The 53,352-nt window shown below is 32.6% G+C and overlaps 4 protein-coding genes and 1 long non-coding RNA gene across 5 annotated transcripts; all 5 read right to left on the bottom strand.

The window, feature by feature from the left end:
* Positions 1-1,097: 1,097 nt before the first annotated feature.
* On the bottom strand, positions 1,098-25,946 carry LOC134235747 (scavenger receptor class F member 2-like; the record flags this gene model as incomplete). Its single annotated transcript, XM_062717893.1, has 4 exons — positions 25,924-25,946; positions 25,726-25,874; positions 5,648-5,782; positions 1,098-1,232 (listed from the first exon to the last, which is right to left on the bottom strand). Coding segments are annotated over exons 1-4 (442 nt in total), but the record flags the coding sequence as incomplete, so codon positions are not given.
* Positions 25,947-35,077: 9,131 nt separating this feature from the next.
* Positions 35,078-36,835, bottom strand: LOC134235746 (uncharacterized). Its single transcript, XM_062717892.1, has one exon. The coding sequence runs from the start codon at positions 36,833-36,835 to the stop codon at positions 35,078-35,080; it is 1,758 nt and encodes a 585-aa protein (XP_062573876.1).
* Positions 36,836-38,373: 1,538 nt separating this feature from the next.
* Positions 38,374-39,688, bottom strand: LOC134235745 (uncharacterized). The gene is made up of 2 exons (XM_062717891.1): positions 39,371-39,688; positions 38,374-39,255 (listed from the first exon to the last, which is right to left on the bottom strand). The coding sequence occupies exons 1-2, from the start codon at positions 39,686-39,688 to the stop codon at positions 38,374-38,376; spliced, it is 1,200 nt and encodes a 399-aa protein (XP_062573875.1).
* A 990-nt stretch (positions 39,689-40,678) lies between these two features.
* LOC134235744 (integrin beta-like protein B) lies at positions 40,679-46,810 on the bottom strand. Its single transcript, XM_062717890.1, has 5 exons — positions 46,678-46,810; positions 46,342-46,476; positions 42,524-42,658; positions 41,810-41,944; positions 40,679-41,094 (listed from the first exon to the last, which is right to left on the bottom strand). Exons 1-5 carry the CDS (start codon positions 46,808-46,810, stop codon positions 40,679-40,681), a joined length of 954 nt encoding a protein of 317 aa, XP_062573874.1.
* Positions 46,811-51,080: 4,270 nt separating this feature from the next.
* On the bottom strand, positions 51,081-53,222 carry LOC134235748 (uncharacterized). The gene is made up of 3 exons (XR_009985475.1): positions 53,132-53,222; positions 51,547-51,681; positions 51,081-51,176 (listed from the first exon to the last, which is right to left on the bottom strand). It is a non-coding gene; the product is annotated as an uncharacterized LOC134235748 (long non-coding RNA).
* Positions 53,223-53,352: the final 130 nt, after the last annotated feature.

Below are 53,352 nucleotides of genomic sequence, written 5' to 3'. Positions count from 1 at the left end.
ATATGATTTCCATTTAAGGTGAAAACGTTATTTCATAGGAATAAGAGGGGCTAGAGGCTGGCTGTTGATGGTGGTGTAGGGAAGGTATGGATTTCATAATAACAAAACATTGCATCAAATAAATATATCACAAAAATCTAAATGAATCAGTTTTAATTGATAATAAATCTCTTTGATCACGTTGTTGAATTTTTTGGTTTTCGTTTTAAGGTTATTGTTACGATTTTCTTTTAATTATTTATTTGTCACAGATCTGTGTTTCAATCATTCTTTATTATACTCCCACTTGAGGGTTGGACTGTAAATGGTTATTGAGATTCAGTCTGTCTGTACGTTCGTGTGTCTGTCTGTTACGCTTTTGGGTATCAATCTTTTATACGCAACTCCTCGTAAACCACCACATAAAATATTACATTTTCGCTGAATTATTGTTGCATTTAGCCATTTTCTACTTTTGATTAGCTTTTGATTTGACACATACTCTGCGTTTCCTGTGACAAAATATGGACACAACTATCATTTCTATTATATTTAAGAGAACCCATCTCTTATCTGCAACTCCGTCTACACAACTGAATAAAATTCAATGATACTTTCATAGATTCTTAATTGAATATTGCCACTGTACACCTCTTTAACTTTAAACATGATTTTTTTATAAAGTTTTTTTAATAGTGATTAATTTTGCCACAGTATAAATTTATTTATCATCAAAGTATTGATTATTGTTTCTTTGCTTTATTTTTATATTTTTCTTATTGTTTAATGGCCCTCTAGAGCCTTCAATAATACACCACATCTAAACGGCAAGGTGCTATGAGTTTTGGACCTACACTGGGTGCTCAAAGACACTGAGCAGTAAAGATTTTTTTTCGGCACCATCTGCAAATCTGGATAGGAAAACAATTTTATTTGGAGAACCAGTCTCAATTTCCTGCAGAGAACCGGCGAGGTAAAGATCAACTCTAAAAACACCGCCCGCTATGGCTGTGTTTATAAGACTTGAGCAGCCATAGCGGGCGGCGTTTTAGATGGTCATTTGAAATGATTTTAAAACAAAAGTGTACGTATCAATCAAACTAATAAAACAATAGTACCATCACACATAGAGCCATCCCAATGATTCTCACATCCATCCGGGCAAACCCCGTTGGTTGCATTACAGTATGTCCCATTTCTACAGTTTCCACATGTGATTTCACATTCCTGCCCGTAAAATCCGAATTCACATTCTAAAATATAGAAATTCATATTATTGACAAAAACATATCACGAGAAACCTTATTTATGAATCATGGCTGATTTTTTTTTTTTGTTTTTTGTTTTTTGTTTTTTTTTTTTTTTTTTTTGTTTTGTTTTTTAAATAGAAATGTGTAAGCTGCGAACTTGTACAAGTATTTTCCAAGAAAAAAACAAAGGTATTTTACTCATCATTGTTTAAAAACAATATCATTCTGCTCATATGGAAAAGGCTATAGAAGCGATATCACAACGCAATTATATGCTTACATTGGATACAAATTTATACCTTGTTAAAGAATACAATATATACCTTTACTAATTACCCCCAATGAATATACGCCTTTGATACAGGTACATATATATCGTAAGAAAGAAGGAAAATTGAAATACAAGATACTGAATGTGCTTAAGTGAAAACCCCTATGTAGCAAAGTGAAAAAAAATATAAGAGCAATATCAGAGTTGCATTTTAGAAAATGCGTTGTTTCATAATTACGTTGCTGAACATAATGAACCGTGATCGATCTTTAAAACTAATTACAATTTAATGTAGAAGTAAGCAAAAATATGGATATTTGAAAAATGCAAAGGGGCATCATGTGCCGAGAATGAGTAAGCATCCCCTGTCTCCCGGTCAAACTCGCCATGAACTCTATTTGTTGAATAAATAGACGTATTAATCTCTTTTTTCGAATTAATTTTCAAAGCAAACACTTACGAAGAAGATTGAATATTAACATAAGTCGGTCAAAATACAAACGAATGGTAGATTAATCAAAATTACTAAAAATATTATTATAATGCCTTTAGTACTCCAAATATGATATTGGGAGAGGTTTTTTTTAAGTTGCAAGAACTTATAACCAATCCCATTGTATAAATTATACAATAAAATATGTTCAAAACAAGTACTCCGAAATTGTTGGTTTCAAACGTGGTTGTTTACATGCGAGTAACATTTAATTATTTGTATTGTTAGATTACTGACTCTGTTTAGATAATTGTAGAACTTAAAACATGCTACTGAGAACCCTACAGACTGGAAACATAGCTGACTATGAAAGACGTAGAGTTCCATGCAAATAGCCAAAATCAATTCACAACATTTTTATACTTTCAATGCTGCTTTTTTTAAATAAATTCATTTAACCGAGAAAAAAACTTAATGTATCAAGTTGATGATATTTTTTAGGAGTACTTGAGAGAAAAAAAAACCTTTGTTCTGGAATGCCAAGTTTCATTTTCATCATTAGAAATAATTCTGAAAGTACATACGTTTTTACAACTGAATCATTGCTTAAAAAATAATTAGATCACTTGTTTCAATTTCTGAAATTGAAATGCAAAATGCAAAAAAAAAAAAAAAACTATATTAATGTTGTCAAAATGCAGAGGATCTTCACACAGATCCTACGTCATATGACATCATATCCAGTAAATGTGTTTAGCCTCTTCTAGATCCATTATGACGTCAAAATTAATATAATGTTACTTTTCCTGTACTGAAAATATTCACTAAAATTGTAGAAAATAAAATATTTTGAAATTCATGGGATGCAATTTAAAACAATGCCAAAATATTTTTGATATGAACGTATATTCAATTTACAAATTTTTGTATCTAAACTAAATGACTTAATACAATTCTTAAATTGTAGAAACTTGAAGGCGCCTTTCATGGTATTATATGTTGTATGTCATTTTTGTCATTTTGTAAACTGATGGGCTGTATTGCCCAAAGTTATATCCTGAATAAACTCATAACATTTACTAGACCTTGATTTTAAGTGAATAAATAAAAAAAAATGTTTTCAAATTACATAACTGTGATAATGTGAATAGCATGCAACTATTTTGAGAAAATCCAAAAATCCTACGAAATCTTCAGTTGAAAACAAAATAGAAAAAAAAATCTTTTGATGAAATGTATTTGAGTCAAAATGATTCGAAGATGGTCTGTGAATGTTGTGACGTCTATCATGAAATGATTTGCATTCTTTTTTATAATAATTATTATATGTGAAATATTCTAAGACTTGTACATTTTATATGATTGGTGTTTGTTTCGCAGTTAAGATTACAAAAAGGAGGCGGAGCCTAATTTGTACAGGAAAACTTGACTATGACATCATACACAATATATGTCATACAACATTTCTTTAAAATACCATAAAATGAGTTTATCTGCTAATTTAACCAGTAAGAAATCATCAAACTACATAAAAACTTTCTACAGCGTGATGTTTTGTCGTTAGTTAAATTCCACATAACAGTTTATAAACTATTCACTGATCGCAGTACACTTGCCAATATGACGTCATTTCTTACAACGTGACGTAGTTTGTATGCAGTGAGAGACAGATCAAGAATATTTTCTCAACAAAATATATGTTCTCTAATTAAATAAAATATTATTTAAAGATATTCTATGGGCCAATAACTTGAATTTAATGTCTTCTTCACTATTTTATTAATATATTTTCTGTACATTACGTATTTAATTGACACTGCCGTATATTTGTATGCAAGTACATCGGAGGGTAATGTGGAGGGTCTTAATAAATCGATCTGGTGCAAGGACTGGCACTCTATGGATCAAAGTAAGCTTTTAGATTTCAACTATAGAACTAATATGTTCTACGGTGCGACTGTTGGGGCGAGCGCAGTTATTTACTATCAAAAACCTTTACACAGGTTTTACTTGCACTGCCTATCCACAGTTCATTAAAAAAAAGAAAAAAAGAATAAAAAGAAATCACTTCCCAGGCATCGGGATCGAGATTCCGAATTTTTCGGAAGTTTCCGACAAAATCGGAAATACCCGAGCCGTTTAAGTGACGAAATTTTGACGTCAAATAAAAAGTCCTGTTGACTTAGGACGCAAACGATAGTTTTGTGGCATGGAGATTGCATTAAATCGTTGTTTGTAATTTTTTTCAAGTAAGTTGTTGGTATGTTTTAGCCACAATGTTGCTATGTACCGCAAAGGATTATTGGGAGTTTGGAATTTTTTCACGCGGTGAGATAAAAATTTCTTGGAACAATGTGCAGATTTCAACCCGAATTTCCTCCGTTCGTACACGTTAGTCTATTGAGCTCGCTACGCGAGCGGAGCTTCGCGCCGCCTCGCTGCGCTCGCTATTAAGGTATCTGAAAAGTGCTGCGATCCTGATGAAATCTTAAAAAGAATTTAATTATATCAATTTTTCATGCCGCTGACCTGCAAAAAATATAGCATTCGGTCATACAAGTATAATTTTAACAATGAAATTGCAGAATTTAGACAGGATCGCAGCACTTTTTAGAAACTACAATGCGTGTTGAAAATATTTATATACTAAACTTGGAAATTTAATTTGGTTATGCCCTTGCAGTAGTGATATTTATATGTAACATCAATCCTTCAAGTCAATGTGCAAAAATCGCATCACGTGACTAGTCTAAATATAAAATATTATCGCCCTCGATATGTAGTTATTAATCATAAATACAATTATCAGATATAAATAATGTACTAAAACTAATCGCTATCCCGATTACGAATACATTTTGAAATACAAAATTTAGTCGATATTTCCATTGAGCACCTTAACTGTACTGCGTTACAATTTTTCTATCAAATTTGATCTTTTTAGATAGAAAAATACAATTTTTTGATAATTATTTGCATCGTAAATCTGAAAGTTACCCTAAACAGTTATTTAATAATTAAATCCTATGTACATGCAAAAAGGTCAAGAAAAGTAGAATTGTTAAATTACCCATCTCTCTTTAGTTTGTTCTGAAAGGTTAATATTTTGATCTCTTTTTATAATCATTTGGACATGTTCTTCATCATATTAAAGATTGAAAACTTTTTGACAAAGACTTCTGAAAAAAAATATTTACAAATTTAGGATTGAAAATTAATTAATAAAGATAGACTTCATTTGCCTACATTTTATTCAACGTGGACTTATAGCTTGTGTCAATTAAATAAAAAAAAATCTATTCTTGAGAGATATTGCTTACATATATGTAATACTGCTCAGCCAATAAAGTCTATAAACGACGATGTTTGAAGAAGTATTTTTTGGATCTTTCATATTTTCTTCATGACAAAGACCCCTAAAAATGACTGACAATATGAAGTCGCAATATGTAATAACCATTCGAAGTTTCACAGGCTGCACTACATTTAATAACATGGAAACATGCCATGTGCTTTTAACTGATTGATTACCAAGTGCTAATTTATTATTTTGAAAAGTCTTAAATCTTGTTACAAAGACTTTTCCGACATACGAGCTACCTTAAATATAGATAAACAACACAAATCTTCTCTTTTGGACAGGAATACTAAAATTGAGATAACATTAAAAATACTTTGAGGAGAATAATTTTAATATGTGTAAATCCTCTATACCTTGACATAAAGAACCATTCCAATGATCTTGGCACCCCTTTGGACATTCCCCTGTTATATTATTACAGAAGGTTCCTTTGCTACATCTACCACAATTGAATTCACAGGCTGTACCGTAAAATCCGTTTTTGCACGCTGAAATAGATTATTGAATACAGCATTGATTATGAATATGTAAATTTGAACATCAAAATTTTGATTACAGACTATAAAATACTGACCCAATACTGGTATATATATTTTGAGATTATTTGCATGTCTTTTATTAACATTTTGTCATTAACTCCGTCGCATAAGAGATTGATGACATCTTGTTGTTCGCTTTATTATATGTTTAATTGTAGACTTTCTTCTAATTGTACTTGTAAGGAAAAGGAATAAACCGTCTTGCCTCTTAGCTTCTTAATATTTAGAAATCATATATACGACCGTCTGTTACATACATGTATCGTTATTAATATTGTGTTATGCATTTTCAAGTATGTGAATGTATGAACTTTGTTTACCTAGACACTTTGAGTTACTCCAATTATCCTGACATCCCTCTGGACAGATTCCACTTGTCTTGTTACAGAAAGTACCAGTTTTACAAAATCCACACTTCTGTGTACAGTCTGTTCCATAATACCCATTTTTGCATTCTGCAAAATATATAACTTATTTATAAAAAAAAAATGTTATCAGGGAATGCCTTTGTTTTTTTTTTTTTGTTTTTTTTTTCAATATACAAACTTGTTGTGCGCGATATGAAATAACTCTAGTCAAAGTATTGTTTACTATACTTAAATATAGTTTACTTTAGTTCTCTATAGTTTACTATAGTTACATGCAACTATAGGCTAATTATATATAGTAAATCTAAATTCAAAGTATTCTTGCATTGGATTTCAGAGAGATATATATCTAATTTCTTTTGGTTTCCTACAAATATTTTCCGCTATTAAAAATCTATACGTATTTCTTGTATATTTACATATCTTTGCTCAAAAATATATCATTTGATCATCCGTAAATGAAAAATATTAAGGCTTTAAATCTACAGGTACAAAAAATGATTTAAGTTTAATTGTACGTGGTAATAAATGGCAAAGCATTTACATTAGTAAAATAAAGTAAACTACCGTTAACTATAGTAGTGTAGAGCATGTATATAAACACACATTGAAGTGTTAAATTATTAAAATTAAAAAGAAAAAAAAAGTTCAGATTTAGTATCAATAAACCTTAAAAACCTTCAGCTACTTATGAATTTTCCAGAAAAGAGACAATTATGAAGTATTTGAAATATTAACAGATATCGCCAAACGTCAATGTAAGAATAACGCAGTTATGATTAGGCTGTCCGAAGGCTTAAAATGCCTAAAAAATATACACTTTATTGGGAGCTAGAATTTGATTTTGATATGTAATCCTTGTTTGAAATTGCAGTCAACTTGAGATAATAGTTTAATCAGGTTTCATTTTAAAGTATTTTTGTGATGTCACATGACTGTGTTGATCATTTTACATTTATGATATCCCAATTGTTGCACAAAAATCGCTTCGGCACAAATGCAAAGCAAAAATATTGTGCAAAGTTTATAACAGATCAATTCATCGTGATCTCGGGGACAAAGAAAGTGCTGAAGGCAGGTTTAATTTTTACTCGTTAAGAAGATATTTTAAGAGAAATTCAACTTACCAACATAAGAAGGGGTATTTTTCACACTTTATCGCAATTTATACAGAAATTAATAAACTACACACAATCCCCCAGCAAAATTCAGTCAGAGGACATACTTCTTTTGTAGTTTCACACAGAAAATCTTCAATTTGTCCTTGTTTATCACTTGTGCCAATCCAATATAAACACGATTCATAAAATCTAACTCTGTCTACTGACGTATAAGGGGAGTGTTTCACACATAATTTTTCGCTATTGTTTAAATTTGTGCATATCGGACAAGCAAAAGGAACAGTGATATTTAAATTTCAAATGTTCAACATCATAACAGCACATTCGATCTTAAAAACATTCCTAACACTTGAATTAAACAAGCCCCCAAAATAAATCTACATGCTCTTTAAAAAATACTTTCCCCGTCATGTCAGCTCAAGTATGCAGTGACTTGACGTCATATTCTATTATGACGTCATATCTAGGTAGTTCAGAGAAGTTACTACAATTTGAACAGTTTGATATTTTACGGGCAGCCTTATCCTAGCTGCGAAACAAAAAAAAAAAGATTCCTTAATACTCGTACACCGTTCGTTTCAATTTCTGAAAATACACGGAACCTAGAAGAAAAAAAAATCATTTTTGTATGTTTCGATGGTATTAAGAATATCATGTTTATTACTTGGAGAAAGAAATAAAGTTATGAGAAAATTAAAAGAAAAAATAATCTTAATACTTTTTTGTTGTGCCTCTCCTGTTTGTTGTATTTCATTTATTGCTTAAGTAATTGATGAAAACCTTAGATCCATCATACCTGAGCAATTATTCGATTGAATGACATTGTCACTGCAGCCAGCAATACACGACCCATCAAAAGCATCACATCGACCACCACGACATTTTGGATTACAGAGTGTGCACTTTTCCCCATACCGATTAGAGTGGCAACCTGAAAACCATCAGTGCCAGTTATAATACATATAGATATATTCTAAATATTCAGATACCCATTAATGATAAAATGATATTTGTTTTCGAGTTGCTGAATTACTGATGCATATTGTTTTTTTCTCCACCAAGTTAGAGCATTCACATCCAAATCTCTGAATTTTCAATAGATTGTTTATCATAAGTACAACATACCCATCACCTTTACTTCACAGATCTCAATTGTTGCAAAAGTAGGTTCATAACCTACACATGTTGTGTTTACAGGTATACTTTTGGAATTATATAGAGCTATTCCTTTAGTCTCTTTGTTGATAGTTATATTCATAACTCTATCAATACAAGTCTTTGTGTCATGTTTGAAAACTTGATGTCCATGCGAATTTGATGGAGGAATATAAGAGAAATTGTTAAACACAAACACAGAAAATCCCACGTGTCGATTTGGAGCTGCAATATAAAACAATGAATTCAATTGTGCACAATCAAATGTGTGTTCATGTTCAAAAGTTATCTAAAATGATGCTTAGTCATCAATTTACTCCTTTTAAAACAGGAACATATATCATTATGAAAATAAAAACAAAAATAAACAAGTAAAAACACAAGCAAATTCAGAGAATTTTCCTTTGCCCAGCTTAAGAATTTTTTTCAGAGAATATATGACCCCCTACCTTAAGAAATGTTTAAGGGAAAAAAAGAAGAGCATGCATGAATCTAGAGGAAGGAGATGGACAGTAGGAATTCATTTTAAAAAATTTAATGGCAAAAGTTCAAAAGCATCTACAGATATCGCCCGGAAATTAACATAGATACATTCCAATGCAAAAGCTCAACGCATGGCTTCTCGGGATATTGAGTGGAAACAAAAGTGTTAAAACAGATAATATTAATTGATGACCTTGACCTTTGACCTTTTGACCCTAAAATCATTGGAGTTTCTTTTTAAGCCATAGGCAGTTGTTATGTAAAATATCATTGCAAAAGCTTAGAGGCTTTTCAAGATATACTGGTACTGCGGGAACGAAAGTTTAAGACTGAATTTCATTGTAACCGGAGGACAAAATAAGGCCTCTCTTAAAAAATACAAAACAAAGAATATAATCAGATATTAAATATCTGTTTTATACTTTTAAGTTTTACTTTTAAGTTTTTCTTTGTTTTGTTTTTGTTTTATACTTTTAAGTTTAAATATATTAATTGTTAAATATTTAATATCTGATTATATTCTATGACAAAGAAATAATGAGTTTTTTTCCGCAACCCAATAGTTTCTAAACAAAATTTGCTCTTTAGTTTGCATAGGAATCTTGGGGAAAGTTCTACAACTACTGTCAATACATTTTTGATGCGTTCATAGGTAACTTTGAAAGATGACAAGTCAATATTTTGTTCACATATTTTAAAATTATATGCCTTTTTTTAGTGAAAGCATTTTGAAAGCAAGAATGTTAAATCACTATTCCTGATAGGTCTATAGGGTTGTAATATAATATTGGGCCTTAACCAATAACCAATATCGGCTTGGACCTAATATAATTATCTATTTTGGATTTTTTCGGAAGATTAATTCTACTTGTAGAACAGACCCAGAATACGCGGGTTTTTTTCTTTGCTTCTTCCTCTCCTCTTGGAAAGACATGTCTGTGTGAATCTAATGGATTGCTGTACATACATGTAACTATTTTGTAATAGTGTTTAGCAAATACCGGTAGTAAAATCAAATTTATACATAAAGTGTAGGGTACGTAGCTTATTTTGATCAAAACTTTCATTCAAGAAGAAAAAGTGAAAAATTTTGTAAGTGATATAACAATAGACTAAAAATAAATTACGAAGTGCTATACATGTAAAAAATATGTGTAGTATAAAACAAGTATAACATTCCTCTTTCCGACTATAGATTTTTTTACTGTTAAAAACAGGATTGGATAATTGATTTGCTGTTCAAATGATAAACAAGATGGGCCATGGGCCATGTCGCTCATCCGAGAAGCTTTGACCATTCCGTTGTTTACCAGATCCCCCCCCCCCCTTGTAATACATATTGTGACCTCACCCTACCCTACTGATCATAATTTAAACAATTTGAAATCTACACTACCATAGGATGCTTTGATTCCCTATTGTGAAGCTTTGATTCCCCATTGTGACCCTGCCCTACCCAGGGGGGAGGGGGGTCATGATTTTAACAATTTAGAATCTACACTACCCCTGGACGCTTCCACATAAGTTTCAGCTTTTCTGGTCCAGTGGTTCTTGAGTAGAAGATTTTCGAAGATTTTTTCTATATATTTCTATGTAAAACTTTGATTCCCCATTGTGGCCCCGCCCTACACCCGGAGGTCATGATATTAATAATTTAGAATCTACACTACCCCAGGACGCTTCCACATAAGCTTTAGCTTTTCTGGCCTAGCGGTTCTTGAGTTAAAGTCTTTCAAAGATTTCCCCTTACGCAGGTATGTTAAGGTTACAACCAAATATTCTACTTGCCTGTATGATATGACGTCATAGTAAGCTATATGACGTGAAGTTTAGACATATTAATTTCTTAAAATCACTATAAAAGATTGATTTGAGGTCGCAAAAATGAATCACAATGTACAGAGGCATATTATAAACGAGTTTTGTCGGTTCTGGGTCTCTGTAGTTACCACAGGGGTTAAATATCAAACCCGTGACGTCATAACTGTGAATCATGCAGTAGCAGAGTGAAAGTGAAACATAACGAGAATTCATGTAAACAAACACAAGAAATCGGAGTTTAAAAGTGTTTAGAAATTAGAATGAATATCATGTGAGATTCCTTTAGGAATAAAGCTTATGAATAAGGTATGCTAATATAAATCCACAATTGCTTCGTAAAACTAAAGCAGACAGGGTGTTTACTTGCCGATCAGCCTTTCCTCTGTCGTTCATAACAAAAAAGATGCAAAAGTTCAACACTACGCCTCAAACTTTGAAACTTAATTTTTGTTTCTATCAAAAGTTCTTATTCTATTGTTTTTGGAAAGTGCTACTAGAATCGTATGGTTTGCGGGAATTGATGCAATTTTTTCGATGTTATGAACAAAATGTTAAAAATTTGGAAAGGTTTTGTCCGAAAGTGTTGAACAATTATTTTTGTGATAAGACAGTGGGATTCTAGCAGCACTTTTTATGGTACAGGCATGTTTTTACATAACTATTATTGCAATTTGAAATTTATTATACCCGGGGTAGTGTTGAACTTTTCACTTTTTCATTAAGGCATATTTTCTAATTATAGACGTCACGTGGTGACGTCGTGGTGAAGTGCTTCCTGCAGTATAAGTCCCATTGAAGTCTATAGAATGCATAATTATAGCAAAAGTTTTATCCTTGACTTTTCCAATTTATTAGTGTTGCATAATTATACAAAAGTCGTAATTCGCCGAATTCTGATCCATGTGCTGTCTAAACAAACCCGCGTATATTTCTATGTAAAACTTTGATTCCCCATTGTGGCCCCGCCAAACCCCCGGGGATCATGATTTTTTGAAAGATTTTCCTATATATTTCCATGTAAAATTTGATTCGCCATTGTGGCCCCACCCAAACCCCGGCGGTCATGATTTGAACAATTTAGAATCTACACTACCCAAGAATTTTACAGTTTACAGACGAACGGACAGACGGACAGACAGCTAGACAGGCGGATGGACGGACGGACGACGGACAAAATGTAATCAGAAAAGCTCACTTGAGCCTTCGGCTCAGGTGAGTTAAACATCTTCTCATAAGCATGATTTTTTCTTGAGCCTTTACATTTCCGTGCTCTTACTATTTTTGAAAGTTCATGTTCAGTATAATTGCTTTTTTGTTATAAGTTCGTTTTGTGTTGTGTGCGCTGCGAAACTTCGTTCATTTCTCTTCTGGAGTGTAGAAGTATGTTTACCGGATAGACATTGGAGTAATTTCTACACCAATGATTTTAAATAATTAGATATGAATAAAAATATTTACTTGAGCTTCGAAAATAAATTTCCAAGTAAGCCACGTTAGACATCACTTTCAGTGGAAGTTTCCACCAAGCTGCCTTTATATTGTGTCCTCCTATTGTAAAGCTGCATGTTGTTTGATTACCATCGACTTCTAACTTTCCATCTACCGCTTTATTTGCATGGTGTCCACCATTATACGATGTACTCTGGGAAGGATTGCCTCTAATTGTTTCGTTTACAGTGAGGTTTTCTACAAAAATAGAACACAATGAACTATACGATTTCCAAAATATAAGCAAGAATACATATCAGTGTGATTCATAATAAAAAAAAAATATCGGCATTTTAAACAGAATTTTATTAAATGTGTCCAATTTGTTTAAAGTTAAATACTTATTGTCAACTGGTGAATACCCTTTTTGAAACCTTAGTTACCACCTTTTGTTTCTTTTATCTATAATTTTCCATTCATCATCTGTCTATCGGTCATCAAATTCTAACATTTCTGAATGTCTAAGAAACTGCTCAACCAGTTTAAGCCTGTTTGTATAGTTTTCATTATTATGATAAGAAGATTAGAAAGTAAGAATCACTTTCGATCTGCTCCCTGGCAAACTTGCTCAAACCTTTCAGAATTATTGTATTTTACAAATTTGTCTTCTACTAAAATGTAATATGTACGCGTACGTCAGCAATGTTGTATTTAGATACCGCTGAAACTCATACCATATCAACGTAAAATTTATTTTTTTTTTCACAATTTTATAGACCCATACCAGCTAAAGACATATTAATTAAAAAATCAATTTCCCCAAATAAATCTTCTATTTTAAATCAGTTGAAACATATCTAAATTTTTTATATGAAGAAGTGCTTAATTGCTTCACGATTCAATGCTAATTATCCATATTTTGACGCTGTTATCATTTGGTATATACGGCTGGAAGGAACATCATGGTAGCGAATAATTAATTTCAGCATTGGCGTTTAACTAGGTGCGCTCCTCAGCTTTTCAGCAGATTTTTTGTCTTGACCTCTAATTAAAAAAATCTACATAATGTTTTACTTCGTACAATGAATTTCGATTCTATTATTAGAATAAATACTAAATAATTTTATTATCAATTACAAAATATTGAATTAAAACCCCATGATAAAATTCCATACCCTAATCATTTAGTACGGAGCTATTTTTGTGGCGGAAGTTTTTTAGACGAAAAGGATACATTTTTTTGCCTGTTTATAAGTATTCATTTTTGTTAAGTTTGGATTCAAATTCTACATACAGCGTGGAATCAGAATTATTTTTGCAGTGAAATGTCGAATGCTGGTCCTAATTTTTTCTTAAATTTTACTCAATTTTCTTTCATGAAACCTATTATGTTTGGCATATATAAAAATATATCGTGTCTTAAAGTTCATAAAAAAAGTCCAATTTAGTAATATCTAAAAATCCACATCACCCCCCCCCCCCCAATGTTATCTCTTTTTCTATATACATGTATATATAATCTCAAACACTCTGCTTAAATTCAGAAAAAAAAATGTTATTACTTTCCAATGATTATATTTGTTTTACATTTTTAACACCGGAAAACAACATTTTTTGCGCGCAGAAAGGTCAAATAAATGACTATGCGAAGTACTTGACATCTATTTTCATGTCACTTTTTTCAATGCGACAATTTAAGATTATGAAGAGAATGTATTTGAACCAATTATTTATCATGATAAAAATATTATTTAAAAAAAATCAAAAATTGATTTATGTATATGTCTTAATTATTGACCCCATTTTTTTTAAAATTCATTTTTATTAAGATGTGTGTGTAAATGAACCTGATAAAAAGTCTCAAATAATGTAAATTTGATAGTGGAAACCAACCGTCTTAATGCAATTAACGTACATTATGGGTAACTGGGACCCATGAACATTTTTTTCTTTATATAAAAATAGCAAGTTGTCGCCCGTCGATGGAAATCTGTAATCAATCAACATTGTTCCGTACACTTCCTTGTGAAAGAAAGTTAGCAACTGGGAAAGTTTAGATACGCATTCCGGTAGGTTGATTCCTGATATTACTTACTTAGTAGAAGTAACGGAAATTGTATCCTTTAATCTAACATTTCTCAGAAATTTACTTCATACAGTTGGTCAAAGGAGAACGTACAGGAAGGTAATCTTTTGTACGAACTTGTTCGTCAATTTCCAAAATTTTTTATTTAAACTCAGGATATTTTTTTTCGGTATTTGTTTTTAAAGATATTTCTTTGTGTGTAAGTATATGAATATGATAGTTACATGACGTCATGACGCGTCATTTGTACAACTTGTCAACCTTGCACCTGTATTTTACACTCAAAATGATAAGAATTATAGAATTTTACTGTTTAGAGATATATATCACACTCTTATGTTTTAAACAATTGTATATCCACATAATTGTTATGTTATTATTAAAACTAAATCTATTTCTAAAAATCTAAGTTTCAAATTCAGTGTAAACAAATTCATTACGATGTCACAATTCAACATAAATTTATTTTCTTGATTTTGTTTCCATCTTTATATCTAAAACTCACTTAATCAAAAGACAGAAGGCACATGTGTTTTTAAACAGCATTTATCTTGTTTTATAAACCACAAACTGCATGTTTTCTTTATAAGTGTTTTTTCCCTTTTTACTGTAAAACACTTTTATAACTACATGTATGTGCAGGGGCGGAAGATTCCTTATAAATTCATAATAAGCGTGATTGCTACAACCGTTTTATATATTTGCACCGTCTTTGGTGAGAATATATATGTATATATAAATGCAGATAAAGAAATTCACTTTAATTTTTGCAAGAGCATGATCTACGTATGAACAATTTCTAAAACGGCGTAAATTATTGAAAAGCAAGTTGATGAAACAAGAGAATCAGCAGTCTCGTTTAAAGTCATCAATTCGTAAGTTCTATGTTCGATACAATGACCTTGTCAGCAAATACAAATTACCATAGAGTCTAATGCTTACTAACGTTTATCATACTAATTGTTAGTCCATTATTTTTACACTGAATTGACGACGGAATTTTCCGTTGTGTCCCGATCATAACAAAGAGCACAGGTGTGTCCGGTCGGCAGGGGGTGCTCACTCCTCCATGGCACCTGGTCCACCCTCTGATGTTTTCGTGGTCAGTGTTTGCTTTGCTCATATTCTGTATTGTTTTATGGAATTTGATATTGACTACTGTTCGTTATCTCCATATCCTTCATTCCTCTCTCTCTCTCTCTTATTTTACTTTTCACTTTTAGTATTCTCGAAACTGCATAACCGATAGGATAAAACAAGCTCCAAAAATGTAGCCCTCTCCGATTTTTTTTAGTCTGATATTTTTCGGTAGAGGAACACCCTACCCCCGGAAAAAGAAGAAGGGCTATATTATTGCAGCCATGGAAAACCTTTAGATTTAAGAGATGATGTACATGTACATTGATATGGTTAATTTCGGAATCATGGGTGAGGAAGCGTTAGGGGAACTACTGTAACGGTCTCCTTGCAAATTTAAAATTGTTGTGTTAAAATGAACTGAATATTTGTTTAAGGACAGATGATACAAACAATTTTTTTCTTTGAAAAAGATTTAATATCATGTCACAAGTTGAGAAAAGTGGATGGTTCTTAGAAGTTTTTCTCCTAAGAAGTGGAATATGAAAAAGACTTGGTAACATATTCTGAAATTTATTTTCACCTGTAAACCTTTACTGAATGTGATTTGTCTATATTTGTATTTTCATTGAAATATTAGTAATATTTTCCAAGTCTTTTTCATATTCCAGTTCTTAGGAAAAAGAAAATTCTAAGAACCATCCACTTTTATAAACTTGTGACATGATATTAAATCTTTTTCAAAGAAAAAAATTGTTTGTATCATCTGTCCTTAATGGAGTGTTACAATTTTTTCAATAAAGTAATTTTAACTGAAAATAATTTGTGAATAATTAAATAGAAATGTCTCTGCAGTTTTTTGTGATGAAATCTTATGGATTGTGAAAGTTGGGTAGTAGAAAAGAATGATACTATTAAATTTGTAATACTTTAGGAATATTACAGAATGGAGCTTATTGGGCTAATCATTAATTATCTTTGGAATGGAATTATGCTGTTTAATCGTTTAAAACGTAAATGTTACATTTTACTTCAGTCTTATTATCAAAATATCTATAGTTAACTACAGTAAATCAAAGTGTCAAAGTTTTCGTCAAAGTTTTTTTAAGTGTCAAAGTTTTCGTCAAAGGTTTTCATAGTGTCAAAGTTTTCGTCAAAGTTTTTAAAGTGTCAAAGTTTTCTTCAAAGTTTCTTAAGGTAGAACCTATGTCGGAGAAGTCTTTGTCACAAGATTTTCAAACTTTTCATAATGATAAACTAGCACTTGCTTATCAATCAGTTAAAAGCACTTGACAGGTTTACTTGTTATTAAATGTAGTGCAGCCATTTAAACATGGAATGATAAATACATATTGCGACTTCACAATTTCAATTATTTTAGGGGTACTTGTCATGCAAAGAAGACAAACAAATCCCAAAATTACTTCTTTAAACATCGTTGTTTTTATTGTTTATTAATTGAACAGTATTAAACAATGTTTCTCGAGAATAAATTCTTTTTTATTCAATTGACATAAAAGATAAGTCCACATTTTCAAAACTATAGGCAAATGAACTCTATTTATTTTCAATCAATTCTCCACCCTACATTTGTAAATATTTTTCAGAAGTCTTTGTCACAATGTTTTAAATCTTTAATATGAAAAAGAACATACCTAAATGATTACAAAAAGTGATTAAGATATATACATTTCCCCTCTAAATAATGAGGGATAGGTTATTTACTGATGCTAATATTCTTGACCTTTTTGCACTTACACGGATTTTATTATTAAATGACTGTTTGGGGCTACTTTCAGATTAAAAATGTTTATAAAAATGTACTTTTAATTCAAAAGATAATATTTAATAGAGAAATTGTAATATAACCCCAATAATATGAATAAGTAACGAATAAGTATGAAAAGGAATGCACATCATTTCATGATAGATATCACAAAATGTACACACAATCTACAACACGTACATCTTTGACTTAGACACATTTCATCAAGATATTACACTATTTAGTTGGCAACTAATGATTTTTTTTAATAGGATATTTGCATTCCTTCAAAATAGTTAAATACCATTTACATTATTACAGTAAGTTGTATACATGGCAATTTCATCACACAAGATAGTCTTGGATTTGTCAACTTAATTAAGGTCAAGATCTATTAAATGAAATGTGCCTACAGGTTTCTTTAATTCAAGAAAAATATATCCATTAAGCATTATATTAAAAAAAAATATATAAATCGAATTAAGATTATTTCGGAATGATTTTAAATTGAATTCTGTGAATTTCAAAATGCAGTATTTTCTACCATTCCTTTACTGAGGCTGTAAAAGTACGGGAAATGATATTGAATTAATTATGACGTCATAATGGATCTAGCACAGGCTAAACACATTCACTTGTTATGATGTCATACGACGTAGGTTCTACGTTAAACTGTCAAAGTTTTTCATAGTGTCAAAGTTTTCGCCAAAGTTTTTCAGAGCGTCAAAGTTTTCGTCAAAGTTTCTTAAAGTGTCAAAGTTTTCGTCAAAGTTTTTCATAGTGTCAAAGTTTTCGCCAAAGTTTTTCAAAGTGTCAAAGTTTTCGTCAAAGTTTCTTAAAGTGTCAAAGTTTTCGTCAAAGTTTCTCATAGTGTCAAAGTCTTCGTCAAAGTTTTTTAAAGTGTCAAAGTTTTCATCAAAGTTTTTTTCATAGTGTCAAAGTTTTCGTCAATGTTTTTCATAGTGTCAAAGTTTTCACCAAAGATTTTCAAAGTGTTGAACACGATTGTACGAACAGGGTGATAATAGCGGTTGTGAAGCTTGAAAACATTGAGATATATGTCACTGGAGTGTTACTACCCTTGACTAACATTTCGATAGATGAGTACAAACAATCAATAGAAAGTGTAGAGAAACTTTTTGACGCATACAGTGAATTAGGGCCAGTATTTATACTTGGCGATTTCAATGCACATCTGTCGAAAGAACATAGAGTCAAAAATCATTACCATGCAAATGATAGAGGTATCATTATTGAATCTTTCATGGTCGAACGAGATTTAATATCAGTAACGAGTCAGCATAAGTCGCATAGTCCTGATTACACATTTATGGCACATAATGGAACTCAGACATCCATGATAGATCACGCTATTATCCAAAAGAACAAGGAAGATTTTATTGACTCGTGTGGAATAATAGATGATCATCATCTTAACTGTTCAGATCATCTTCCGATATTGCTAAATATACATCTACCATGTAAATTTCCAACACTTAATGGGCGTAAGAGAAATAGTGATGATGACGTTTATGTAAACTGGAAACGAGTTACAAACGACCATGTGCTATTATATAGACTGTGTATCCAGGAAGGGCTACAGAACCAAGAAAGAAATTTGGTGGGAAAAACTGAAGGTGAACTTGATGAGTATATAGGGGACCAAACGAATGTCTTTTTGAACGCAGCCAAACGATCACTTCCTAGAAAGAGGTATCGTTCATATTTGAAACCATATTGGAAATACAGAGATGTAAAGAAACTTCACGCTATTAATCCACAAAAGCGAGCGGTGTGGATTGAACATAATAGGTCACTTGGCATGGAATTTCAATCCTACAGAGAATATAAAGCCGGAAAAGGGGAATTTACAAATGCACTTTCTGTTGCTCAAAAGCAGTTCGAATTAGAACAGCTGGATCAACTACAGAAAACAGCAGAAATAGATATGGGTCTATTTTATCGCGCTATTAAAAATCGAAAAAAGAAATCATGGACACCCCATGAACTTCGGATCAACGGAGTGATCATACGCGATCCAGATATCATCCAAACAGCATGGTACGAACACTACAAAACACTTGCTGCAAAGACAAAAGACCCGTTGTTTGATCAAAGGTTCGAAGAACATGTAGAACTCTCTGTAATAAACATAAAAGAAGAATCCTATAGACACTTTGATAAAGTTGGTGATGTTATGATAAGGAAAGAAGAGGTTACAGAAGCAATGGAAAAAATGAAAAACGGAAAAGCACCTGGCCTTGACAAACTCGTAATTGAACATTTGCGCTTTGTGCAAGACATTATTCTAGAAATCCTGTTAGAGCTGTTTAACGCAATTCTAAACAACGAAAAATATCCGATACAATTCAAAAGAGGAGTCACTATAACTTCGTTCAAAGGAGGAAAAAAAAGACAAGCTCGACCCTAATAGTTATAGAGATATAACCTTAACCTCAGTCCTACAAATGTCATTCGAAAATATATTGTACACAAGAATAAAGCGTATCTACGCTGAAATTCATTTTCCACACCCTCTTCAGCAGGGTTTCCGTCCAGGATGTGGAAGTATACCGACAGGATTTGTTATAACGGAAACAATTCACCACTATATAGAAAGAGACTCTGATATTTATGTGGCATTTCTAGACAACCAAAAGGCATTTAACAGCGTGTGGCATAATGGTTTACTCTACAAACTGTACAAGTTAGGTATCAATGGTAAAGGGTGGCGTTTGCTTTCCGACTCTTTTTGTGATTCCAGCTCTCAAATCCTATACGAAAAAGAACTGTCGAAGGAATTCCCTTTACAGCAAGGTGTCGGACAAGGAAGGGTACTATCGTCGTGGTCTGATTATTGACGGATTGATAGAAATCCTGGATAAAAGTGCGACTGGTGCATGTGTGTATGACCTTCACATTCCAAGTGTTATTCTGGCTGACGACACTTCCCTTATATCCAACACTCCCAGTGGTCTCCAGAAGCAACTGGATATTGTCTACAATTACGCTAGACGTTGGCACTTGTGTTATAATCCTAACAAAAGTTGTATTGTATTCTTTAGCTCTAGTAGAAAGCGACAGAAGCAACCTGCTTTCTGCAGTACTGTGTACCATCTTTTCCCTTGGCCTGGTTGAAATGAAAAGGATTATAGATAAAATCAAGTTGATGTTCTGGAACAGACTCTGTACATCAAGCTATTCCCTATTCTACAAAAAGCTTTTCATTGCAAGGTTGTGCTCTTTATGTTCGACGACATCAAGACCGAAGCGTGGATTCCTAGCAGATATTCACTCCATAATGAGGGAATACAACATTGATTTCTTTTTCAGGGAGTACCTTTTGAATCGTGACGTTCCACCAAAATACAACTGGAAGCAATTCGTAGGAACTGTAGTTGACACTGTTGCTGAAAATTAATAAATGATGTACATAGTGTTTAAATTATGGACAGTAACTTGCGTAATTGAGAAATTGTGTACATATTTCCTCATTTTTGTTTCAAAGTTCAAATATTGTTACATACTTAATAGTTTGATGCATTGATCTCTGCTGAATAGGAAATAAAGAATGTCTGTCTGTCTGTCTGTCTGATAAAGTTTTTCAAAGTGTCAAAGTTTTCGATAAAGTTTTTCAAAGTGTCAGATTTTTCGATGAAGTTTTTTGAAGTATCAAAGTTTCCGATAAAGTTTTTCAAAGTGTCAAAGTTTTCGCCAACGTTTTCAAAGTGTCAAAGTTTTCGCCAAAGTTTTTCAAAGTGTCAAAGTTATAAATATAGTAAATCAAAGTTTTCAAAGTGTCAAATTTATAACTATAGTTAACTATAGTAAACTATAGTTAACTATAGTATTTTTTGGTTAGTGACAAAACAAAAATTTGCACTATGGATATCTAACACAAAAATGCAACTATACAATACGAGGGTTGTTAGAAAAGCTCGAGGACAAGTTCTACTGTGGACGCGCTATTTCAATAAAACCGGTTAAACTCCCCAAATAAAAACTTTACCTATTTTCCAATAAATATACAAAGATATTGGTATCTACCGGTGATCCTTAAAGAAAAGATGGGTATTATATTTTAATAAAACATGCTTTACGGAGCATGTTTCGTTTTTGCACGTTTACAATACATCAATGTTTAATTGATATTAAAAATTGTACAGTTGTAGAGCAAAAAGATTAATGATATTTTAACTGTTGCTACAGTATTCATGAAACGTCACTTGGTCAAATTTTGAATTAAATTGGTGAGTATCTGACTGTGTTATATCAAATTATAAATAATAAGCGCGTAAAAACAAAGTCAAAAAGGGGAACGTCATTGAACGTCATGGAGCACCGTGCTACTAAATATAATGTGTGCAGACATGAAAATGTCTAAAAAGAAAATAAAATGCTATTAGATACAGCTGAAAATTGTATCAACCTACAAAGGACAAAAGTATTCAAAAGGAAGTAGCTTTATAAGAATGGAAGGATTAACATTTTAAATGATCAACCCTTGCAATATCTCAATACCCAACTTATTGCATGGACTATGTATTTTTGCAGTTGATTTCATACCTGATCGCTTAACTGTATTTTAAGTTCTCGCTAAAATCTTAAATCGCACAAAAGACAATAAAGAATAAAAGTAATATGTCTTGATATAGATATTATATTTTTAAGTAGCAAAGATTGAAATATATTAAGAACTATGAAAAAGCTTAGCGGGCTTGAAATCTGATTGTCACGTCACATAACGTTAAATGATTGCTCCGTGAATCCTATGACGGCAAAGTAAAACTCTTTGTAAATTTTCAAAATTTAAATTAACGGACCTGATTTTTTTTCATACAAATAAACGAAAGATAGGAATTCAATCAGACATAGGTCACACTTCACAGTACACAATACATTTTCCGTTAATCAATGTGTCCGCGAACTTTTCTAACAACCCCTGTACTGATGCGAAATATGAAAATTTACAGCTCATTTTTTTAGAAGTTAGGAAATTTTATGAAAAGTGTACCATTTACCCCAATTTCCTTTATATAATTATTTAATTTTTTTTACTAAGTAAAAAATGAATAATTTTTGAGAGTCTTCTTTCCATGATTTCATTCTTATATAGAAGAAAACCTCATTGATTTTCTGAAGTTAGTAGGATAACACTTATTTAAAGTGTGCCAATGCTAGTTTTATAATTTGCTTAATGATGATTCTAGCAGATCACTCAGCTTTGTTTGTGTTCTGGTGGTTTTTTTTTGTTAGTTGGCCTCATAAATTAAAGAACTGCTCTTCGCATATATCCGGGCACAGAACCGTTGATCCTTAGGTCGTGTAAATTCTCACAACTTCGGCGTCCAAAAATACCTCAATAACTTAAAAAGAATCAATTCAAAATATTTCTACATTGAGTTTTAATCGCTAATTTTATTCAAATGGAGCGTATTGTGAACTTTTCTTCTCACAGCTCCATCAAGTTCGGAATTCCACTCCGTGAAAAATGTCCGTTAGACTCCGTGAATTCATCGTTATTTAATATCTAATAAGCCCATGTCCAATAGAAAAAAATACTGCTTCGGTTACTGAGGGCAGGGCTGACTGTCCTTGCTTCTACATAAAACTTGATAAAAGCAGAATCCAGATCACTCGGTTCAAAGATTCAAAATTGGGAGAGATTTCATACACCTGTATATTCTGCGAAAGATCTTGGTTGCCATTTTCTTTAAATTCTGCTGATCTACAAAACTAACACTATGTGGCAGGTGGAGATATTTAAGTTGCAAATTTTGTAGAATCCTCAGTGTATCTCCATCTTTTATCTTTCAAAAAAATAATCAAATATGTCGTCAAGCAAATCAAGTCTCACATTTTTTTGGAAGGCGTATTTATAGGTCTGCTGTAGACCAGGCCAAACTCTGTTTAAGGTGGGGAATTATATTGAACGATAAAAATAAGTAAAATTAGTTGCGCTATTCGGGAGTTCACGATCTTCTCTGGTCTAGTAAAAAAAAATCTTATATACACCTTAAAGGACAAGAGCAGGTAAATACATATTCCTATTTTTCTAATATTATTCTAACTCACCAGTCAGAGAGATAGGTGTATGATATACATGTATCATGCTTGATAGTATTTAAGACTAGACCAATAGAATTAATGAATGATAATAGAAATGCTAGTACCGTATGCAAAAATAAGGAACAATTAATTTTATCTCAGTCATATTTAAGATGCAATTTTATATAGTTCTGTAGTAAACAGCTGCAGAAACAAATTGGCAGTATTTTGTTCCTAAATTATTTCTTTTTAAATCTAATAAGAATATACATGTACCATTTAAAAATATATTTAAAAAACAAACAAATAAAACAAGTATCTCTTAGGTGAACAAGAGATGTTTGTAAAACATTTATGCCCCCCTCCCCAAATAATTGAAATGTTTCTAAGTCCAAGGGGCATAACTCCGTCAAAATAGTCTGATCGTACCCAAAACAAATTTTTACCTAGATATCCTTCGGATAAATTTGTATACCAAATTTCGTGTCAGTACTTTATTCAACAGGGTGGGGGGGGGGGGGGGGGGATAATTACCATGATGGCAATAAGATAAGGGATGTTGAAAATGCGAAACAAGGTAATATACTGTAAAAGTCTTACCTAGACATTCTGCTGCAACAGTGAAGAACACAAGGAAAATTAGTAAAATAATAGTGTAATCCTTCATCCTCTCCATATTTACTTGTTACTCGTGACACAGAATGCAACCTGTTTTAAATACTTCAAATAATTAAAAAAAAGGCGAAGAACAAGGAAATATGTCATTCAACAACCTGTAATTATCTGATATTTGAAACAAGGAAAACATTGAAACTTTTTATTACAAATCAGTCTAACCTGAAGTAGACAGTCAGTAGCGTGGATCGGTAGTTTACCCACAATGCGTATCCTTCCTTACCATGACAAGTATTGCTTTTGAAACAGATGGTAATCAGTGGTTAATGTATTCCAAAACTATGCAACTGTAAAAACTTCCTATTAGACAGTATGTTTCTTCAATCAGATGGCTCTATTCATAAACGAGTAAGGAAGTTCCAATTCAGTTACTACAGTATCCTTATAAGTACAGACCCTAAATCTGTTATATACTTTGTTAAGTTTTCTATACACAAAATCTTTCACCATATTGTCTAAAAGGAAAAATAGTACAGTGATGATAAACAATGATGTGTACAGTGATGATAAACAATAATCCTCGGAGGTTCTATTTATTCAATATATTACTGGTTACTCTGTACAAATTTTAGTAGGTGTTGTAAACTGTAAAAGATTACGGGTAAATTGTTTGATTACAGTAAAAACACTGTGTATCTTGAAACCTTCCATTCTCGTCCATTTCAGTGGGTTTTTTTCATATCATTTAAAATTTCACTATTCTTTTGCACATGAAATAAAAAAAGCCGTTTGGGTTTATCATTCTATAAGCAATTAGATTGATGTGAAAAATATAACGTGATAAAAATAACAAATTAAAACAATCTAAACTTATTAATGAATATCCTAGAGAAATCTTTGTTTAAGTAAGGAAGAATAGATGTATGGGAACAAATTTAATCATATATAACACAGAAGATAGAATATTCCAATGTTGATTAGCATTAACTTTGATTCAATGTAATTTCTTCATATAATATTTCAAAAGCGGTCTGACGTAAAACATGTATGCGGTTTACGTACATGTAACATTAGGCCTAGCAACTAAAAAGAAAAGAAAATTCGAGAAAATAAATGCAATAGATATTTATATCTTATTGAATATTGAAATACAGGTCATAGAAAGCAATTTATTGTCACTATATAACGAACTTCTTATAAACACAGGTGTTAACGAGCTTAAGTAACGCCATGATGAGTTCAGTGAACTATTTGTCTCCAGAGATTTCATCATTATTGTAGAGGTACATTTCCTGATAATAAGAACTGTCCGACTGGGGAGTTATCTTTTGATATGTTTGATCGATTATCTTTTCAGCTGCATGTATTTGATCGTAAAGCTTTCCAGGCATGATTTCTGCTGTGTCTCTCCCTGTATTCTGGTGTCTCCGTTTAATTTTCTTGTATACAAGCCTTACCACTGCGTATATAAGGATTACAACAGCAAGTGTTGAAACAATGTATATGATTCCAGTTGAAGCATTTGAAATGCCACTATCTGTAACAAGAAATATGCAGTATTCCATTCATTAAATGATATAATGCATTAACAGAGAAATTTGCAAAGTGAACAATGGCGTTAAATTGAATTGTCAAAAAATATGTACATATTTGTATTATAGTTTGTGTTATTTAGACATTTTGTCATTAACAAAACTGCATTAGAAATATATGATAATTTGTGTTCGTTTCTATATAACGGCTTCAATGTAAACTTTTATATTTGTATTTGTATTTGATGAGATAAAAAACGAATAAAGCTACTTGCATCTTAGCATTTTGATTTTTATAAGCAATATATATAAGTGCCTGTAATATACAATGTACATGTATTCTTATAAATTGTGTCATATTCATTTATTAGTTAATATATGAGCTGTGATTACCTAAACACTTTGAGTTATTCCAATTACCCCGACATCCATCTGGACAGACTCCACTTGTCTTGTTACAGAAGGTACCGATTTTACAAAATCCACATATCTGTATACAGTCTGTTCCGTAAAATCCATTTTTGCATTCTACAAAATAATTCCTTTTTTGGAGAAATAAATAGTTTTAATAAATGTTTTGATTATATCAACTTAATTCCTGCTGTTTGTGACATTTAATGAATGAAATATAAAGATATCTGCGAGCGAATATTCACTAGTAACATGTATAACCACGCTCTGCAAGTGAATAATGCATTATTCCATCATAAGATAAGCTCTCAAGGTGACCAGACGTGTTTTAAGTGCTCCTCCTTATCAGTAATTACCTATGCTGCTAATCATTGTAAATAATGGAATCGATTAATCTGAATGAAAATACAAGTTTGTTCAAATCTACTTTGGATACTTTTGGATTTTCATTTTCACACGGGAAATCCAATGCTGCTGATGAAAATTCTTTAATTGATCTATCGGATTTCTTACAAGTGAAATTCAACCAACAAAGTATCACCTTGAACTATGATGAAGATAGGACTGAAGACATCGTGACCACTCTAAACAGTGAACTTTTGTTTACCAAAACTGGTTTCAAAAACGGACGTATTTATAAATCAGAAAATGGCAATGTTACAGCAACACTTTACAAATCAACTCAGACAATCCATATTCAAGGGAGTGAGAGATTCACCTGGCTACGAGAATTCATTGGACAAATTCCTCACCTGCCAATAACCGAGGTTAGTAAAATTGAAGGGATGCTACAGCCACAAAATACCTCCACCCCTAAACCTTGTAAACTGCAAGATATAGAAAGCGGGCCATGTCAAAACTGTAACAGCTCTCAAATTATTCAAAAACTGACAAAGTCTCTTACTGATCTTTCTGAGATAGTTGCCAGACTGAAAAGGGAGTTGCATTCTCTTCGGAACAAAAACACTCAATCAGTAGATGCAACTACTCAAACAAGGGAACCACCTAGAAAAACCAAAGCCATTGATACGCGGGACATTAAGGATAATCATCTACAAGGCGTATCAAGACATACTCAGTGTACTAAAGTTGAGACAAGGGAATTCTCAACTTCTACAGAAACCTTGCCAGCCCAAAAAGAACAGAAAACCTTCAACAGACCGAAAAAGAACCATAACCTGACGACCGATGTTCCATCTGGAAAATCTGTTCTAATAATAGGAAGCTCGATCCTACAGCGAATCCGTACCCGTGGATTGCTGAAAAATGTTGCAGTCCGTACAAACAGAGGGGCTCGGCTGTCCGATATTAGACGGATTCTTCAGGGAATTGATCTAACACCATTCCAGTCAATCGTCATCCTTGCCGGTGGAAATGATGCTTCCAGCAATAGAGATATTGAGACAAGTGAATGTGATCTCACCGAAATTGTGCTTGATATCCAAAGGAGATCGCCATGCACCGAAATTTATATCTCGGAGATACCACCACGAAGAGATACAAGTGTTTCCCAAATAAATGAAATCATCAAATTTGTTTGTGAGGAATACAGTGTAAATTTTATCTCACTCCGAAATATGTTCCAATCTTCGGATCTGTTCTGGAAGGATGGGATTCATTTATCCGACAGGGGAACATCAACACTTCTGAAAGCGTATGATGCTCATGTTCGGACAATTAAAACGCGTTGTTCAAATGACACACAAAATATACCTGGAAATATGAATGTGTGTTTCTACTGTGGTGAATCTGGCCATTCCTCCCAGAATTGTCGGCACGGATTTAAAATCGTCTGCTGGAACTGCCGCTCCCCAGGTCACAAAGCAAAACACTGTTCGTATTAGGAATTCGGCAAAGAAGAAAATGCCGAATAATCTACCCTCTTAAATTCAAACCCCTTTAGTGTTTTAAACAATCTCTGCGCCGAATGTGATGAAAAATCATGCAAATGTTCTTATATCTGTAGTGCACGCAATATCAAAGATCAATCAGTAGGATCAGATGTAGCTAAAAATTTTATGTCTCCTTCACAGTCAGTCAGTAACTGTAATGTAAATCCTGTCAAAAAAGTATTTCATGTGAAACCATGTACATCCTCCATTACTAAATCACAAAAACAAATTCCTAATTCAACAATTTCTACAAATATTGACCAATCACAAAAGGGAAAATTAAATAAATATTTAAACAATTTCGAAGTCGTCAAGAAAGGTCTTAGATTTGGGAATCTAAACATATGTCACATCATGCCAAAAATTGACCAACTTAAAATTCTTTTATCAGGATATCGCTCTATGGATGTATTTGGTATCTGTGAAACATTTTTAAATGAGCAAACAGACAACTGTGTGTTAGATATTGAAGGATTTAATTTTGAAAGAAAAGATAGATTATTGAAATCAGGAGGAGGATTAATGGTCTATGTTTCCAATAATTTACATTACAAACGTAGAAATGATTTTGAAATAGGTAACATTGAATCAATATGGCTTGAAATTAATATCCCAAATTCAAAACCAATTTTTTATTGTACCACATATAGGCCCCCATCTGCCACCACCTGCTGGGTAGAAAGTCTAACACGGGAGATAAATTGTGCATCCCGCTGTGACGATGCTGAAATTATTTTAACAGGTGACTTTAACATCGATCTGATTAAAGACCCCCCAAGATACTGGACCTCTGCTTTTGAAGAGTGTGACTTCACACAGCTAATTAATGTACCTACACGAATAACAAACACCTCATCAACTCTTATTGACTATATTTATACGACCCTACCAGAAAACATATGTGAATCTGCAGTACCACCAATTGCGATATCTGACCATTATCCTGTCTGTTTTACGAGAAAATTAAATAATAACATCAACAAATTCAAACACACAGAAATAACATACAGAGACTTTAAACGATTTAATGAAAATAATTTTCTTGCAGACTTAAAAGAGGTAAATTTCCAATCATTGGAATCATTCTCAGACCCTAATGAAGCACTCAACAAATTTTATTCACTTTTTAATGCTGTATTAGATAAACACGCAAAAGTAAAAACAAAAAGAGTTAAGCACGACACAAGACCTAAATGGTTAACTCAAGAAATTCTGCAAGCTCAACACATGCGTGATAACCTCCATAAAAATAAAGACTTTGAAAATTTCAAAATATGGCGCAATAAAGTCACATGACTAATTGAAAACGCCAAGGTTAATTATTATAAAACAGCTATAGAACTAAACAAAAATCCAAAACAAATGTGGGATGTATTAAACAGTTAAGCTTCTAAATCTCGTAATTATATTCCAGCTGCACTTGCTAAAAATAATTATATCAAAGAGGATACACAAGAAATAGTAGAATTGTTTAATTCTCATTTTTCAAATATTTCTGCAGAACTTCTTTCAGGCATAAATAAGGAGGAAAATGACTTTACAAATCTTTTAGATTTTGTTAAGTCTAAGTTAGGTGCAGACAAGTTTTCTATCCCGCTCATAAATCATGACGAAGTACTAACCTTACTCAATAAACTAGATATAAGTAAATCTTCAGGTGTTGATACCATCGGGCCACGTCTATTGAAACTTACTTCACAAATAATATATAAACCTGTGACCCATATTATAAATACTAGTATCATAACTGGTATTTTCCCCGAGAGTTTTAAACTTGCAAAAGTTACCCCAGTCTTTAAAAAAGGAAACAGATTAGACCCAAATAATTATAGGCCTATTTCTATTTTACCAACATTATCAAAAATTATTGAAAAACATGTGGCAAAATAAATACGATCTCTTTTTTCGGATTTTGATCTTATAATAGATTCTCAATCAGGCTTCAGAGAACTGCATTCTTGCCAAACAGCCCTTACAAAAATTACCGATGAATGGTTAAATGAAATGGACCAAGGTAAACTTGTTTGTACTGTTTTTCTTGATTTCAGTGAAGCTTTTGACCTTGTCAATCATGATATTCTACTTAAAAAACTACAATGTTATAACTTTGATGCAATAACTTTACAATGGTTCAGATCATACTTATGTGAGAGACTTCAAAGTGTCCATCTGTCCAACAAACATTCATCTTATCAGCAAGTCACAGCGGGAGTTCCACAGGGATCTATACTAGGTCCTCTTTTGTTTTTATTTTACATTAATGATCTTCCTTTGTGTATTACAAAATCCAAATTAGAATTATTTGCAGATGATGCCACTTAACATGCATCAAGTAAAGATTGTCAAACTATTGTAGATACATTATCAACGGATATAGCTTTTATAGAAAAATGGTGTTCTCAAAATCAAAAGGTTCTAAATGCTACAAAAACCAAATGCATGTTAGTTGGTACACATCAAAAGAGATCAATTTTTTCTGAGCATGAAATTAATCTATTTGTATCAAACAAAAAACTTGATATTGTATCAAATGAACAAATTCTTGGAGTTTATTTAGATAATTCTTTACAATACAATGTACATATTGACCATGTTTGTAAAACACTGTCACGTAAAATTTCTGCCCTCCGTAGAATTAAAAAGTTTCTTCCTATTCAAACACGCAAGCTATTTTACAATGCATATATCATGCCTTCAATTGATTATTGTCTAACTATTTGGGGCAATACATCTCACTCAAATCTTGACAGAGTATATAAGCTTCAAAAACGCGCTGCAAGATGTATTTTAGATGCTCCTCCTGATGCGCCCTCACAACCTCTCTTTGAGAAACTAGAATGGCTCACAGTGTATGAGCAACTTATTGTAAATAAATATGTTTTGTTATATAAATCATTGTTTAACTCTCACCCTACTTCTTTAAATAGTATGTTTAACTTCCAGTGTAATAATCAATACAATCTTCGATCAGAATCTAATTTAGACTTGTGTGTACCAGCTCGTAACTGTAAACTCTTTGAGAACTCCTTTCAATACTCTGGTGCTACCTTATGGAATAATTTACCTGTACATATAAAAATGTCTCAAACACTGAATGCTTTCAAACATCAAGTCAAAATATTTGTAAAACAATGTCGAAAAAACTTATGATTATTTATTTGATTGTGTATATTTGTATATGTATGTATATTGATTTTTATCTACAGAAGGCCTCGGGGAAGAATAGTGCGTGCACTAATCGGGCTACTAGTGTTGTTACGATAGTTGCCGACTATCGAAAAATCGTCGTTAAAAGGCCCAGGTCGGCGACAATCGATTGTAAATATTATTATCGATAGATCGCTATATTTTTCATGTCGTATTTTTTAAGCCGATCAGGTTCAACTTTTATATTCACCAAAGGGAAGTCACTCTAATCGGCGGTAAACAAAATGGCAAACGTGCATGGTGAAGAGGTTGATGCCTAATTATATCAATATCCTGGTGCAATACGATCTAAAGTTCGAAATTTTTTGGCTTTCTGAAAAAGGGCGATGGGCCTCCATGCAAAAATAATATACAGATGGACTCGATTATTTGTAAATTGTGTAAAATGTCGTCTGCCAATAAAGATAAGTTGAAGTTCGCGGTCAAATGTCATGGAATTCTACTCGTGCTGAATTAATAAATTTAACCTTTTTAATAGTTCAAATTATCGATTATGTAATCGATTGTGTTCTTCCGATTCAATTTGATAATCGATAGTAAAATATGTCCGATTTTACAACACTACGGGCTACCTTCTTTAAATAAAGTATTATTATTAAGGTCTTCCGTCTTCACGGAAGACCTTATAGTGATTCTACTGTTTCTTATTATTATTATTAATTTTCTTGACAAAAATTTGTGCAGGCGATTTCTCGAAAACTATTCGGCGGTTTTCGATGAAACTTTCACAAAATATGAGTCATAATATGATCTTTGTTCATCACAAACAAAATTTGGAAAATTCGCTTCTGGTGCCAAGTTATGGACAATTTCCTGATTTTAAAATGCGATTTTGTCGCGCACTTTTATCGAAAATGGCTGAGGATATGAACTGGAGACTTATTGGAGATGATAGATCATGACTTTGTGCTTTGCAGAATTGCTTTTTCGTGCGTCGTCAGTACTTCCGGTCGTTACGAGATGCAAATTTAAAAAAAGCGTTTTTTCTAACTTTTTTGTTTTTCAACATTTTTCATTTATTTTTGGTATTTTAATAGAAACCCTTCTTATTATGCTTACTATATAATTTGTTTGAATGCTGATAAATCTAAACTCTAGATATTAGCATTCAAAAATCTGAAGCGGGCCCAAAATGGCGGCTGTCTCAGTCAACGCCGACATTTCGCAGTAGTGGTTTATGGAGGCAGCCGAGCGTTTGCTTGAACGAAAGTAACATAAGGATAAATGAAATGTAAAGGAATACTTGGATTAGCACGTCGTAGTTACGTTGCAATTCTGTGTCAAACTAACGTCTTCTTTAATTGGTTTTGGCTGGTTCTCAAAGTAGAAAAAGAAAAGACTAAATGTGAAAATGAAATTCGATACCTAATATTCTTGTGCACCACGGAAAAAAAGATCTTAAATCATACTTATAAATAATAATTTCTCAAAAAGAAAATCAATTATATCAGTATCAATATCAAGTATAAATCTTAACCACTGCTTTTTATGCACACTTGTGTCATCTTAAACTTATAAATAAAAAACAAATAATAAGAAAGCGATTTTTTTAAAGATCGCTTCATGTATTTTATTTTAGCATTTTTGTCTCAAAGACCTGATTCAAGTTGAGCATAAATGATATCTGATTCCTTGACCGTCGTACCTGTAAGGCGAGCCATGTCTTTCGGCAAAACGTTTCAACCTTTTTTTTCGATTAACTAATTGGGATAGTTCACTTTGGGGATAAACAGGAAATTGAAAAAAAGGTTAAAAATTTATAACCGTTTCATCGCTTTACATGCATATATACTAAATGAAATTTGTATTTATGTTAAATATACTTTCTAAACTTCGAAACGTAGACTTTAAGAACGTTCTTTTTTTTTTTAATTTCATTGAAGCTATCACACCTATTTAATAGAACATTCCAAAGAAAAGGTGCGAAGATTAACTCGTGGCGTTTGGCGCTAAATTTTGAAGAGTGACCCGCCTTTGATAATTTTAAGAGAGAAGTATATACAAGTGGATTTAGAGTACATGTCCCAATAACGTAATATTTAGAGCGTTGGAATTTCATGCTGGCGTCTTGCGTTCAAACTCCACTTGTGTGCAAATGTTTTTTTTTTACATATATATATATCTTCAGCTCCATTTTACGTTTTCTTTCCGGAATCGGGCGGAAGACCTCTCGTTGCTCGCAACGAGCTCATATCTAGTTATTATTATTATTATTAATATTCACTCTCATGTGAATAAACACATACACCAATAAATTCAACCATAAGCAATGCTGAGACAAAACGTATGCTAAAATTTTAACTGCAAAGTTAATTTGGAAGAGTAAAAACACAGATTATCAGTAGGAAGACATTAGATGTGGACAAAAATTAATTCCTTCATATGACATGCTTTGTACACAAAGAATGTGTTTAAAGGACTTTATTCGGTAATGAAGAATATTTGCCGCCAAAATTAAACTTATAAGTATGCTATAAAACAGGGAGGTATCTGCTGCAGACTTCAAAGCACTTATTATTTTCATAATCCATGACAATATATGATTTACATGACGTCAGAAAAATGAAGTAAATTTAAAATTTCCAGGATTTCTACAGAAAAATGTGTATATCACATCGAAAGTAGGAATGAGTCAACGAGCGCGGGACTGCTACATTAAGGATTTGGAGATAACGAACAACATTCAATATCGAAGTCCCTAAAACAATACAAAACAGGAGCAGAGCAAATACGGACCTCCAAGATATCACAGGTGGGATCAGGTGCCATGGAGGAGTGAACATCACATGCTGACCGGTCACACCCACTGTGTGCTCCCTCTCATCATCGGAAAATAACGGAAAAATTGTATGTCAATTTAGTGTATAAATAATAGGCTAACAGTTGATATGCAACAAGTTATTCAGCATTTGTCCCAATGATAAATTTTATATGCTGACAAAGTCATTGTATCGATCACAGAATTTACAAAATGATGACTTTATACGAGACTGTTGATTTTTTGTTTCATCAACTTGCCAATCAATAATTTACCTCGTTTTAGAAATTGTTCATACGTAAAGCATGCTCATGAACAATTTGATATAATGCTTAGCATGATAATATCAATGTAATACATATATGGAAATGCTGTTCTGAAGCAGGCCTGTGCTCTGTTCATTTTGTAGTAAAAGTTGAGCAAATTATGCCCATTTTTTTCTTTTTCTGCAAAAAATGAAACGAAGTCCGAATAGTTTGTGACGTCACAAAAACAGAAATTGTCAATATCCTGCTTTGAAACTACAAGATTTTGTGTTAAATTTAATTTCTTGTAAAGTATATAAAATTTCATTTTTTTTCCTTGTAAATACATATAAGTGAACGATATAAAATAATCCACAAAAATTCATAACTTTTAAGATTGCATCAACGCGGAACCACGGAAATTAGGCTCAAGGAAATTATAGTTATAATTATAAGCATTACATACAAAAACTATATTGTTATAAACATTATCGGCTGGAAACATATCATATTGTTTTAAGGAATCTTCCTTGTTCTGTGATTATCTCCGAGTTTGTCAAAACGGAGAGATATAAGCTCGATTCTAGAAATTGAATTAGAAATATATAATTCATGACGAAACTAGACATTGGGCTCTTATTCAGCTTTCAGTATTGAGAATTATGTAAACGAAATATTTGATAAATGAAAATATCTGTGGGATGGAAATATCTTTTTCGATTTTCTTATTATCCTGCATATGACTGATGTGCAAAGGTTTTACTTTTAGACACCCAGACCTACATCTTAGATTGTTACTCAACTTACTGTTGTGGCGAATCACAATCACACGGAAATCTTCTTTTTATAATTTATTATTAAATTTGACGATTAAAGGCAATAACAAATCCACAAGGGTTAACAATCAAAATACCACATTGGCTAAGATAATCAGATGGTTTCTGATATGTATTCAATATTTCTTCAATGTAAACTCAATACAAAATCGATAAACTCAATAGTAGTCAAGATCACAAAAACTCTCATATATAGTATCGAAGAAACATCTAGAAATAGAAACTTCGATAAAATTCTAGATCATCACATTCTTAAATATTCTAGAGACTTCTTGATAATTAATTTACGAAACATTTAGAACATTCTAGATTATACCTGTACATCATTCAATTTCTAGAAAATACATTAAAATTGCGACAATTCGCAACACTCCCAAGACCAAGGAAAGTTAATCATTAATTTAATTGTTCCTTTATCAGTTTTGTCGCTCTTTCAGCGGCCTGTCTTTTTGCTCTAGGTAACGGAGGAATACCATCGACTGCTGGCTCTTCCTTTGTCATATCACTATCACCAAGGTCAGATTTATCGGTGCATTCTATGGGATAAAGTAAATTTAACGGTCGGTTTAATGTTCTTTTGTTAGGTAACATTACCTTTCCGGACCTGTATTGTCCATCTTGACTCATTGTCAAATCGCAAATTCTTCCAATCTTCCAGCTTCCTCTAGGGAGATCTTCTTTGATGAGGACAAAATCACCAATTTGTACCGGCCTGTTGTCTTGAATCCGTTTTCCTTTTAATTTATAGGATGTTCTTTCTCTTAGATTTAAAAGATACTCATCTCTCCATGTCTTCCAGAATGTATCTAAAAGTCGTTGACCTTTCTTCCAAATTGCCAATAAAGTGTTTACAGAGCTTGCAACAGGTACATAGTCTGGGTCCATGGGATCAAAATTTTCACTATCTTGAAATCCTATTTTTGGATTCAAAGTGAGGAAATGCGCTGGAGTTAGGGTGATGTTTGAATTAATATCGTCTCCAATATAGACTAAGGGCCTAGAATTCACGACTGCCTCAGCTTCTGCAAGCATCGTTCTCATTTGCTCATTTGTTAAACAGAGTTTTCCTATAGTTTTTCTTAAGCATCGTTTGACAAAACCAACCAGACGTTCATAAAATCCTCCCATCCATGGTGCCAGTTCTACAATAAATTGCCACTGAATCTCTTCATTTGCAATATAACTTTGGACATCACTATCAGACGTAACTCTTTCCCAACTCTTATCCAAAAGCAGGCTTGCATGTTTGAATTGAGCACCATTATCAGAGATAATTTGTTTTGGCTTGTCCCAACGCGCAATAAATCTCCTTAGTCCTAGTAGAAACTGTTCTGTGGACATATCCTGCATGAGTTCAAGATGTATGGCCCTTACTACCAAGCAGGTAAATAGAGAGACCCATACCTTTTTATTGCCAGTTTCTGTTTTGATGAAGATTGGTCCAAAGTAATCCACTCCCATGTATGTAAATGGTGCTGATTCACTCACACGTTTCTTTGGTAGTGCAGGCATCAGTGGCATCTTGTAAGGACCACCATCAAACCGCTTACAGATTGTGCATTTATGAAGTATTCGTTTTACTTCTGCTCTTCCCTTTGGAATCCAGTAATCTTGACAAACCAATGACAGTGTTTGGGAGACTCCGACATGAAATGGTTTTTTATGGATGTATTCAATAATTAGCCCCGTCACATGGTTCTTTCTTGGAAGGAGGATGGGAGTTCTTGCTCCTTCTGACAGCTGAGCATCCTTGAGTCTTCCAACACAGATGATTCCTTCCTGATCCAATACAACTCCTAATTGACTAATTAGATTATTTCTTTTCTTGTCTTTGAGTGCTGTTTTGATATCACCATAGTTTTGAGCTTGGATACTCTTTATCACAAGAATTTTAGCATTCTGTAGTTCTGAGTAAGTTAGATGACTCCAAGACATTGGAATTTTCTTGACTCTTTTGATAAACCTAAGAGTCCATGCTAAAACTCGAATAAGGTTTATAAATGATGAAAACTTTTGGTAGTTAATGATGTTTGGATATCCAGTTGAGTCAGAATCTGAGTTGTTTTTTCTTCCGTTAGGACTCTCCCCAGCCACCAGTTTCGCTTCATAAACAATCTTTGGAGTCTTGCATTCTGATTCTATGACACTCTGCATTTCTTTACAGGTTTGTTGACTGTTCCATGAAGGCCAATTGTCTTTCCCTTTAAGGTCAAGATCTAGTAAATGAAAGGTGCCACAGATTTATCAAACTTGAGAAATAAATTCCTTTATTGATGCTTTACAACTTTAGCTTGGTCAAATAAGGTGTTTCGAGGCATAATTTGTAGGTAAACAAGGTGAAAAACTGTATTTTAAACTGTCATTTTCAATGAAAAATTCAGAAAACCAGTCATGAATTTGGGAGTTTTTTTCATATGCGACAAAGGAAATGTATCCAGTTTGCCTACAGTCTCTCAGAAAACGGTAATTAGTATGTTCATGGCCTCTTCTTTAAATTAATATCAAATTTAATATAGGTATCCGGTTTACTTTTCGTATGATTTCAAATTGAATGTCATGAAAATACCCTTTTTTCTACATAATTCTGCTAAAGTCGTAAAGTACGGGAAAAAGAAAGTTGAAATTGATTATGACGTCATAATTGATCTAGCTCCAAAAAATTAGTCTCAAGTTATTTACTAGATCTTGACCTTAAGTAACCATTCTGGACCATTCCACCATTGTTCAAATTCTTGAAGAATTTTAACTGTCGTTCCTCTGCTTGCAATATCAGCTGGATTATCCTTTGTAGACACACATTGAAAAGTGATATCTTTGTTGTTTCTGATTTCTTTTACTCTGTTTTCCACAAAAGTTTTAAGAGGTTTCTTCATTCTTATCCAATGTAATACACATTGGGAATCGGTCCAAAGGATCTTTTCTGTGACAGGTAACTTCAGTTGTTGTTCAACAAAGTTAATGCATCGGACTCCAATGACAACAGCCAATAGTTCCAATCTAGGCAGTGTTATTTTCTTGAGTGGCACTAATCGAGTTTTTGAAAACAGCAGGTTGACAGTACTTCTTTCTTTGTTGCTCTGGTGTAAATAGACCGCACAGGCATATGCTTTAGTTGATGCATCGCAAAAGTACATTAGATTATATGTCACTGTACCAGGAAGTCCAATAAAACGAAGAATAGGGACATTTGGAATATAATCCAGATCTGTGGATATATTTTCCCAGTGTTGAATGTCTTCTTTGGTCAGTTCTTCATCCCACTCTTTCCTTTGGTTCCATAAAGTTTGTAGAAACAACTTTGTTCTCAAAGTAACTGGGGTGAAGAATCCAAGTGGATCAAATACAGAAGCAATTCTTTGAAGGACTTTCCTCTTAGTGATAGGTGGAATCTGAGTTTCATCTCTTGAACTGTTTATGAATAGGGAGTCCTCAGAAAGTTTCCAAGACAAACCAAGAATTTTTATGGTTTCTCTGTTTGCTTGATCAGCTTCAGGAATACACTTGTTAAATTCTTTGGAGTTAGATGCCCAGTCTCGTAAATTCATTGACATGGTACTGAAGATCTCTTTAGCCTCTGTATATAGTTTCCTAGCCTCTGAGACGGACCCTACACCAGTGATAACATTATCTACGTAGATATTACTTCTTATGTTTTCAGCTGTTGCAGTGTTGTAGTTTCCAAGATGGTAATCTTAAGTTGCGGCCAATAGGAAAGGGCTTGATATAACTCCAAATGGGACTCTCGTAAATCTATAAACTTGAATATTGTTTTCTGTGGATGGAGTCTCAATATCCTTTAACCAGAAGAATCTTGTCACATCTCTGTCCTTTCCTTGTAATTCAATCTGTAGAAATGCGTTTTCTATGTCAGCAATAATTGCAATCCTTTTCATTCTAAATCTCAACAACAGTCCACACAAATCATTTAGCATCACTGGTCCTCTGTAAAGACACTCGTTAAGGCTGTTACACTCTGGTTTGACCTTTGCCGATGCATCATAGACGATGCGAACTTTTGTGGTAGGCTTTGTTGGATCAATAACAGCATGATGGGGTATGTTGTGTTTGACACTATTCTTCACTTCACTGCTCTTTGTCACCTTTTCAATTATGCCTTGCTTGCACTGGCCCTGAATTATTCCATCATATTGCTGAAGCAGCTCAGGGTTCTTTTTTAGTTTTTGAAGTAGAGATTTCAGCCTTCCAAAGGCAAGTTCTCTGTTCTCTGGGAGTTCAGGTTGCTCATCCTTCCAGGGCCAAGTGACTTGATATCTACCATTGACTAGTTTTATTGTTTCGTTAAAGTTTTTTAAAGCCTTGTCATCATCTGATGAGTGGGGCTGATCTTTGATTCCAATAGTTTCCAAGTTCCAGTACTCGTCTAGTGATGGCTTCAAGGGCAAACATTCATCGACAGAGGAATGAAGACAATATTTCGTTGTTAGATTGTTTCCATTTACAATCAGCATTTGGTGTAAATTATCTCTGGATACCTCAAAGTTAGCTTGTGTTCGTGCAGTGAGAATCCACTTTTGATGAGAGCAAGTAAAGTCCATGGTCAACTTCATTTTTTTCTGATGATACCAAATCAAGATAATAGTCATTCCCAATAATGATGTCTATAGTTGAATTCTCTGTAGTTTTTGGTAAGGTATCTGCAAACTGTAGATGTTTCCATTGGCACTGTACCTTTTCAATGATGTTAGGTGGTAACGGTCTTCTGTGTATTGGTCCGGTTATTTGAGGCACAACATTTGCTTCAATTCTTAAGTAGTGTCCATCCTTCAATTTAATTCTTAAAGATACATTTGGAGTTTTTACTATTTTCGGTTTCGTGGATCCAAAGGTGACAAGTGATGTTTCCTCTGTTCTTTTCTTCTTCAAATTCAATCTTGAAGCTAATTCCTCCGTAACATACGTTCTTTGAGACCCAGAATCCATGAGAATTCTGATTGTTTTAACTCTCGATCCATTCAGATCTGACGCATCAATTTTTGCAGTTTGCATTAGGACAATACTACTTGACGACAGTAGGCTGTTTTCTCGAACATTGTTAACTGTTTCTGAGTCACACAGTTCAGATGATTCAACAAAGTTTGAGGTTTCTCTCAAAGGGAGCACGTTCTTGTTGCAGAGACTTCGATGATGTTTCTTTGTCTGATGGCAATGGAAACATGGTTTGTCGACTTTGCAGTCTTTGCTAAGATGACCTGGCCTAAGACAAATATAACATCTTCCCTTAATCTTCTGTTTTCTATCTTCAACTGTCCTGAATTCTTGGCATTCGTCACTCCAGTGATTTTGTTCACAGAAGATACAAATAGGATACTTTCTTTGAATTTGTTTCTTCTTGGAGATTCTTTAAATGATGTTGTTAAGGCTTCTGCAGATGTATGTTTTCTTTCATGTTCATATAGCATTATAGGTGATGGAGGTTTTCTAGCAGGTTGTTCTTCCTGACCGGCTAGGTTTTCCATATCTGTAGACTCTCTGGCTGCTATGTAGTTATCAAGAAATATCCTCAGCTTTAGCACAGTCCACTTCTCTTTCTTTCCTTTCTGTATTTCTAATTGTAATCTGGCTTCTTTTGGTAACTTCGTTATAATCATGGAAACAAAGACATCCTGGTTTACATCTTGTCCCAATGCTTCTAGGCTGCGCATATGCTTTTCTAAATCAAATAGTCTACGGAGACTGGAAGTATTATTAAGTGCAGGCTTAATGTTTATCAGGTCCACGTAATGTTTGTTGATTACAGACTGCACATCTCCGAATCGTTCCTTCAATATGGAGAGAGCTACATCATAATTTTCATGGGAGAGCATGAGGCCGGAAATAGCAGATTGTGCCTTTCCTTCCATTTTACTTTTCAAGTAGTTGAACTTCTCAACATTGGAAAGCCTTGTGTTTTTGTGTACTGAAGCTTCAAAGGAGTCCCAGAACTCTTTCCACTTTAATTTGTCTCCGTTGAATGAAGGGAGCTCAAACTTTGGTAGTTTAACTACTGGAGTTTCTTTCTCTTTGCATATCTTCTCTTTTCTGTGCAGTTCCTGAATTTGGAGTTCTTGGAAATGCATCAGTTGTTCCTGCATTTTTTGTCTGCAGATCTATCATGTGGTCGATTCGTGGGTCATTTGGTGCTTCAGTTTTCATATATGGTATGTCCGCTTGCTCCAATCTTTTTTCCAAAAGTAGAAGTTCTTCTGAGCGCTCTGTAACATCTGTGAGCAATTCAAACAACTTCTCACTGTCTTCTGTAAACTTTTCAATTTCAGACTCATTGTCTTGTTTTGCTTCCAAGGCAATGGAAAATTCTTTCATCGATTCTTCTAATTTAGCACCAAAGTCCTTTAACCGTCTCAAGGAAGATTGAATCTGCCTTATCCTGGTTGTCGTATCCTCTTCTTCATCTTCTGAAGAAAGAAATGTCTTACTTTTAACCATTTCCTTCAGCAGTAGATTCTTGTACCTTGTACCTTGTACCTTGTACAAAGTCCTTTCAAGTATGAGGTTGACATCTTCTTCGTTTCCGTGATAACTTCTTGATTTGCACCAAACAATGTGGCGAATCACAATCACACGGAAATCTTCTTTTTATAATTTATTATGACGATTAAAGACAATAACAAATCCACAAGGGTTAACAATCAAAATACCACATTGGCTAAGATAATCAGATGGTTTCTGATATGTATTCAATATTTCTTCAATGTAAACTCAATACAAAATCGATAAACTCAATAGAAATCAAGATCACAAAAACTCCCATATATATATAGTATCGAAGAAACATCTAGAAAAAGAAACTTCGATAAAATTCTAGATCATCACATTCTTAAATATTCTAGAGACTTCTTGATAATTAATTCACGAAACATTTAGAACATTCTAGATTATACCTGTACATCATTCAATTTCTAGAAAATACATTAAAATTGCTACAATTCGCAACAACTGTGTCAGGGTAGATGTCTTTAATACTTGTAGCTTATCGAAAACCTTGCACAAACATTATCAAATAAAATACTGCATGCCGAGCTGCGAAATATGCAAAGTAAACAATGGTGTTGAATTAAATTTAATTGCCAAAAGATTAAGAATATAAACCATAAAAATAAATCCCATTACCTTGACACTTAGAACCATTCCAATGATCTTCACACCCTTTTGGACACAGTCCTGTTATGTTATTACAGAAGGTCCCCGTGCTACATTTACCACAGTTGAATTCACAGGCTTCACCGTAAAATCCGTTTTTGCAATCTGATATTGAATATTGAATACAGCATTGAATATGTAAATGTACTTTCACAGTTTTGAGGATGGGGTATAAGGACTTAGTTATTATTTATATTTTAAATTAATTCAATGTCCTATATTAACATTTTGTCATTAAATACCCATGATTAGAGATTTATGACATTAAGTTGTTCGATTTTAAATATCAGTTTAACTGTAGACAAATTTTTATTGTACTTATATTGATGAAAAGTAAGAAACCTTTATGGTTCTTAGCTAATTAATAATAAGAAAACATATATGCGAGTGTCAAATGCTGACTGACGTTTTTCACACTTACTCTTATTCTATTATTTATACACTGAATTAATGACGGATTCTTCCGTTATTTTCCGATTATGACAAGGAGCACACGGCGGCTATGACCGGTTTACAGGGGATACTTACTCTTCCATGGCACCTGATCCCACCTCTGTTGTTTTGGAGGTCCGTGTTTCTTCTGGTCCTATTTTGTATTCTTTTATGGCTTTGATATTGAATAATGTCCGTTATCTCCATATCCTTCATACATTTAAATATTTGTTAGTATATTAACTTTTTTACCTAAACATTTTGAGTCTTTCCAATTGCCCTGACATCCATCTGGACAAATTCCACTTGTCTTATTACAGAACGTACCAACTGTACAGAATCCACATTTCTGTGTACAGTCTGTCCCATAAAATCCATTTTTGCATTCTACAAAATATATAACAAAAAATAACAATAACAAAAATATCAAGGAGTTCTTTTTCTTTTTTTTCAACAAACTTGTTGTTTGAGACATTAAATGAATAAAATACTTTGAAAAGATGTAATTTTAGTGTTTTTATATACGATTCCAAAATATGCTTTTAAAATTGTGCTATAGTTAAGTTAAGGTTACCACAGTTTAAGTATTGTTCACTATAGTTAAATAAAGTTTACTTTAGATAATTGTAAATATAGTTTACTATAGTTACATACAGCTTTAGTTTAGTGTAGTTAACCATAGTTTACTACACAGCTGTAATTATATATGATAAGTCAGAGTTTTCATTTCAGTAAATCAAAGCATTCTTGCAGGGATAAATTATTTTTTTTTATTAATTAAAAATTATTAATTTTCTTCTAATAAAAAGTATTCCTTGTATATTTCATATTTTGCTAATGAATATATCATTTGTAAATAATTTTACAAGTATTAAGGCTATAAACCTTCAACCAAAATCTAGATTAAAGTTTGATAGTAAATCATAGTGTCAAAGTATTTACTATTATTTCTCTACTGTAATTACTCTATATAAAATTAATACCAAGAAACTGTGTATTTCCCCGAGAAGAGAGTATTGCCCTCATCTGAAGACTACTCCCTTGAAAATCAGAGCTACTCCCTGGGACTACTCCCTCATGATATTTATAAGTAATTTTAACAAATCAAAGTGTACTTGGTTCTTGAGTAGAGGCATGGCAGGGATGTCCGCACACCAATGTTCTACCACAAGATGCAGGCTGCGATGTCCTCCCACCTGATCTTGCGCAGTAACAAGCAGGGATTACCGCACACTTGTTACTATCGGATGCCAATTCCAGAGTAGGGATGACCCCACACTTACCTCTTAATAAATAACTTTGAACAGTACAATATAAGCAGGGAAATCCGCAAATTTACATGTACACGCAAGGTTGTTTAAGGAATGTTTTTAAGTTTTGTATGAGTTATTGGTGTGTGAATCACACAGACTTGTCACGTAGGCATATTTCATGAAGCGCGCTAGCTATAGATGGATCTCATCACAATATAAAATACTTAGTGATTTTTTTATTTACAAACTAATTAAATATATTAATCAAGCTTTCTATCAACAAACTTTTATCAATCCATCTAAAGAAACATACAATGATTATACTTGATAGATTTAATTGGAACTCAACGCTTAACGACAATAACTTTCGCTTCAATGAAAAAAGAAGAAAACAGCTTTTCGCTTCAATATATTTCATAATAATGAACGTATTACGAGTAAAATATAATATAGGCTATAAAATGCAGTGTAATTTAAACACAGTCATAAATACATGTAACTAACTAGTCATAAGTTTTCCTGATTTATCGTTGTAAATTATATCGCACTTCTTCATTCGTTCATTTCTGTTTGTAAAAAAAACCTAAATTGTTCTCAAAATGCTATTTCGTGCGTATGTGTGTATTGGGGGTGGGTTCTTACTTTCAAGAAGTGTTTATGGCTGTGTATATGGGGGGGGGGGGAGGGGAGGCAACCGGTATCAAAATAAAGGTTTTCTGCTAAACAAACTAAACTCAGAAAAAGTACCCCTTCTTTTGCAGACTCACTCCTTTCCCTGAACCACTTATAGTGTTATGAATTATTTTTTTAATATTTGCTCACACGTTTATGTTGATCTTTTAATATTGTCACTTTTTCTAATCGTGTTCCTAAAAAATACAACCTGGAAAACACGACTAAGTCGTAAGTTACTTCGTATGTTTTCCTCGACTTTTCTCCCTTGACCGGAAACTCGGATGCAACAGGTGGCTTATTTGATTCAATCAAATAAAGAGGTTTAAATGCTAAGGTGTATTAAAAAAACTTACGTCATTATTTTTCTAAAGACTTTATTAATTAAATCATGGCCATTTGCTTCTGTAATAATATTATCTCATGGAATATTAATGATCTTTTTTAAATATTGATTAAAAAACATCACCAAGAAAAATCGCTCGCAAAGCTGTTAGAAAATAAATAATATATTACCATTAGTTTTTGTAAAGTGAGATCTCGAGAAAACCAAGATCTTAGAGGTATTTATTTGCCTGGGGGTGGTGGGTAGGGGTACTTGTCCCATTTTCAACAGACATAATATCCTGCCTGTCCTTTGATTTTAAATACCTGCCATAATTCTTTCATTAATTTAATAGTGAGATATGATCTAACAGGAGAAGCCAGCGAAAAAAATCTGACCCCGACTACCCCCACTCCTCCCTCCTGCAGACAATTAAGATTGATGATTCGTGCCTAAAAGAAATTAAATCTCTGTTGGTCTTTTGAACAAACAGAATGGAAAGAAATTGATGGGAACAAACGTATAAACACGCATGTAGAGTCAGTATGTCGAAGTCGTTTCTTGCAGAAAAAAGAGCCATAATTGTTCAATGGACAGGACATAAGCGGTCTTTTCCGGCAGTTGACGATGTTGTGCACTGCATGACTGCATCTATTCCAAAATCGAAAGTTTTCTGTAAAGTTCCTTTTCTCGTGGAATTTTTTAAATCATGTCACATATGAAATAAACCCTTTTACTTTGTTATGCTCCTGAGGATGAAACTTTAAAACATTTTTATAAGTCCGTTAAAAAGCCCTTCATGGATTTATGTCACAGTGTTTAACTTTATAATATATCAGGACGATTAAAGATCAATTTTCTTTTTAGAAATTACAAATGATATAGCATTAGATGTACTAGTATTTCCACGATCAAAACATTAAGTTTTTTTGAGCAATGGTAAATTATTCCCATTTTTTAAGATACGCTGAATAATTTTTTTTTCTCCAAATGAAATTTTATTGCTCGCATCGTTTAAATGAGGATTGAGAGTTTTTAAATTTCAAATTAGAATGTTCTATTTTCATTTTCTAATGACCAACACAAATAAAATACCTGTTTTATATTTCTTCCTACATATATTTTTTTTCAGTGGATGTTTCCTGTAATAAGAGACCAAAAATCGCGAAACTCGGAATAATGACGTAACGTCATAATCAGTTTTACTTGTGACGTAATTAGCTAACGGTGGCCCAAAACAGGCCCATGGCACTTAACGTTGTTTTTGAAAACAGGCCCAAAATAGGCCTGCGGCACAAAGAATATTAAATGTCGGCATGTCTGTTAAAAAAATCAACTCGCCTAAGATTGTTTCGGTATATTAAAACAGTTATGGAATGGGAACTGGGGGAATAGCAATTTTATGGTTCCCTTTGGCAGGAAACTATTTCCCTCACCGCATCTGGAAATAGTTTCCTCCCTTGGGGAACCATATAATTGTTATTTCCGTCGTGCCCATTCCATAAATGTATACTACTGTTAACTATGGTAAGTTATCTTTAACTATAGCAGTGAATGATATATACATAAACACGCATTTGAGTGTTAAATCAAAAATACTTCAGCTACTTCTGAAAGTTCCAAAAGGAGGCAACAATGAAATAGTAACAGATATTGACAAACGTCAACGGACGAGGACATTTGATTAAGCATCATTTTTGTATTGTTTCGATGGTGCTCAAAGTATATTGTTTTCTTAAAGGGAGAAAAAAAATAATTATGCGCAGAATATTAGAAAAAAATAATCTTAGTAATTTATAAAATCCTGTAATCCATCATACCTGAGCAATCCTCTGATTGAATGACATTGTCACTGCAGCCAGCAATACACGACCCATCAGAAATTTCACATTGTCCATTACGACATTTTGGATTACAGAGTGTGCAAATTTTCCCAAATTGTTTAGACTGGCAACCTAAAAACCATCAAAATCTGTTACAAAACTCATTGATATATTTAAAATACTCATCGGCCCAATAAAATGATTTCTAACTTATCTATCCGATTCTTTATAAAGCATTGAATTTACTTATGCACATTTCTCCCATTTAGTAAGAGCATTCATCTCCAAATTTTCAAATGTTCTAATAAATTGTTCATTGAAAGTACAACATACCCATCACCTTTATTTCACAAATCTCAATTGTTGCAAAGGAAGACTCATAACCTGGACATGTTGTAATAACGGGTTTGTACTTGGAATTATATAGAGCTATTCCTTGAGTCTCCTTGTTTATAGTTACATTCATAACTCTGTCAATACAAGTCTTTGTATCATGATTGAAAACTTGATGTTCAGAAGAATTTGATGGAGGAATATAAGAGGAGTCATTAAAAACAAACACAGAAAATCCAACATGTCGATTTGGAGCTGAAATTTATACAAAAATTATGGAATTAAATTGTGTAAAATCAAGTCATGAGTAATCAGTAATCATCCATTTTTCTGATTAGAAGTAATCGTTATTTAATCGATTACTCTGAAATAAAGTCCTGTTAACATGATTAATTTGGATGTCTATACAATTGAAATGATATAAAAAGTCTATCAATTCATAATATCTTTTATGACACTCAATTGTATGCTGTAAATAAATCAATTACTTTTTAAATATGATTAAAATCAATCTTATCTAATTTTTCTCCAAATTATTTGAGTTTTATCTGGTTTAGATCAGTTTTGATCATTTAAAAAAAAACTCATGTTCAGTTAAATTGCATAAATGTTATGTTTTGTAGTCTGTTCCTTTTTGTGTTTTTATACTGCGGAACATTTTTTACACTATACACTTATTTTCCTCGTTTGGTGAAGAAGTACCATAGCAGGTCTGTTAGTAAAACGTATTTTTAGTCCAAAGATTCCAAAACATATATATGAAAAGAAATATTTACTAAAACCTCGAAAATATATCTCTAAGTATGCCACGTTAGACATTTCTCTCAAAGGAAATTTCCACCAAGCTTCCATAAAATTGTGTCCTGCTATTGTAAAACTGCATGTGCTTTCGTCAACACCAACTTGTAAAAGTCCATCTACTGCTTTATCTGCATGGTGTCCACTATAATATGATGTACTCTGGGACAGAATGCCTTTAATTGAATCGATCTGACTCAGGTTTTCTATAAATAATAACAATAATAATGAAAAACAAATGAACTCTTTTAATGACTCCTTTGTCACAAGATTATATATTGTTTTATGCATCTACCATTTATCATGCATTAGTTGTCGGTAGATCATCAAATTTTAACACTTGAGACTCTCATAGACGGTTCAACTAGTTTTACCCAATTTGGATATTTTCATTAATTAGCGGATAAGAAAGTATTAATTCCGTTCTTTCTTCTACCACTAGACCTGGACAACTTGATAAATATTTCAGAATCATTAATAATATTTTATTTACAAACTCGGATTATATATGTTTTTTTGCCTTTCTGTACATATACTAATACGTATATCTTTATCAGTTGTGTTGAATTGATATAATTTATTATAGAGTTTCAACGTAAAAGTCAAAGGAAACGTCGTTTTTCATCCAAGCAATCCTGTTTTAAAAGCATGCAGTTGAAGGTTTTTTTTTATTTCATTTGAAAAACTTTTTTTTTAATATTTGAATATATCACTTTTAGAAATTGAAAGAAGAAAATAAAGTAATACATTTTAAAAGCCTTACCTAAACATTCTGCTGCAACAGTGAAAAACACAAGGAAAATTTACTATAATAATAGTGTAATCCGTCATCCTCTCCATATACACTTGTTACTCGTAACACAGAATTCCAACTGTTTTAAATGTTACAAATAAAAGAAAAGGCAAAGAACAAGGAAAATATGTCATTCAGCAACCTGTAATTATCTGAAATTTGAAACAAGGAAAACATTGAAACTTTTTATAACAAATCAGTCAAACCTAAGGTAGACAGTCAGTATCGTGGATCGATAGTTTACCCACAATGTGTATCCTTCTTTACACATGACAAATACTATTGCTTTTGAAACAGATGGTAATCAGTGGTTAATATATTCCATAACTATGCAACTGTAAAAACTTCCTATAAGACAGTATTTTTCTTCAATCAAATGGTTCTATTCCTAAACGAATTAGGAAGTTCCAATTCAGTTACTACATTATCCTTATAAGTACAAACTCTAAATATATTATATCCTTAAGTTAAATTTTCTATAAACAAACTCTTGAGCACCATATTATCTGAAAGGAAAAGTGGTACAGTGATGATGAGAAACATTGATGTGTACAGTGATAATAAACAATAATCTTAGGAGGTTCTATTTATTCAATATATTACTGGTTACTCTGTAATTTTTAGTAGGAGATGTCTTTGTTAAACTTAAAAAATTACTGGAAAGTTGTTTGATTACAGTAAAAACATTATGTATCTTGAAACCTTCCATTCCCGTTCATTTCAGTGTTTTTTTTAATATCATTTGAAATTTAACTATACTTTTGCACATGAAATAAAAAAAAGCTGTTTGGGTTTATCATTCTGTAACCAATTAGATTGATGTTAAAATATAACGTGATAAAAATATTAAAACCATCTAAACTTATTAATGAATAACCTACAGAAATCGTTTTTTAAGTAAAGAAGAATCGATGTCTGGGAGCAAGTTTTAATCATATATAATACAGAAAATAAAATTTTCCAATGTTGATTAGCATTCCCTTACTTATGCAGCAATATACCTTCATCACATGCTTATTACAATCATGCAAACAGTTTGAATGCCTGATGTCCAGGAGTAAAGTAGACGATTTTTAAAGATGCATTAATTTTAGTGGTTTTGGCTCCACCCCTCAAACCTCAAGGGGGGGGGGGGGGGGGGATCATGAAATTCACACCTTTTGTTTCCTTTAACGCATAGATGCTTTGTGCCGAATGTGGTTGAAATCGGTTCCGTGGTTGCAGAGAAGATGCTGAAAATGTTCAAACGTTAACGCACGACCCACGACGCACGACGACGGACGAAAATGGATAGCAATAGGTCACCTGAGGAAAATTTGAGAAAACAAATGAAATAGATTTTCATATTTTATTGAATATGGAAATACAGGTCATAGAAAACATTTGATTGTCGTTCATAATTTCTAATAAACACAGGTGATATCAAGCTAAAGTAACGTCATGATGAGTTCACTGAACTATTTGTCTCCAGAGAGTTCTTCATTGATGTAGAGGTGCATTTCTTGATAATGAGAACCGTCTGATTGGTGATTTATCTTTTGATAGGTTTTATTAACGATCGTTTCAGCTGCATGTATTTGATCGTAAATCTTTCCAGGCATAATTTCTGCTGTGAGCATTCCCGTTCATTTCAGTGTTTTTTTTTTTTTAATATCATTTGAAATTTAACTATGCTTTTGCACATGAAATAAAAAAAAGCTGTTTGGGTTTATCATTCTGTAACCAATTAGATTGATGTTAAAATATAACGTGATAAAAATATTAAAACCATCTAAACTTATTAATGAATAACCTACAGAAATCGTTTTTTAAGTAAAGAAGAATCGATGTCTGAAATTGAAGTTTTAATCATATATAATACAGAAAATAAAATTTTCCAATGTTGATTAGCATTCCCTTACTTATGCAGCAATATACCTTCATCACATGCTTATTACAATCATGCAAACAGTTTGAATGCCTGATGTCTAGGAGTAAAGTAGACGATTTTTAAAGATTGCATTAATTTTAGTGGTTTTGGCTCCACCCCTCAAACCTCAAGGGGGGGGGGGCAGGGATCATGAAATTCACACCTTTTGTTTCCTTTAACGCATAGATGCTTTGTGCCGAATGTGGTTGAAATCGGTTCCGTGGTTGCAGAGAAGAAGCTGAAAATGTTCAAACGTTAACGCACGACCCACGACGCACGACGACGGACGAAAACGGATAGCAATAGGTCACCTAAGGAAAATTTGAGAAAACAAATGAAATAGATTTTCATATTTTATTGAATATGGAAATACAGGTCATAGAAAACATTTGATTGTCGTTCATAATTTCTAATAAACACAGGTGATATCAAGCTAAAGTAACGTCATGATGAGTTCACTGAACTATTTGTCTCCAGAGAGTTCTTCATTGATGTAGAGGTGCATTTCTTGATAATGAGAACCGTCTGATTGGTGATTTATCTTTTGATAGGTTTGATTAACGATCGTTTCAGCTGCATGTATTTGATCGTAAATCTTTCCAGGCATAATTTCTGCTGTGAGCTTTCCTGTATCCTGGTTTCTCTGTTTTATTTTCTTGTATACAAGTTTTACCACTGCATATATAAGGGTTACGACAGCAAGTGTTGAAACAATGTATATAATTCCAGTTGAAGTGTTTGAAGTGCCACCATCTGTAAAAAAAAGAGATGCATTATTCCATCATTATATGATATAACGCATTAACACAGAAATATGAAAAGTGAACAATTAGGTGAAATTGAATTTTTAAAAGATTAGGAAATAAAAACTATAATTTCCTTTACATTGACACTGAGAACCTTTTGGACAAAGTCCTGTTATGTTATTACAGATGGTCCCCGTGCTACATTTACCACAGCTGAATTCACATGCCTCACCGAAAAATCCGTTTTTGCACACTATGAAATACAGCAATGAATATGAATACTGTTTGTAAGTTTGAATTAGACAGTTTTGATAGCAGGACATAAATGACTTACATTTACATATTAGAGATACATTTTTATATTAAATATTTTGTGTTTTTTAGCCATTTTGTCATTAACAAAACTGCATAATAAATTTATGACAATTTGTGTTTGTTTTATATAACGGCTAAATATAAACTTTATTGCATTTGTATTTGACGAGATAAAAAAACGAATTAACCTACATGTACCTTATAATTAGCATTTTAATTTTAATAAGCAATATATGAGTGCCTATAACATAGAACTTATATGCATTTTCATAATTGGTGCCACATTCATTTATTAGTAAATATATTACCTAAACACTTTGAGTTATTCCAATTACCCCGACAACCCTCCGGACAGACTCCACTCGTCTTGTTACAGAACGTACCGATTTTACAAAATCCACATTTCTTTGTACAGTCTGTTCCATAAAATCCATCTTTGCATTCTTCAAAAGAAATTTGTTTTTTTTTAGAGAAACAAATACTAAGTAATTTAAAGGAATGTTTTGATTATATAAATTTAATTCCTGCTGTTTGTGACATTAAATGAATGAAATATAAAGATATCTGGGAGCGAATACTCACTAGTAACATGTATAACCAGGCTCTACATTTGAATATTCACTCTCATGTGAATACACACATGCACAAATACAATCCATACATTTGAAATGCTTACACAAAAAGTATGCTAAAATTTTTACTGCAAATTTAATTTGGGAGAGAAGAAACAGATAATCAGGGAGAAAGCAGTAGATTTGCACAAACATTAATTCCCTCATATGACATGCCTAGCAAAGACTGTGTTTGAAGGATTTTATTCGGTAATGACGAGTATTTGCCGCCAAAATAAAACTTTTGACGGAGAAATATACAATTATGCTATAAACAGGGGGATATCTGCTCTAGACTTCAAATCATCATTTTTAATAGCATTGGAAACAAGTGTTTTATATGACGTCAGAAAAATGACGTAAATTTAAAAGTTACACGATTTCTACAGAAAAAGATGTATTCACGTTGAAATTTTGAGTGAAAGTCAACGAGCGCGGGTCTGCTACTTTTTAATTTTTTGATATTATTTTTAGCATGATAATAGTGATGTAATATGTAAATACTGTTCTGGAGCAGGTCTGTATTCTATACATTTTATAGTAAAAGTTAAGGAAAATTTGCTCATTTTTTTTTTTTATCTGAAAAAAATATAACAAAATCCGAATAGTTTGTGACGTCATCAACAATATATAAACATTCAATATTTCTTGTAAATGCAGCAAATAATGATCAATTTAAAATAATCTATTTTTAAAAATCTGAACTTTTAAGATTGCATCAACGAGGATCGTCGGGAATTAACCTCAATGAAAATAAAGCAATTTATAACAATAAGCCTTGCATACAAAGACTATATTGTTATAAACCTTTTTCGGCTGGAAACATATCATATTGTTTAAAGGAATATTAATAGTTCTTTGATTATCTCCGAGTTTGTAAAAACGGAGTGATAGAAACTTGATTCTAGAAGTAAAATTAGAAAGATATAATTCACCAAAAATGACGAGTTTATCAACTGGGCTCTTTTTCAGCGTTTAGTATTGAGAATTATGTATTCGAGCGATTTGATTAATAGAATTATCTTTGAGATGAAAAATATTTTCGATTTTTTAACTAATGTGCAACGGTTTTACTCTTAAACACTCAGATTTTGATTTGTTACTCAAGTTACTGTGTCAGGGTAAATGTCTCTGATACTTGTAGCTTATCAAAAACCCTGGACAAATATTATTAAATAAAATAATGCATTTTCTGCGAAATATGCAAAGTAAAGAATGGCGTTGAATTAAATTTAATTGCCGAAAGATTAGGAATATAAACTATAAAAATGATTCCCTTTACCTTGACACTGAGAACCATTCCAATGATCTTCACACCCTTTTGGACATATCCCTGTTATATTACTAAAGGAGGTCCCCGTGCTACATTTGCCACAGTTGAATTCACAGGCTTCACCATAAAATCCGTTTTTACACTCTGAAATTGAATATTGAATACAGTACTGAAAATGAAAATGTTGTTTGACTTTCACAGTTTTGAGGATAGGCTATAAGGACTATCCT

The sequence above is a fragment of the Saccostrea cucullata genome, unplaced genomic scaffold (assembly GCF_032062105.1).
Source record: "Saccostrea cucullata isolate Sc308-1 unplaced genomic scaffold, CSIRO_AGI_Scuc_v1 ctg3567, whole genome shotgun sequence".
NCBI lineage: Eukaryota > Metazoa > Mollusca > Bivalvia > Ostreida > Ostreidae > Saccostrea > Saccostrea cuccullata.
The sequence above is the reverse complement of the archived record's forward strand: the minus strand, read 5'-3'. Positions and strand labels throughout refer to the sequence as shown.

Coding starts and splice junctions, on each gene's coding strand:
- LOC134235744 (XM_062717890.1), bottom strand. CDS start 46,810: ATGAATGTAACTATAAACAAGGAGACTCAAGGAATAGCTCTATATAAT. Junction 41,945..42,523: donor GAAAGACTCAAAATGTTTAG/GTAAAAAAGTTA, acceptor ATTCAATATCAG/ATTGCAAAAACGGATTTTAC. Junction 41,095..41,809: donor GAATGGTTCTAAGTGTCAAG/GTAATGGGATTT, acceptor TTCTTTCTTCAG/AAGATGAAGAAGAGGATACG.
- LOC134235746 (XM_062717892.1), bottom strand. CDS start 36,835: ATGCAGAGTGTCATAGAATCAGAATGCAAGACTCCAAAGATTGTTTAT.
- LOC134235745 (XM_062717891.1), bottom strand. CDS start 39,688: ATGCAAACTGCAAAAATTGATGCGTCAGATCTGAATGGATCGAGAGTT. Junction 39,256..39,370: donor CACCTAACATCATTGAAAAG/GTACAGTGCCAA, acceptor TGGTATCATCAG/AAAAAAATGAAGTTGACCAT.